Source organism: Hemicordylus capensis, chromosome 4 (assembly GCF_027244095.1).
Source record: "Hemicordylus capensis ecotype Gifberg chromosome 4, rHemCap1.1.pri, whole genome shotgun sequence".
NCBI lineage: Eukaryota > Metazoa > Chordata > Lepidosauria > Squamata > Cordylidae > Hemicordylus > Hemicordylus capensis.
This window is the reverse complement of record NC_069660.1, coordinates 161,958,138-162,028,988: the sequence shown is the minus strand read 5'-3', so window position 1 is coordinate 162,028,988 and position 70,851 is coordinate 161,958,138. Positions and strand designations below refer to the sequence as shown.

Below are 70,851 nucleotides of genomic sequence, written 5' to 3'. Positions count from 1 at the left end.
TTTACATACGTTAGCCAAGGGTTGGGATAAGAATCCACCCATAAATATTGGAAAAAAGAAAATTCCTGAATCTCTGAACAGAGTTTACTCCATCTAGCAAAAGAAAGCTCCCAGGCTTTACAGACAATAGAGAAAGACCCAGATTCCAAGCACAGAGCAGAATAAGGCACACACCTAGGCAATGCAAAGATTGCTCTTAGAAAAATAGACTGTACTCTCTCCAGTTCAGCTGTTACTCCCTGGATCCATAGGGCTGTTACTCCCTGGAACTACTCCAAAAAGTAGTTGGGCCACGATCTTAGCACGAAATACCTGGAGTGCCATGGGAACAAATTGGCCCCCTTTAGAGTAGTAAAATCGCAAAAAGGCACTGAGAGTATTGCGGGCTTTATGAATTGAAGACAGCCTGTGGGTTTTCCAATTTAGATTATATTGAAATAATATGCCTAAATATTTATAGTTGTAAACCTGCTCAATGTGGTTCTGATTTATTACCCATTTATATAATTTCCTGGATTTAGAGAAAACCAGGACCTTTGTTTTTTTGTAGTTAACTGTTAGTTTATCATCATTACAGTAGCCGGCAAAAGCACCCAACAGTCTTTGCAGACCTAATCTGGACTGTGATAACACTGCTGCGTCATCGGCATAGAGTAAAATGGGCACTCGTTTGTTAGCCAGCTTCGGGGCATGGGAATCCACACTCTCCAGAGATGGAGCCAAATCATTAATAAAGAGATTAAACAATGTTGGGGCCAAGATGCAGCCCTATCTAACCCCTCAAGTAGAGGGGATAGAATCAGTTAGGGCCCCATTGATAGCATATCTAACCCGTAATGAGGAATTGGAGTAAAGCTGCATCATCAAAAATAGCAATCTCTTGTCTATTGTTGTTTTTCCAAGTTTGGACCATAATAAATATCTGGAGATAGAATCAAATGCAGATTTTAAGTCGATAAAGGCAACAAAAAGTTTGCATTTGGGGAGGGATTTCTCAAATGTTTTGGGGGGGATAGGCACCCCTGGCATCACCAAACACTTTGGGTTCAGAAAGAGTTTGGAGAGCAGAATTTGATCATTCATTGAATTTGATCATTCTATTTCATTATGGTGATGGGGCCATAGCTCAGGGGTAGAACATCTGCTTTGCATGCAGACAGTCCCAGGTTCAACCCCTGGCAGCATCTTTGGGTAGGGCTGGGAAAGATTTCTGCCTGGAACCTTGGAGAGCTACTGCCGGTCAGTGTAGACAGTACTGAGCTAAATCACACAACCAAGAGCGAAGGCAGCTGCAAAAGTGACCCCAGAACAACTTGTTTGAGGAGCAAAGGAGTGGCAAAGACCATTATCTATCTATCTATCTATCTATCTATCTATCTATCTATCAAATTTGTAGACCACCCCAAACTTTCGTCTCTGGGCGGTTAACAATAGCATAAAACAAGATAAAAACATATACAAAAAAATTTAAACAATTAAAAAATTTAAAAATAAACCAGAGATTAAAACCTAAAAATTTAGGAAGCTGAGAAAGCTTGGGTGAAAAGATGGGTTTTCAGGTGTTTTTTGAAAATTGCCAGAGATGGGGAGTGAGGATTATAAGGGGAGTGAGGATTTTGCTATACATTATACTTATAGAGGTAAGGTAATTAACATTGATACTTAATTTACCTTATTAAGGACACTTGCTTGACATTTTCAGACTTATTTAGAGAATGGGCCAGATTCCTTTTACTGTCTTTTTGGACTGGGCCAAATTTTCTAGTCTGCTTTCCAGGCTAGTTTTCTCTTCCTGTCCAAGATCACATGGCAGAAAAGACTGGGATGGGGAGGGAGGTCAGGACCATGCCAGCTGAAGACTGCAGGGGAAATAGCCCTGCATCCCCCTACACACATGGTCTCACCCTGGCCAGCAAAGAAGCTAAAGCGTTGACCCAGTGGTGTTGGGAGGGCATATGTGGCCCATGCTCTCATGGTGGGCAGTCTCCTCCGCGGTGGCAGCACACTCCCTGTTGGTGCACTCGCTTTCTCAGTGGCAGTGCCAATGGTGCCAGCCTCCACAGCCCAACCATGATGGCGTGCTTCTACCATGTGGTGCTAATGGGGATAGGCAGGAAGCAGCGGTGGGCTGCAGGAGAGTGCCACTGGGGATGGGCAGCACAGCAGCATTGGAAGGAGAACTGTGATCGTGGGCGAGTGAGGCAGCCTGGAGGCAGGGTTGTCCGGGTTCTTGGGATCCGTGCATCTTATTATATAGCTCTGGCCCTGGGTTGGCCTGACTCCTGAGGAGGAGTCTCCTACCTGTCTGGCTGGCTGCACTAACTTGTTTTGAGGTAGAGTGAATGAGACCTCTTTAAACAACAAAGACCTTTAAAATAATTAATTCAGGCTATAGGACCATAATATATTGTGACTGTATTGTCTGACAATTTGCTCAAAAGTTCCAGTCTGGTGGATGGGGGTGTGGGAAATATTTTGGGCTGTGCCTGCGGTGGCTGTGGCACAGAGAGGAGGGAGAGGATGCGGGGAGCCTGAGGATACCCTGGTCCTCCCCATTGCACAATTCTTTGCCCCAGCTGAGGGGTTTGTCCGCAGGCTAGATTTCCCCCAGCCTGCTGCCGGCAATCGCAGAGGCAGAGGCAGAGGCACTAGGGCTGTGGTGGGTCCCTCGGCGGCGCCAGGTGCTGCTGGGGCACCACCAGTGGTGGTGGAGGAGACTGCTGGTGCAGAAGAGCAGGCAGAGGGCGGTGAGGATCTTACGGCTGGCAGCCATGCAGCCAGGTTCTCCCTCCCTCTTGGGGCCCTTCCCCCTATAGTTTTGCCACTCAGTGGGGCCCCCCTCATGAAGCCCACCACTCTAGCTCAGAGTCCGAGGAAGGGTCTGCCGAAGTGGTGGGGGAGAGGCCTGCCTCTCCTCTGCCAGTGGAGCCGGGCCCTTCCTCTCGCACGGAGGGTGGAAGGGGTGGGTTGGGTGGCAGCAGTGGGTAGGCAGCGGCGGCCGTGCCCCCCCCCCCAGGACTGAAGCCACCCAGCAAAAAGAGGCCTAAGACAGCGCCCAGGGCGCGGGAGGCCAAGGGCAGCGATGTCTGGGAGCATTTTGAGATCCCTGAAAATGCCCCAAACCATGCCCTCTGTGTCCACTGCAGGGTGCAGGTCAGTCGTGGCAAGGATCCAAGGCACCTGGGTACGACACCCATGTGGAGACACATGGAGCGTCACCACCCAGGTCTTCTTGGCCAGACTGGCAGCGCTAGTGCGCCTTGTGCACCTGCCACTAGGGCAGACAAGGACAGTGTGCCTGCACCAGCCAAAAAGCAGGCTACACTGCCAGTCCAGTGGTAGACACAGGTGTCGAGCAGCAAGTGCACTGTTCGTGTGGATCATCATCACCTCACCCACCTCATAGGGGAGATGATTTCCACCAATGACCAACCGTTTCAGGTGGTCGAGAACTCCGGCTTCCGCCGGATACTCCAGTACCTTGCACCCGACTACATCATCCCCTCAAGGACCACGTTCAGCCGGAACGTGGTCCCCTGCCTGTACCGCCGGTGCAGGGAGCTCATGTTGGCTGGGCTGCATGCAGCTCCAGCTGGCACCAGCGTGCATTTCACGACTGACCTCTGGACCAGTGTCAGTGGGATGCACGCTGCTTTCCTGGCCCTCACTGCCCACTGGTGGGGCCCGGAGAGTGAGGGGACCTCCTTGGGCGATGCTTCCGGGTCCGGCGCAGCTCCCGCTGCACTACGGCACAGGTGGGCCATTCTGCACGTGGAGACGATGGACACGAGGCACATCATGGAGGAGGTGGCGGCCGTACTCGACCGCCAGATAGAGGAGTGGATTGGTGGGTGTCCACACCTCTCCAGGGGATTCATTGTCACTGACAATGGATCCAACGTTACCGCCGCTGTTGAGACTTTCATGGGCTGTGTGAACATACGGTATATGGCATACACGCTTCATCTGACCATCAGGGATGCCCTCGGCCTTAAGGAGCTGATGGCGGCCCGGCCCCGCCAAGGTGCTGTTGCTGCCACGGCCATGCTTGTTGAGAAGGCTTGCAAGCTGGCTGCCCACTTCCACCACAGTAAGAAGTACAGGAGACTGCTTCACGAGAAGCAGGATGACCTTTGGCTTCCTTGCCATCTCATCTCTACAGATGTGGAGATGCGGTGGAACTCCACCTTCCTCGTGTTCCAGCGCCTGTTGGAGCAGGAGAGAGCCCTTGGCACCCTGGTGAGGGATGAGTCCTTGGCCATCTGCAACCTCTCGCATGCAGAGTGGAAGCAGATGTCCGAGGTGGTGTCGGCACTCGAGCCCTTCCAGATTGCCACAAAGGGCTTGTATGGCGACACCACTCCCTCAAGCCAGGCACTGCCCACAGCTCTTGGTCTGGAGAAGCTGATGGATGAACTCCAGGCTTCTCTGACCACGCCAGAGGGTTGTGCTCTGGCTGGGAGGCTGAAGTCTGGGGTGGCCAAGCGGCCCGTTGGTGAGTTGGGAAGCAGGGAGGAGTATGTCCTCACTTGTCTCTGCAACCCAGCCATCAAGGGCAATGTCGTTAGTGCCGGCAACTTGCCCGGGTGGAGGGACCTCCTGGTACAGAAGGTGAGGCAGGAGAAGGCCGCTAGGGCCTGCAGAGGCCAGGAGGTTGGTAGTGGTGCGGGTGCACACCCCCCCACCTGACCCGCACCCAGCAGCAGCGTGGGTGGCCAGCCGGCATCAGCTTCCCCTTCCTCTTCCCAGTCCAGCAGCGTGGCATCCCAGGCACTGCCAATGCAGCAGCCACTTGCTCCCACTATGAAATCCACCCAGTGGTTTCAGCAGGTGTGCCTTGGCGCCTTGCCTGGTGTGCAGGAGGCTCGACCTGTCAGGACCCCCTCCAGTGCTGAGCAATGCATTGCGCAGTACTTGGAGGAGCCGCCTGTGGAGGAAGACAGCTTGGACTGCGCACAGTTCTGGGCGACCCATCGCCAAGTCTGGCTGGACCTGGCGGTGGTTGCTGTGCACCTCCTCTCCTGCCCCCCAACCAGAGCAAGCGGTTCTCACGTGCCGGGGACGTGGTGACACCCTCTCGCTCCCACTTGGACGCTCGTCTGCTGGAGCAGTTGGTCTTTCTCAAGATCAACCTCCCCCTGCTGGGCTACCCCAAGCTGGAAGTTGAGCTGGGTGAGTGATTACCGTGGTTGCCCCATGGTTGGTCACCTGCCTGGCTCATCCTCTGCGCTCATCCCTACCCTCCCTCCTTCCACCTCTAGCTGAGCTGACGTAACGGATGCTGAGCCGTGCCAGCCAAGTCGCAGCGTGCAGTGCCCACACACACCACAAGTTCAAGTAGTAGTAGTGCTGCGACTGGCCAAACGTTTATACCACGCCCATGCCCACGCCCACCTAAAAAGAAACCCAATGCTGACCACAAGCCCCTTATCTCCACCTGTCAGCATTTGGGGACCTGGCGTGGGCACGGCACACACACCTAAAGTAGCACAGCCCTAATAGTACTAGACTTTCAGCAGCAGCAGCGGGTATACGTTCTGTAAATAGATATGTAAATAAATACGTAAATAAATATGTAAATAAAATTTTTTTTAAATGTCATGTTAAAATCAACCCTCAAAGAGTATTACAAATCATACTGGTAACAAAGGAAATAATATGACTGCAGAAAGGATTGATTTTCTAAAAAATGTTACCTAAGAAATCATGTGGGGGGGTTGGTTTACATGCAAAATGAGTTTAATGTCTTTTTAACAGTTCCTTCCTGAATGAATTCTTATCTTATGTTGTTGATTATGGTCACAATCACTGTTGATGTTGACTCTGATGGCAAAAAAACCCCCAAACCATAATAATAGAAATGAACTGGCTGTCAACACAACATACTGATTGATGATTATTGCTTTGATTGTCTGGGTTATTTTGTGGGGGGGGAGGGAATTGGGTCTGTGTCTGTGCGCTTGTGCTGTGTGTGTGTGTGTGTGTGTGTGTGTGTGTGTGTGTGTGTGTGTGTACTGTGGTGCAGGCTGTTTCTTTCTGTTGTGTCTGACTGTCTGTGTGGATGGATGTTGGCACTGTCTGTGTGTGTGGATGCTTGCTGTAGTGTGCTGTCTGTCTGTGCTGTGTGTCTACATTTTCCCTCTCCCCCCCCTCCAACCCTTCCTTCCCCCCGTCATCCCTCGATCCCTCCCCTCATCCTCCCTCCTTCCTCTTCATCACCCTCCATCCTCCCTTCCACACCCACCTCACCTGCCCCTGGTCTGGCAAGCTGATGAGAATCTTGTCTCCCACCAAAGCACACACATCACGTGTGTGCACATATGTGGCCAACCAACTCTGAGCCAGACCCTCCTCCCCCTTCAATCCCCTCTGGTACATCCCTCTCCCTCTCCCCCTCCCCCTCCCCCTCCCCTCCCTTCCCTTCACCCTCCCCTTTCCTCCCCCCTCCCTCCCCCCTCCTAGCTAGCAGCACACACACACAACACCTGGCAAACACAAACACGCATGCACTCACACTGGTCACCACCTGCCTTGGGCCTCTCTGTGTCCTAGAGCAAATATGTGGTGGACCAGAGAACCATTTCTTTCCCCAAGTAAGGCAAAAGGCATGCACTCACTGCACACACGAAGAGATGAAGACACTACTAGTGTGGACAAGACAACTACTAGTTGAGAGAGAACTGTAGTGTAGTACTACTGAACCAGCAGGTGAGTGTTGTGTTGCTTGCCAATGCCATTGCCCATACTCAGTGCTCTGAGTCTGCTCCAACTAACTATCATCCTCACACACATAGCTCAGCTCAGTCAGCTGTACTCACTGCACTGCACTGACACAGACACACTAGTCTGGTGGTAGTTCTTGATTTCAACTTGCAAATCTGTGCTAGAATTGCCTCGCCTCCTCCTGCCTGTAATTGTGCCCTCCCCTTGCAGTTGCGTCGTCACGGGTTGGCGTGCGCCATCTAGTTAGCTTTTGTTGGCTTGCTTGTGTAGGCACTGGCTGGCAGCAGCTGTTGGCTGTGTGCTATGCTCAGGCTGTGGTGCGTGTGACTGACAATGTTGGTGTAGCACTAGTAGTGGTAGTAGCAGTAGTTGTTGTTGCTGGCTGCTGGCCTGTGCTGACTCCGTGCTTGGTCTGGTTTGGACCGGTCCCCTGGCCTGCCTGGACGCCTTCTTGGCCTTTTCAGTCTCAGATCATAACTCAGTTGTAGGGTGTGTGTGCATCATCCATGGAGGGGAGGAGCAGCAGAGCAGAGCAGGTTGGCTGGCTTCTGTCTGTCTGTGGTGGCCTCAGTGGCAGGCACTGAGTGAGGCGGTGGTTTCTTTGGGCATCACATCATCCATCATGCAGAGCAGCAGGTCTGCTGCTCTGTTCCGCCTCCTGCGTCTTCTCTCTGTGTGTGCTGTGCTGCTGGCAGGCAACAGCAGCAGCAGCAGCCTTTTGTTAGATCAGAGTCAATGTCTACACTAGTTGGTGTCTGTGTGTCATCTTAGTTGCTTGGGTAGGTAAGGTAAGGTAAGGTGGACTGACTGGGTGGTGTTACGTGTTAGGGCACCCAGATAGGGGCAAAAAAGCTGGGGTGGCAATTGATGGGTGCCACTAGTATTGTTGGTGAATTTTTTTGGGGGGGGGATTTCCCATTGGATATAATGGGGATTTGGGGCAGCCCCAAACCTGCCTCTGTGGGGTGGCAGCACCCCCAAAGTGGGTCTGGGGCCATGGCAAAAATGGCCTCAGTCCCTCCCAAGCATCCCCGGATTGATAGGAGTGATGATTTTTTTAATTAGGATTTTCTAAGGCATTAAATAAATATCTCTCTTAGAGCTTGCTGGCTTTACCTTTCACCCACTGACACACATTCCATTCTTTCCAATTAGATATTATTTAATGCCTTAGAAAATAATAGATAGCAGGATGTACCCAGGTGCCGCCCCCGCCATGCTGTTTTAACATCCACATGAAGCCACTGGGAGAGGTCTTCAGGAGATTTGGCATGAAGTATCAATATGCAGCTGACAGTTGTATCTCTCTTTTTCATCAGACACAGGTGAAGCAGTAACATAAGAACAGCCCTGCTGGATCAGGCCCAAGGCCCAACTAGTCCAGCATACTGTTTTACACAGTGGCTCACCAGATGCTGCTGGAAGCCACAGGCTTGGGTTGAGGGCATGCCCTCTCTCCTTCTGTTACTCCTCTGCAACTGGTACTCAGAGGCATCCTGCCTTTGAGGCTGGAGGTGGTCTATAGCCCTCCAACTAGTAGCCGATGACAGACCATGAAGTTATCCATACCCCTCTTAAAGCCATTCAGGTTGTTGTTGGCTTTCACCACATCTTGTGGCAGAGAATTCCACAAGTTGATTATGCGTTGTGTGAAAAAGTATTTCCGTTTGTTACATAGGAACATAGGAAACTGCCATATACTGAGTCAGACCATTGGTCTATCTAGCTCAGTATTTTCACAGACTGGCAGCGGCTTCTCCAAGGTTGCAGGCAGGAATCTCTCTCAGCCCTATCTTGGAGAAGCCAGGGAGGGAACAAAACCTGCTCTTCCCAGAGCGGCTTCATCCCCTGAGGGGAATATCTTGCAGTGCTCACACATCAAGTCTCCCATTCAGATGCAACCAGGGCAGACCCTGCTTAGCTATGGGGACAAGTCATGCTTGCTACCACAAGACCAACTCTCCTCTCCCAATATAGTTGGTCTAGATTTCCTGGCACTCAATTTCATGGGATGACCGATGGTTCTAGTGTTATGTGAGAGGGAGAAGAATTTCTCTCTATCCACTTTCTACACATCATGCATGATTTTATAGACCTCTATCATGTCTCCCCGCAGTCGTCTTCTTTCTAAACTAAATAGCCCCAGGTGTTGTAGCTTTGCCTCATAAGGAAGGTGCTTTAGGCCCCTAATCATCTTGGTGGCCCTGTTCTGAACCTTTTCCCATTCAACTATGTCCTTTTTTAGATGTGGTGACCAGAACTGTATGCAGTACTCCAGGTGTGCCTGCACCATCATTTTGTATAAGGGTATTATATTAGCAGTTTTATTTTCAATTCCCTCCCTGATGATCTAAGGAATTGGCCTTTTTCACAATTGCCACACATTGAGTCGACACTTTCAGTGAGCTGTCCACCACGACCCCAAGATCCCTCTACTGGTCAGTCACCAACCACTCAGATCCCATCAGCGTATGCTTGAAGTTGGGGTTTTTCATCCCTATGTGCATCACTTTACACTTGCCAACACTGAACTGCATTTGCCATTTTGTCACCCACTCACCCAGTTTGGAGAGATCCTTTTGGAGCTCCTCACAATCTGTTTTGGATTTCACTACCCAAAAGAGTTTGGTATCATCTGCACATTTTGGCCACCTTGCTGCTTACCCCATACTTCTAGATCATTTATGAATAAATTAAAAAGCATCGGTCCCAGTACAGATCGGTGGGGGCCCCCACTTCTTACTTCCCTCCATTGTGAAAATTCTCCATTTATACTTACCCTGTTTCCTGTCTTTCAATCAGTTAGCAATCCACCCATGTACTTGTCCCCTTATCCCATGACTGCTAAGTTTCCTCAGGAGTCTTTGATGAGGAACATTGTTGAAAGCTTTTTGCAAGTCCAGGTATACTATGTCAACTGGATCACCTTTATCAACACACTTGTTGACACTCTCAAAGAACTCCAAAAGGTTTGTGAGGCAAGATTTCCCTTTGCAGGAGCCATGCTGGTTCTCTCCCATCAGAGCCTGTTCTTTGTACTTTACAATTTTATGCTTGAGGATGCTTTCCATCAATTTACCTGGAACGGACGTTAAGCTAACCAGCCTGTAATTTCCCAGATTGCCCCTGTATCCCTTTTCAAAAATTGGTGTTACATTTGCTACTTTCCAGTCCTCCAGTAAAGAGCCTGATTGCAGGGATAAGTTATATATTTTAGCAAGGAGGTTGGCAATTTCACATTTGAGTTATTTGAGGACTCTTGGATGGATGCCATCCAGCCCTGGCGATTTGTTAGTTTTCAGTTTTTCCAGACAGTTTAGAACATCATATCTTCTTGTCACTTCTATCTGACTCAGCTCTTTTTAGCCTCCAACCCCAAAAAGCCTGGTTCAGGAACAGGTATATGCTCAGTATCCTCTGCTGTGAAGATGGACACAAAGAACTCATTTAGCTTCTCTGCAACCTCCATATCTTCTTTAATAATCCCTTTTACTCCCTTATTGTAAGGGAGTACAATAAGGGTGTTACAATTAACACCCTTTAATTGTAAACCGCCCTGGGCCATTTTGGAAGGGTGGTATATAAATCAAATGTATGTATGTATGTATGTATGTATGTATGTATGTATGTATGTATGTATGTATGTCTAATGGTCCAACCGCCTCCCTGGCAGGTTTCCTGCTTCTGATGTATTTAAAGAAGTTTTTGATATTCCACTTGATGCTTTTAGCTACATGTTCCTCAAACTCTCTTTTTGCCTCCCTTATTGTCAGCTTGCATTTCTTTTGCCAGAGTTTGTGTTCCTTTCTGTTCTCTTCACTTGTTCAGGCCTTCCAATTTTGGAAGGAAGTCTTCTTCGCATTTATGGCTTCCTTGTCATTACCCGTTAGCCATGTTGGCATCCTCCTGCACTTAGTGGTACCTTTCCTCCATTTGGGTATACACTCTAGATAGGCTAACTGGGCTTCTAGTATTGTGGTTTTGAGTAAACTCTGTGCATTCTGGAGTGAAGTGACTCTCCTGATTTTCCCTTTCAGCTTTCTTTTCACCATACTCATTTTAGAGGTTTCCTCTTCTGAAATTCAAGATGTCTGTGTTAAGACTTCCTTGATGATTCTCTCCCCACATGTATGCTGAATTTGATCGCACTATGGTCACTGTTCCCTAAAGGGTCCCTGACACTGACATCCCGCACCAGGTCCTGGGTGCCACTCAGGCTTAAGTCCAAGGTCGCCTTCTCTCTGATTGGTTCCAAGACTAACTGTTCTCAGGCACAGTCATTCTACTATCTAGAAATTTGACCACTTTGTCATTACCTGACTGCGAATTTACCCAGTCTATGTGTGGGTAACTGAAGTCACCCATTATGACAGCCCTGCCTCTGCTGCAACTCCTAGTCACTGTCAGCTTTTTGATCCGGAGGGCAATAGCACATCCCCAGTAACACATTTCCTTTCAGGCCTTGTATTGTCACCCACAGGGTTTCTGTGGAGGACTCCAGTCCACCTAGGTTTTCTACCTTGTTAGATTCTATCCCTTCTTTAACATACAGTGCTACTCCACCTCCAAGGCACCCCTCCCTGTCCCTTCTATAGAGTTTATATCCAGGGATAACAGTGTCCCACTGGTTTTCACTGTTCCACCATGTTTCTGTTATGCCCACTATATCTATTTCTGTGTTAGCAACCAAGGACTCTAGCTCACCCATCTTTGCTCAGAAGCTTCTGGCATTGGCATATAAGCACCTATACGCTGAATCTCTTCCCTGGTATATGCTATCTTTCTTTTGACTCTTTGACCAGCTGGCACAGACTTCTGTCTGCTCTTTATGTGGTTCTGCTCTGTCCCCTTCTGTTTTACCTGAATCCTTTGCACCCTCACACTTTAAAGGATGGCATTTGCCAAACTGCATACTGCCCAGCTCCCGTCGGCTATTCCCCAGGCATCATTTTAAAAGCTGCTCTGCAACCTTTTTGATTTTAAGTGCCAGCAGTCTGGTTCCATCTTGGTTCAAGTGCAGCCCATTCCTTTTGTACAGGCCTTGCTTGCCCCAAAATATATCCCAGTGCCTAACAAATCTAAACCTCTCCTCTCGGCACCAATGTCTCATCTATGCATTGAAACCCCTCAGCTCTGCCTGTCTCACTGTACCTGCGTGTGGAACAGGTAGCATTTCTGAGAATGCTACCTTGGGGGTCCTGGACTTCAGTACGCTACCTATCAGCCTAAATTTGGCTTCCAGGACCTCCAGACTACATTTCCCCACATCGTTGGTGCCGACGTGCACCACGACAGCTGTCTCCTCCCCAGCATTGCCTAAGAGCCTATCTAGACGCTGTGTGATGTCCGCAACCTTCACACCAGGCAGGCAAGTCACTGTGTGGTTAACATGTGGGTCACAAACCCATCTCTCTGTACCTCTAATGATCGAATAACCCACTACGAGGAAGCCCCCACCCCTCAGAGGAGTATACCTTGTGAGAGAAGATATGGGCTCATCATCCATGGAAGGCATCCCTTCTAAAGGAGCAATTCCCTCTTCCTCAGACCGATGTCCTCCTTCCCTGAGACCTTCATTCTCCCTGATAGCAGAGGAGCTATCAGCCCTGGAGTGGGATGCCTCTACCACATCCCTCAAGGTCTTGTCTGCATGCCTCTCTGAGCTTCTCCAGGTCCACCACCTTGGTCTCGAGGGAACGAACCTGTTCCCTGAGAGCCAGGAGCTCCTTGCACCGAGCACACACCCATGACTTCTGCCCACACTGTGCAATACACTGGGAAGTGCCCCCTCCCCTGCTGACTTTCTATCTTCATAACTGGTTTTGTTGGCTGTTTACAATATTTAGAGATAGTTTATTAGAAGGATAGGTCTCAGCTGTAATGGTCAGCTATTTAACTGTCCAAACAGCCTTTCACAAGAATATGAGGGAGAGATCAGTAATTATATGAGGAAGGCCTATCCAACCTTCCTGTGCTCAGAAAGACACAGATACTCTGACTCCCCCGCTGCATACCTGTCACAATTGGAAACCCCAAACCACAGAAGGGCCTTCATCCTTGCCCATTGTCATGCTCTCCACTCCACTATACTGGAAGGCAAATACAGAAAGATTCCAATTGCGGAGAGACTTTGTCCCTGTGACACTGAGGAGGTCGAAACCACAGAGCATTACTCCTCTTCAGCCCTTTTTATAGCAATAATCAGGCCAAGCTTATATTTCCGCTACTTCTCAAGTACTCTGGATGCTCAAGCCAGATGTTGCTCTTGGATGAAGACCTGGCCTTCATGTATAACACTGCTTAAGTGCTGCATGGCAGCGTGTAGGAACCACTGGGCCTTGACTGCCAGTCCATACCCTTGCATCAGCTCTGCATAGCTTTAAACTACTGACAATTTTATCTTTTCCTCCTAGTGTCCCCATTTAGCTAATTTATTTTATATACTCCATTTTAGCCACTGGTTTTGCATAATATATTTTATGCTCATAACTTTTTAAATATAGCTGTATATAAAAGGTTTTAATGATGATTTCACAGCTACACCTTTTTCTAAGCATAGCAGTTTTATATTATAATATAGTCTTATAGTATTAGAGTAGCAATTTTAAAGTAGTATAGTTTTATGGTCCCATAACTTGCTTTTATTATTATGAATCATGCCTTACTGTTCTGTCTTATGCTAGTCTTGGACCATAGTAAAGATGATTGATTGACAGACAGAATACAAACAAGCCAGCACACCAATTTGCTTGCTCTTGACAGCAAGACCTCTTGTGGTTGCAGTGGCATGGGGTCAGAAGCTGCTCTTCTTCTGTATGTCCAAAGCAGGCAAGTGCTGGATGGCCTAATTCAAATAAGAGGCACTTCCTTTGCCTCAATAATTCACGAGGAGCTACATAGGTACAGTCAAAAATAGGTTTTTACTGGAATGCCTTTAGGTCACATTCATGAGCAGTAATATTGAGAACATAGAGCTGGATCCCTTACCAAGTACAGAAAATCTGCTTGCAAAAGTGTGTTTTGTTTTTAACATGAGAAGGGGACATCCTTGCAGTTTTTCACTGAACAGAATAGTTAGGGTTTTTAAAACAATGATATATAGAATTTATATACATCATTCCCTCCCTCCCACCCCTTCTTTCACTGACCTCTGCCAGCAGTAGTAGGAAATAGTTTAAATTATAAATAACATCATTACCAGTTAGCAATATATACAGACTTAAAAAAAAAATACTGGCATTTGTGGCTCCAAACTGGGCTTCCTTCAACAGAGCAACAATGAGGTTTGGATTCTATATGGACACTAGAATGAATTCTTGGCTGGAAAAGGATGGTTTGCCAGGTCCTCCAAAATGCCCTCGTTAGAGCTGGGCACTTGCCTCCAAGAAAGAAACATTTCAAAGCTATATACATGTTATGTTCCATTGCAGTCACACAGCCATGTCTTTGCTGTCATACTGAAGACACGTCCACAGCGATCTCCATCAGCAAGTCAAGTGTGGTATTTGAGGATGATGGGAACTACATAAGACAGAAAAGAAAGCATCTTTATAAAGCACATGCAAAGGAGCAGTTAACCATCAGTTTAGACCCTACATATAAGAGTCTTGCCTCCATCAGTGCCCCATCATCAGGATCAGCCTACAGCACCTTTTTAAGCACAACATTTGTGCTCTCCTTATGTACATTTGTAGTTATTCCTCAGCTTTGAAATTCTCAACCTCTTGAAGATTGGCACAACCTGAACATCTTCCAAATGCTGATCCAATTGGGTAGATGTACAGTAGCCAAGGGCAAGTAAGGACAATTTTTACTGCATTATTCTTTTATTCTGCAGTATTCTGCAGTAGTTTCTCATAGGGCGGGGGGGGGAAGGAGAGGGGTAGACAGAGAAGATCATCTATTTCCTAGAAGGTGGGTGTGGTGGTGGGAATAAGACTGACCTTGTCAGCCAATAATCTAAAGTCTGAAAAGGAGAAAAAGTTTATTTCCTAGTCCAAATTACTTTAGTGAACATCCTGTTACCTCCCATCTTTCTCCGGTTCTCAACTCAAAGCAGATGGGATTTTCCATGAACATCCTCTCTCCAGTCATCCCCATTCCAAGTTTCAAGAACAGGCAACTTTTCTTCCAGCCCGCACCCTTAAAAATGCATGTAAGCAGGAAGCAAGAATCTCTTTTGGGAAAAGCTACGCCTACACTATACACTTCCCTAATAGATGCAATGAATGAGAAATATTTCTTCCATCCTCCAACACACCCCAGTGGTCTCCAGTGCTAACCTAGCTCAAAGTCAGGCTGCAAATGCAACTCTATCCAGAGATCTTTTCAAAAGCAACTAGGTCTATTGCAACTGGCAGAAAGAGCACTAGTGATCACATCTGAGCCTGTGGGTTCATCTCTACCAGAACACAGAGCTAGTTACTAATCTCCCCAAATAATTTGCCAGACTTTCCCTCTCTTGCACAGTATTCACTGATCCTTTTACACATACACTTATTCTACTGCTACCTTCGCCATCCTTTCCATCTGCTGCCACATAATGTATCTGAGTGGTAAAAACAAGTGGCATTTGATGAAGAGAAAAAAGAGACCTAGGTAAAAACTATAGACAAAGATGAACACAGAAGCATATCTCCAGAATTCTGCACACACTGCATTTTAAAACATTAAATTCTGTAAGCTCCATATATGATGCAGATTAAAGCTGCTATCCTAATACACATTATCTAAGAAGCAAGTCTCATTGAACTTGATGGGGTCTGTTGCACAGATGTATGGAATCATGCTGTAAATAACTTTGCATAATGTATCTGGTTTCTGTTATGGAAGAGCTATGCAAAGCCCTGAGATGACCAGAAATCTTGCAATAAAGTATTTAAGAGTATATCCTACTTTTACAGGAGGCTCCCAGTGGTCTCCTCCCATCCAGATTACTCATCTGGTCCACACCCATGTAGCTTCAAAAAGCTGCAGCATTTGGTGTTCCCAGACCTTTGCTGGGCCCTACTACTGGGAGTCTGTCGTTTAACATTTCACCACATATTGCCTGCATACTTGCAAGCCTAAACGGGTAGGATTTAAAAACAAAAAACAACCCCCCCCCCAAAAAAACCACCTGAAATTATCAGGAAGTTGAATTCTGCGACCAGTACTGCCATGCCTGTGCAGAACCCACACAACCCTGCTTCTCTTTCTAGTCCTACCTACCAAGTCCACATAGGATGCTTGAGATTACTTCCAAAAATACCCAGCCACTTGGTCCTTGTTTGTTGTGCATCCTTTCCCCATCATATGTCAAGATGGGAAAGAATGTCCTACCTTCAAGACTTGAACTTGGCTCTATCTGAAGATTATACAATCAGTTCATCTTTGAAGTGAAGACAACACAGGAGCTTGTGCCAAATACACTATCCTGAGCCCCCAAGGGTTTCAGATTCAAACTACACAGCACCCTTCCAATGCCTTTCCATCATCTTCTTCTCTAGTGGACATGTATTTAGTCCTCAGTGTCCACAGAATATTCAGCACATTAAGCTGGCCTACAGACGTACACATGGCTGTTACTGCCTCTTGTGAAGAAGCAATGAAACTATATCCTGAGATGTGAAGAATCTGAAGCACATACTTAATTTCCCCCATTGAAATCTATGGGTAGCATCCACAGCGTGCAGAATGAAGAGTTAGCAGAAGTGTTAGTTTTCTTCTTGCCAACCTGCCTGCAGTCCCCAGAGCTGTTGGGAAAGCTGTTCAAGAGTTGAGGGACCCTCAGCAGTGGCATGGGATGCCATGCAGGTGGCTGCAGGAGGAGAAGCAGAGACTTTCTCTCCTCCATTAGTAGAAAATGTCTCCATAGTTCCTGATCTCTGCCCTTCCCCCTAAAGCTAACAATGTGACATCCTATGCTATTGCCACGAGTTTTGATCCTTGGGGACAGCTTTTCTGGCTGCAGAGAGGAGGGTGAAAAGGAGACAGCTGCTTTTGTTAACTCTTTGGTCTGTATGTGCTGTTGTGGATATTATTCTTGGTCTTAAAAGTGCTTAACTTTGGCTGAGCATTTTGAAGGACACAATTCAGATCAAACAGTGCTAGAGGATTATGGGTACCTCACCAACAAAAGAGTGGGTTTATTAAAAGCACATCCTAAGCTAACAGCTTAGTAGAACATCAGTAGTAGAACTAAGAACTAATCAGTAGTAGAACTAAGCTAACAGCTCAGTAGAACATCAGCTAATAGGCCAAGGAACAAGAACTGAAAGAGCATGCAAGTTTTCATCAGGAGTGCTAACCCAGGATGTCAGCTTGGGCAGACCGAGATTGTTCTACATACAACATGTCACTCCAAAGAAGATTTCTAACACACAACAGCAGGAAGCAGCATCCTCTGCATCCCTACTCACCAATAATCACTAGCAGGACGACAACAGCAACCAGAGCCACAATGGCCTTCATCTGCAGAAAAAGAGCAGAAGGTGAACCAGGCTATTACTTTCCAGCAGCATACAAATAGGTTTGATTATGCAAGCATTTCCCATGATGATGAAATAAGGAGTGAAACTTGGATTAAATCAAACTAAAAAAAAATGGCATCATCCATGTCACCCATCCACATTTTCAAAACAAGGCCAAGGTTCAAATCTTTACTCAGCTTCCAAGTTACTAGAAATGTGGTAATGCTGCCACTATGACTTCCATAGGTCCATGTTTTTGGAACACACATAACAGAGTTCTCCTCTGGGGTCTCACCTTACAGCCTCGCCACCACATCTGTCGCCGGAGCTGTTTGGATCGGTTGCTGAAAGCTGTTGCATTGTCAGATAAGCTCTCTGTGCCAGATAAATAGGAAAAAAGAACACACACTGAATATGCTGCAATACAAGTATGGAAATGGGAAAGCTTTCCTCTGTCCTGAAAATTACTAAAGCACAAGCTAATCACCAAGCGTTTTCACAGTGCTGCAATGACCGTTTCCCCAAGGAAAATCATCAGGAATATAGCTGGATTTTGTGGTTCATTAACTGATCCAAGACCCTCAAGGAATCAGTTCAAGATTTGGAAAGTATGAGGCAAGATTACAGCCTGAATGCAACAAATGACAAGAGGGAGTATCAAAAATAAAGGTGGCAGACACATGAACAAAACAGGTTCTATAGATATAGTAGCAGAGTTGCAAGGGACCATCCACAAAGTTATGTTTCCCAAACATGGGGTGACTCCAAGAAGCAATTCTCAAGTCATGCACACATCTATCATAATCCAGCCGGGTCAGTGCACACTCAGAGGTGCCAACACATACATGGTACACTGCTCTACACATGCTTTATTGTTTCTTTAATGTGCATCCAGGATGATGATCCATGTATGCAATGAGGAGCTCCACAAATAAGAACAAGTCATGGAGTCAGTGGAAAAATTCAAATCAGACACTTTAGGGGAACAGCAGCAGCAGGCTGCAGAGCATTGCCCAAGTAATGGTACAAACATGCCCCAGAATTCCATCCTCTGCACTGAGGAAAACACAGGCTTAGAATAGCTTCTGGCACTCACGTGATTCTTGGAGACAAAGAGCACTGATGGAGGTAGGGGACAGCAGCAAAAATTCCTACTCCTCTCTTCCTGCTGTGTACATTTTGCTGCTTGGGAAGACTCTGGTCAAGCTCAGAGAGGTCTCTCTGCACTCAATGCTGCTCTAAATGTCAGCCATTATATTTATGAAAGGAAATATTATTGGGGCTGTGCGTACACTATACAAGACAGCCGGAACTCTCTATGCCAGGAATAGAATTATTCAGACCAACAAAAGTTTATATGTTTACTTATTTTGTACAACTTCTACAAGGTACTTTTGGCAAGGATAGGTTGTGCATGAAGGGCTGGAAAAATGTTGGGAATTCCCAGGTGCTGGAACCTAATTTTAGGAGTGTGTGTCAGCTGTATGTTCCTATCTGAGGCATGGCTAAAGGAAAAGGCTACAATTCATAGGGGATCATATGCATGTGATTTTCCCAGCCCTGCACACAGAACTCATATCCCACTGGGCGTAGTGCTCCCCACACTCTTTATGAGCTCCAAGAGAAAACAAGCAGCATGAGAGAACTCAACTCAAGCACCAATAGGTGTTCCTACCTGACTTATCCTGCAAGTCGCCCAGCCGCTCTCCCCTTTCTATCACCTTGGTGATATTCTCTTGCATGACGTCAATAACTTCATCAACCTGGTTTTGGACACTAGATGAAGCAAGAACTAATATGAATTACATGACCCAAGAGCTTCTTGTCAGCAGTAGCAAACACCAATCATCAACACAGGGCATTTCAGGAGCAAGGAGGGCTCAAAGTGAGCACACCAGAAAGGGCCATGCAACAATAATATATGCAGCTGACTTGGACAAGATGTAGATCTACCTCTGGAATCTCACAGTAGCTGCCTCCAAAGAAGCATCTTTCCCATGTCGCATGGGAATGTAGCACCCCTCCTCTGGATTCAAGTTGAAATTTTGGAAGGACTCAAAGCTTAAATTAGTGTATTTATATTAACTATTTTTAGTGTGCAAAGGCCTTTACAGAATGCAGAGAATACACCATAAAATATGAGACTCCATTTTGCTTTTCAACTGGGCTGGGAGAAAATTATCCAGAGATTTCATCATAGAACACTGCTTCTACACAAGAATCACTCACACCACCTAACACACGGTATTACAAATCCAATAATTGGACTGGACATTCCCATCAATGCTGGTTATGCCTTTTCTGTTGTGTTTTTGCATACATTTCCTAACTTCCAGGTCCTGTTTGGGATCCACAAAAATGTGTGCCTCTTTAACCCCCAGACTTAAACAATGTATTATTGTTTTCACTTAATGCATTCTGTATTTTAAACCCAGCACATCTACACACCAAACCCCATATGACAGTTTTTGTTGAGCAGTGATGGAAGGAGGCGAAAGAAGGGGGGGGGGGAGAGACAGATAAAATATAAACTCACAAGTCATAGATTATCTATACAAAGAGGCTATTCTCATGCCCAGGCAAAACTGGGCTAAGGAAGCCCAGTCCTGTTTTGCCTGCACATGAGAACCACATTGCTCCTCGCGGCAACACAGTGGGAAACCCTGTAGGGAGGCCCAGCAGTTAGCCAGTTAAGGGCACACGTGTGCTCTTACCCCTGGCTGAGAAGAATACAAACCTAACTTACAAAACTTTTATTAGGTTTACTGGGATTACATATGAAGTGCTTTGAACACAATAAGAATATGAATGCTAAGCATTATTATTGACAGAAGTCACGGGTGCCCTTCTTCGCAGTGAGGTCAACTCGTGCCTGAGGCGAACCATTTAAGAGTGCAAGTGAGGCTCACATAACTGAATCCTCTCCCATGCAATAAAGGCTCTCTACACATTAGACTAAAACTAGCATTTTGGGAGAAGGATTCTCCTCCTCGATATGCTAGTTTTCTGTGTGTAGGAATTTAAAAAAATGCAATGGTACAGCTCAAACACAGGATTACCATCTTAGTGAGAACTAAGCAATTATTTAGAGCCACTTCAAGCTAGCATCCTTAAGCAACTTTATTTTAGTGGAGGCCAACCTCCAGTGAGAGACACCACACTTCCTGTGTTCTAGTTTATCCCCCATCTTTAGTGGCTGCACACTATCAATTAGCTGCATAATTAGCATTCCAACCCATTCCCAGTGCCCTAATGACAGGAAGTTGTGACATTCATGACATCAAGTCAGCTTTCTGTTGTGCATTTTGGAACAGCCTATGTACTGCAGACCTGTCCTACTTCCTACTCTTAAAAATTACTCTACTTGTATCCCACTCCTCTAAAGAGCCCTGAGTGACTTGCATATGGATCCTCCCTAGCCCAGCAGTTTATAAGGTCAGATGTGCTTAGCTTCAGCAGCAAAACTGCATCGTGTGGTTTCAGTCTCCACTTCACATGGAGCTCCAAAAAGATCTCACCAAACTGGGGGAGAGGGTGAAAAAATGGCAAATGCGGTTCAGTGTAAGCAAGTGTAAAGTGATGCATATTGGGGCAAAAAACCAACTCCACAAATACGCTGAGGGGATCCAAGTTATTGGTGACGGACCAGGAGAAAGATCTTGGGTTCATGGTGGATAGCTCCTTTGACGTGTCAACTCAGCGTGTGGCAGCTGTGAAAAAGGCCAATTCCATGCTAGGGATCATTAGGAAGGGCATTAAAAATAAAAATGCTAATATTATAATGCCCTTATACAAATCTATGGTGCGGCCACATCTGGAGTACTGCACAGAGTTTTGGTCATTGTTGACAGGAACACTGTCAACATTGTTCCCTCTAACAGGGATTGCCAGATGTTGTTTACTACAACTCCCAGCATCCCTAGCTGTAGTAGCCTTTAGCTGGGAATCATGCGAGCTGCAGTCAACAACATCTGGGAATCCCTGCTAGAGGGAACACTGGTCACTGTGTCTCAAGAAGGATATTATAGAACTGGAAAAGGTGCAGCCAAGGGCAACGAGGATGATCGGAGGCCTGGAGCACCTTCCATATGAGGCTAGGCTACAGCATCTGGGGCTCTTTACTTTGAAAAAGAGTCAACTATGGGGAGACATGATCAAGGTATGTAAGATTATGCATGGAGTGGAGAGAGTGGACAGAGAGAAATTTTTCTCCCTCTCTCACAACACTAGAACCAGGGGTCATCCCATGAAACTAAAGGTCAGAAAATTTAGGACTGGCAAGAGGAAGTACTTTTTCACACAGTGCATAATTAATCTATGGAATTCTCTGCCATGAGATGTGGTGATGGCCACCAGCATGGATGGGTTTAAAAAGGGCTTAGACAAATTGATGGAGGACAGGTCTATCAATTGCTACTAATCTGGTGGCTGTGGGCCACCTCCAGCCTCAGGCACTATGCTTCTCGATACCAGTTGCAGGGAAACAATGGCAGGAGAAGAGGCATGCCTTCACCTCTTGCCTGAGGGTTCCCCATAGGCATCTGGTGGGCCATTGTGTGAAACAGGATGCTGGACTAGATAGGCCCTGGGCCTGATCCAGCAGGGCTGTTCTTATGGCAGAATGGCGATTGCTCCTGGGCTCCCAAGTCCAAATAAATCCCCAACAGAAAATGCAGTCCTGTGTTGGGCCTCCAGGAGCTGGGTGAGTGCTCAGTCCAGAGATCAATCTCTGCTGCCTCTCTAGCTCAACTCCCAGGTCTAGGGGAAGTAATGGTATGAGCAGGCAAAGGAAAAATGGCAGAAGACAAGCAATTTGTGCCAAGTAATTAGACTGGTTCTGTGAAGTCACTATTCATTGGAGATGCAGATGGCGCCCTGTCCATCTGCATCTCCTTCTAGAAGCTGCAGTTGTCTCCAAATTACAGTGGTGAAATCTAGTGCCTTTGCCTTCTAATAACTGTGAAAAGACAAGAAGGATTTGGAAGGTGCTACCTCACCTATCATAATGATGGGTGAAGTGGCACCAGCCAAAACACTGTGTCCCACAGCTAACCAGAAGCTCTGCCCTGGCAAAAGTCTGCTAACTGTGCCCCAGCCAACCCTATTCTCTGCTTTAGTCTCTATCCTCTCCCACCTACCCCGTTGCTCCCCCAAACTGCACACAGATAGTCTCACCACTTCATTTATACACATACTTGTCAGTGCTCTCTACCTCCATTTGAGATCACATAATTTAAAAAGAAAATCATTAAACATGCTTTTCATTCCAAAAGTAGTATGTTTACTGGGAGAAAGCAACTGGTTTTTGTTCCAGTTTACTCCTGGCTCAGTTTGCTGCCAGTTTTCCAGTCAATTTCAGAAAGGAATGCAAGTAAAAACAAAAATAAAAGCCCAGAGAATCTTGTGACTGTTCACCCCTTCCCGACCCCCACCCCCTTGAGATCCTTCGTCTCCAAACTTGCTTATCTTAGTAAAGACAATAGTCTCAGATAAGCAAATGCAGGCAGCGAGGTCACTGGCCACTTAAGATTTAATAACTGCTTCTGGCATATTCCTCTCATGACACACCAGATTCCATTCCCAACAGAGTGTGATAAACATGCAGGAAAACAGGGCTGTCCTTAGGACAGGGCAAGCAGGGCAACTGCTCTGGGCCTGCTCTTTTAACCCCCATTAAATTAACTGGAAGGCCACCTCCGCACACACACAGGCTGATTTGCCCCAGCGCCTGCATCCCCTCAGGGCTCTTTAAGGACATCCCTGCAGGAAAATACCTGCTTTCCAGGCTAAACACAATACTACCCATTTAAGGAGGTGGTAAGCAAGCCACCCATGCAATCTGCACCCTCTTTGGGTACACAATAATGCAGGAGAGCTCTTAATTCTTCATATCATCCATAACAAAATTACACATCTTCCTCCCATAGCAATCTATCCCAATGTCGCCTTAGGAACACCCAGTCCCCTGACTCCATGGATCACACTGCTGCCTCCTTGCTTGCAGCATAAGACAGAGGCATGCCAAAGGTAAGAAGGGAGACTTCTTAGTGTCTACCATGAACTACTCAGAAATCCCAGCTCAACCATCTATTGCACATGGGAAAAGGCAAAGATGTTTGGCAACTAGTGTGTAACTGCACCTCCTCTCAACACTCATTTGTGTGCTTTCCACATAGATGCTAGCACACAGTTAGCACTGTAGAATATAATCAAATTCACTAGCACAAGATGTATTGAAAGCCACTAGCTTAGAAAGATTTAGAGGATAAGATGAATTCACAGAAGACAGTAATCAGCTGATATTAGGGACATTAGCTAGATAGAACCTCCATGTTCAGAGGCAGCTTATATATCCAAGCTGAGGACAAGCAATAGGAGATTACTTTTCCATTGGGCACTGCTTGTTAGGTTCCACAGGCATCTGGCTGACTGCTGGAAAGAGTGATAGATTAGGTTCTTGGTCTGATCCAGCAAGGTCATTCTTATATTCTTACAGGGAGGAGCAACACAGGAAGCAGAACCATTATGCTCTTCGTATCCCAACACCTATCAGGCACGGGATTCACAGGAGAGAGGAAACTTAGTTGCTTTAGTGAGAGTCACAACGCTTGCCTCTCTGTGCCAGAGAAAATGGAGCCCAGCATGTGGATAAAGGAGCATAAGACCCCTGAATATCGTTCAACAGACAACCCCTATGAGCGTTACCCAGAGCTGATAAAGCCTAGGGAAGCTTGCAATTTCCTCATCCACTGCCTCAGCTTAACAGACAATTCCAGGAGAAAATTTGCCCTTTAAAGCATACCAGAAGCCAAGCTAGAAGGAAACCAGTCACTAACTTTAAGAACTCCAGGTATGTAGATGTCAAATGTACCATGGAGTCACAGAGCTTATATTTAAATTTTCAAATACTACTCCACAAGTTTCTTTCCTACTTGCTGTCTTTGATCTAAGGAAAGTCACCCAAATTGCTGCAAGAAAATAGATATTCTTTCTAAAGCTTGACATTTGGAGTGCTTCTTAGAATGGGATTATTCAAGTGTTATGCGCTCCTGCTGGATAGTGCTCGAGAAGCTACCATTGACAAGTAACACGACTCCCCACAATACACTGTGACCACAACACCAGTACTTACTGTAAAGAGACAGGACTTGCACTGGAATGAACTCTCAGCAAAGCCTAGAGATGCTGCCCATCAATTTCACACACACCACCACCACCAGGACTTTGTCTAGAGATTTTAGCCAGTCAGCTGCCAAAGTGAAACTGACAGTAGCTTCTGCAGATTTTGTCTTTAGATTCTACTCTATTCAGGTTCCACTTTGTTCATACATGTCAAGAGAAGCACATGGATTATTTTGGTAAAATATGTGAAGAAAACTAACATAAGAACAGCCCTGCTGGATCAGGCCCAAAGCCTATCTATTCCAGCATCCTGTTTCACACAGTGACCCACCAGATGCTGCTGAGAAGCCCACAGGCAAGAGGTGAGGGTATACCCTCTCTCTTGCAGTTGCTCCCCTACAACTGGTATTTAGATGCATCTTGCCTCTGAGGCTGGAGGTGGCCTATAGCCACCAGACTAGTCACCATTGATAAACCTGTCATCCATGAATTTGTCTAAGTGCTTTTTAAAGCTATCCAAGCTGGTGGCCATCACCACATCCCATGAAAGAGAAGCTTAATTGTATACTGTGTGGAAAAGTACTTCCTTTTGTTGGTTCTAAATTTCCTGGCCTTTAGTTTCATGGGATGACCCCTGGTTCTAATGTTATGAGAGAGGGAGAAAAAAATATCTGTCTCCCCATAGGTGCCTCTTTTCCAAGGTAAAGAGGCCCAGATGCTGTAGCCTTGCCTCATAAGGAAGGTGCTCCAGGCCCCTGATCATCTTGGTTGCCCTCTTCTGCACCTTTTCCAGTTCTACAGTGTCCTTCTTAAGATACAGGGACCAGAACTGTACACAGAAATCCATGTGCAGCTGCACCATAGATTTGTATAAGGGCATTACAATATTAGCAGTTCTATTTTCATTCCCCTTTCTAATCATCCGTAGCATGGAATTTGCCTTTTTCACAGCTGCTGTGCACCAAGTTGACACTTTCAACAAGCTGTGCACATAGACTCAACTAAGGACTACAACAGCCAAACAAAAACATTTCAATGGCACTGATGGAGAACCAGCTCAGAAGTGAAGAGGTTTTCCCTATCCTAATAAAATCTCAGGATGCAAGTTTCTACTCTACAAAGTCAATTACTAGAAATATCTGCCTCAAACATTCTAGTTTCAAAAGGCAACAGGCACAGGAGAAGCATCACTTCAGATGGGTTATCTGTTTCTTCAAGACCTGTTCTGAGATGTGGAGTGGGTGGATGTACTTACTACTAATTTTAACTAAATCAAGTCAAACTGCTGCCCAAGTGGAGGGGACTGTTTCCCCCTTCTTCATGAAGGAACTATTGGCAAAAAAATATCAGCAATACCAGAGCTTAAGCCTATTAGCACAAATTAATCCTGGAGAAGGCATTTGAGTTGTTTTGACTTCCCCCTATTGTTTTGGTACAGTTGGTGATTACCAGCCAAATTTTAATTGCTTTCAATTTGTTCACCTCCTTTGAACCTATTCAGTTCCTGCACTCCAGGGGGTCCCATTAATCTGCAGAGTACAAGCAATAGGCCTTGTACTCTTAAAGCATAGTGCAACAACTTTTCTGATTCTCTAAGACAAAAATCTCATCTTGCTGAGAACACGACTAGCTCTCTCAAGTGCTGAAAATGTGTATGTCTCTAGAATCAACACAGGTACTATTAAAACCTTAACTGAAAATCTGTGGCAATGTAAAACAAACTGGGAACACAACAGATAAGAAAAGATGAATTTCAAATGCTCTAAAATACTTACTGCCTGATCTTGTCATTCTTGGGTCCAAACCTTGGGCCTGATGGTCCTCTTCTGCAGAGAGATAACACAATCATTGGGTTACACTTGGGAGCTGCTACTTACTTATTTGAAGAGTTGAGTAGCAAACCATATGGCTCATTTATAGACAGACATTAGACCCTGAAGATATGACATTGCATATTGATGGCACACAGCAATCAAGAAGGAACAGCACATACATCCCATCAACCCCCTTTCTGCAGCTCCAAGAGGAGCCCTCAGCCTTGCACTGAAGGTTCACAGCAACTGCTGTTGGTACGACTCCAGTGAATTATTTAATTTAATTTATTTATTTAATATATTTTTATACTGCCCAAAACTTACATCTCTGGGCAGTTTACAAAAAACCCCAGAAAAGTTAAAATATTAATTAAAACAGATAAATGACAACAAAGAAATTAAAACACTGGTTAAAATAAATGACAAAAAAGTTAAAACATTGCAACAATTTAAAACCTTAAAACAATATCTTCAAACAATGTTAAAACTATTAAAACAGTATTTAATAAAAGCCTGGGTGAACAAATGTGTCTTTAAAGCTTTTTTAAAAATTGTTAAGTGATTGGGAGGCTCTTATTTCTATTACCCCTGCTAACTGGGGAGAGAGGCACCTTTTAACGTGGTGATTCTCTTTATTGAGCAGGGGGAAAGTAACTGGCCCTATCCACCCCCAGTACAGTACTTCCAGTGACTGTTGCTGGTCTCTATCTTATGTTTCTTTCTTATGAGCCATTTGGGGACAGGGAGCCATCTTATTTATTATTTCTCTCTGTAAAACTGCTTTGGAAACTTTTGTTGAAAAGCAGTATATAAATATTTTGTTGTTGTTTCATCAGGGAGCATGTTCCAATGCATCGGGGCAGCAACTGAGAAGGCCCATCCCTGAGTAGCCACCAGATGAGCTGGTGGCAACTGCAGATGGACCTCTCCTGATTATCTCAATGTGGGGGGTGGGGTGTCATGACAAAGATGACGCTCTATTAAATACCCAGGGCCCAAGCTGTTTAGGGCTTTATAGGTTATAACCAGCACCTTGTATTTTGCCTGGAAACTTATCAGCAGCCAGTGTAGCTCTTTCAATACGGGATTAAAATGGTCTCTCCGATATGACCTGGAGACCAACCTGGCTGCTGCATTCTGAACCAGCTGTAGTTTCCGGACAACATACAAACGCAGCCCCACATAGAGCACATTACAATAATCCAGTCTGGAAGTTACCAGCATATGTACCACTGTTCTGAAGTAGTTTATCTCAAGAAACGGATGCAGCTGGCTATCAGCCGAAGCTGATAGAAGGCACCTCTGGCTACTGCCTCAACCTTGCACACCAGGGAAAGGTTCGGATCCAGAAGCAACCCCAGACTGCGCACCTGTTCCTTCTGGGGAAGTGCGACCCCATACAGAACAGGCAGATCAAAATCATCTCCCGAGTTTCGATCCCACACAATAAGTACCTCCAATTCATCTGGATTCAGTCTCAGTTTGTTATCCCTCATCCAGCCCATCACTGCCTCCAGGCAGGCATTTAGGGAGGTTATGCCTTCTCCCGATGAGGTGGACATGGAGAAATAGATTTGGGTGTCATCAGCATACTGATAGCACCCTGCACCAAATCTCCCAATGATCTCTCCCAGCGGTTTCATGTAGATGTTAAACAACATCGGAGACAAAACAGAGCCCTGAGGGACACCATACAAAAGTTCAGATTTTGAAGAACAGCAGTCTCTAAGGGACACCATCTGGAACCTGCCCGAAAGGTAGGAGCAGAACCACTGCAAAGCAGTGACCCCCACTCCCAACCCCCTCAGATGCTCCAGTAGGATACTATGGTCAATAGTATCGAAAGCCGCCGAGAGGTCCAAAAGGACCTACAGAGTCACACTTCCTCTGTCAATTCCCAGTTGGAGATCATCCATCAGGCCGACCAATGCAGTCTCCACCCCATAGCCCCCGCAAAAACCAGTCTGAAATGGATCTAGATAATTAGTTTCCTGCAAGACTGTCAGGAGCTGGGAAGTCATGACCCTCTCAATTACCTTGCCCAGCCATGGAAGGTTGGAGACAGGCCTGAAGTTTCTCAACTCTGAGGGATCCAAGGCAGGCTTCTTCAGAAGTGGTCTAATAATTGCCTCCTTAAGTCAAGGAGGCATCCTTCCCTCCCTCAGAGAAGCATTTGTGATCTCTACCAGGCCTCCTACAACAATCCCCTGGCTAGATAGTAGAAGCCATGTCGGGCAAGGGTCATTCCAGACTATATACAAAGGCAGCCCCACATAGAGCACATTACAGTAATCTATTCTGGTTACCAGCATATGTACCACTGTTCTGAGGTCGTTTATCTCAAGAAACGGACACAGCTGGTGTATCAGCTGAAGCTGATAGAAGGTTGCACTGCTCCAAGCAGTTTGTCCACGTCCTCAGGAGTCACAAACTGGAACTGATCCAACCTAACCACTCAAGAGGAGTCGTTGGACACCTCCAGATCTGACACTGAAGTAATTGTGGAGACTGAGAATTATGCAGAGATTTAGAGAGGAGACTCTGACATTGCATCCTATCGCATGCACAAGGCCCGGTGTTTCAAGGGCCCAGGTATAAAGACTCACCCCAAACTGAACAGGTTGTTCAAGTATCCATGCTCTAGCCTTGGAGATACTTACAAGAAAAAGTCCTCCTCTTCATCTGAATCTTCTTCCAAGAGGTTTCTCTGTGGACACAAAGATCAAGATATCTCAGCAACAAATAAATGTTCCCTGCTTGCCCATTTTCAAAGCCTTAAAGTTCCTCCTGGTGCATATTTCTATTTGCAACACACACACGTTCTACTTTAAGCTATTTGAAATGGGTAACTTCTTAGACTTTGAAGCTAGGCACAAAGCCTTTGCCCCACGACCCGATACCACCTCTACACCTAATAATTGCTCCCTCCCATTTCTGCATACTGTAAGGCACAAATCATTTTAGGAGCTCACCCCAACTACAACCCAGAAGTAAGATCAATCTTCTACACGCTAGCCTTCCATGAAGCTAAACAGAGTTTCCTAGTTTTCCTAACCAATGCTGTAAACAGATGAAACCCAAGAGGATCTGTGTACTTTTCCTGTAAAACACTGTCTTTCAAAAGTCACCAAGTGACTTAATATCACAGAAACATTCCAGTTACTAGTAATATAGAAATACATAGTAGATACCAACAGATGATGTAAAAGAAAGGAAGCCTTTTAAACTGTGGTTTCCCACCATTTCAGTGGAAAACAACAGGACTTTATTTTGATTTAGAGTCTGACCTATCTCAAGGGTGCAAGGCAAATGAAGTTGAGAGGGGCCCTGGTTTCAATACTGAATTACACAATGGCTTCCAAGTACACACATAAGATAACAGTGTAACATACTATGTTAAATCAACTTAGCTATTTTAGTTTGGAGCAGCACTATCCAGTAGGTTAACTGATCGACATGGACTTGGGAACCCTATGGCCAAATTTCACCTCAACCACTAATCCTCTTCCTTTCCTGGGGATAGTCTCTGCTCAATTTCCTATCTGCAAAACTAACATAGTAGTCAAAGACTTCTTATGAAAGTGAATGGGACAAAAGGTGCTCCCCACCTGAACAACTCACTCACACTTTTCAGCTATTCTTTCCTACCCAGCATTCAAAAGCGTTGGAAATATTCTACCTGATGCATTACACTCAGCAGTAATTTCAGAGAATGCTTTAGAGCACTTTATGAATACAAGTTATCAAAAGTTAGTGCCAATTAAACATACAATTAACTCGAATTCCTGCAGTCTGCTTTCAGTGCAAGAAATCCAAACCGAGCTGAAAATAAGCTTTCCATTAGTATACCTGCTTTTTTCAGAGGTTTATTCTTGAAAATCACAATGAAGAGTTAAGAGTGCCAATCTTGGGCGTTCTTTTATGAAGGATTAAGGAAGCGATTTACTAGGAATCCCACGAGAAGTCTGCTTACTTAAATGGGATTTAGTTGGAACACAAAATCCTGATTTTTGTCCCCTTTGTGACCCTTTCTATGCAAGATTCAGCATAACATCTAAAACTAATTTAATTTTTTAGACTCATTAAGATTTGATCTCAAAGAGTTAACTTTGAGAAGGCTTTTTCTCCATTTTCCTGCAGTACTTCAAGTTAAAACCATGCCTTGAAATAACTTTAACAATCCAGGCCATCCATCGCCAATAGTCCCCTCAAGATATGTAATCATACAAAATATATATTAGGGTAGAGACTTTTATAGATTACATTTGTAGTCTGGTTACTGAAAGGAAGCATTTTGACTATTGCAGTTTTGATGGACAGACATTACTATGTTATGATTTCTAGACACTTGCTTGGGCCAAAGAGCAACAATCTTTGAAGCAGGCAAGCAAGCAAGCAGGCAAGCAGGGCCACCTAGCTCTCTCCTATGCTCTTTCCTGGCCTAGAAGGCATGCAATGGTACTACTGCTCTCTCCACAGTAGGAGAGAAGAGAGATTAGGAAAAGACTCTGCAATAGCTCTGTGGCATTCCTTCAGCCCAAGAAAAAAATCATTTTGCTATTGAAACTATGTGCACACTCTCTCTGAGACTGCCTCTTCCACCTGAACTATTTCAGAACCATCCCTGCTCACACACTTGCTTTGATTCCAGATTATCAGACAACAAGTCAAACAGATATTCTGGTCTATCTCCCTGCTCTTGAACAGACTTCAGGTGTGTTCTGTAATATGAAGATAAGACCAGCTTACCTTAAAGAGATGTTGTGGGAATGTCAGGAGATAAACGTGAAGTATTTTGAACACTTATGGAAACAAGTTTAAAACTATGATTCAATTACACATTCTGGGATGTGTGCATGAACCCATCACATCATAGGAACAGCCCTGCTGGATCAGGCCCAAGGCCTATCTAGTCCAGCATCCTGTCTCTCATAGTGGCACACCAGATGCCTCTGGGAAGTCCACAAGCAAGAGGTGAGGACATGCCCTCTCTCCTGCTGTTGCTCCCCTGCAGCTGGTATTCAGAGGCATCTTGCCTCCGAGGCTGGAGGCCATCCTGCTTGTAGGCTTTCAAGAAAAATTTATGTTAGTATCTGTCAGGCTGACATGGCCCAGAGTAGACAGACTAGCTTCCCTTGGGAAACCCAGAGCAATTAACATGTGATGACCCTGAAGCTTCCCATTCATATACTGACTAGGCCAATACCTTCCGAGTTTGATATCCCAACAGCACCATGCACCCTCTCAGAGGAACCATCCTATGGCTGGAGTTGACTCATGGGATGCTTCAAGACTATAGAAAACCCCAGTAGCACACCAGTATATTTAAAACATGCAGTTGCCCTCAAGCACTCACCCTCTCACTTTTCACTGACCCAGTAACGTCGTCATCGTTGAGGTGGCGCTTGAATTTGGGAGGCATATTATCACTTCTTTTACTGTACGATACAAGGAGTGGGGGGGGGGGGAGTCACAGCCTAAGAGGAGAGAGCAAAAGGGACACGGCTTAGCCCTATTCAGACATCATGTTGTATGTGCATACACATATCTGTACACATGTATATGCGTTTGTGTGAATGACTGTACATGTGCTCATTTTAAAAGTGAACCTGGGTAGATGTCCCCCTCAAATGCAGGGTACAGATAGGAAGTGCACTTCTGTACATTCATTGGATGTGTGGATAACAATACACGTGTACACTGACCCAATCATTTAGCGGGTTTTCAGTCACATAACTTACGGATGTCACTTACTATTAATGATGCCTGCCTGGAATTCCTTTCAGAACCGGTACAGGGAGAAGAAAAGGAGTCTTTGGGAAGCTCCAATACATTTCAAATCATCATATTAACATCCCTAGTTGCATTATTTTATGTTCAAGATCAGTATTTTTCATTCTTTAAAAGCAAGTTTTTTAAAGAGATGGCAGCCAAGGGCCGCTTATATTTGCATTTCCAGAAGAAGGGCAAGGCCCACCTCTGGCAACTGTCATCTGCTGTTCTTTCCGATATCATTTTTCTCAAGACTATTTACATCAGACATCCTGCAACAACAGCCCAAACATCTGGGCTGGGGTGAGGACTGCTGCCATCTCAGCCCCTGCTGCAACTTGGAGCTGTTCTGGAGAAGATATGGTACAACCCCTGCTATTATTACCTGCTGCCAGGTTCTTCCTGGTGACTATTTTCTTGGGAGTTATTTACATCAGGCCTGCTCCAGTTTTAAGAACCAACCACCACAGCCTGATCATTTTGGTGTTCTGTAATCATATGTAAATTGCTTTGAGAAGCCTTGGCCTGAAAGGTGGTGCACAAAGAAATCTAATAATTATAATAAACAATCAAAAGTTACCCCTCTTCCAATGTGACTATGTATGATTTTTAAAAGCATGCCTAACTTCTTAGAGCCTTCTATTCATTCACAAAAAGCATTAGAAAGACAAAGAGGAGTGTACAGAACCATCATATAAAGCTCTATGGGCTAATAATATGACTTGGTAGGATATAAACAATCAGACTTGGATCCAGATATGGTCATCCAAGTCCCTGAGATCCCCATCTCCATCACTCTATATTAGAGAAATGGAGCTCAAGGTGCTCACAAGATGGCACTATATTCCAGCTCTATTGGCCCACACAATTCCAACTTATTCACAATGATTTTGGTGCAAATGCAGCTTGAAGGGATCCTATTTCCATGTTTGGTGGTGATGTAGATAGGGCAAGTGGGAATGCCCCAAGATATGTATATTTTGGTCATGGGTCATGCAATATAACAAATCTATAACAGGTCTTCAAGTGCAAACGGAACCCATCATCAGCCTGCTCAGGACCCTCACTCAAGAATCATTCTCCATACTTTACCGTGAGCTAGTAGAACTCCCCCTGATGGTATCTAAATATATTATAGTTAAAAACTGGAACAGGAGGAAACAAGCATCTATAAAAGGAATGGTTTGACAAAATCTTGGACACTGACAACAGACAAGATCTCATCACAAATTAGTCTGCAATATGAAGATTACTTCCTGAAGTACTGGCTTCCCTTAACATTTATAGATAAAGTTAAACATCATATACCAGGCCAGAAAGACTGAAAGCCATTTATGGTGACAAATCAGTATTTGAGACAGAAGTTAAGTGCCTTACACTAAAAATTGAAATCATATGATGTAAACATTTTCTTGTACTGTTCTTTTAACCATTTATTTTCTTGTATTGTTCTTTAACCATAACAGTCCTATATGTCCCGAGTATTCTTCAACTGTACTTCACCCGCTTTTTTCCTTGAAACTTTGTTGTTATTCCAAAAAATTGAAAATAATCAGTTTTCTAAAATGTTCTTTACACACACACGGTTTAAAAATTCAATTGTTACCACCACCAGCCACGTGAGCAGCACAGGGAGAAGATAAAAAGAAAAGAGGACTTTTGAATTAAGTCCCCTCCCACACAAGCAAGATAGAGAGCATTACTTTTATTCAGTGACAGTTTTGCAGGATAGTGTGAAAAAGGCTCCCCAAAAATCATTAAAATAAGGTGAAGCAATAGGAACTATTTCAGTAGAACCCCAGTTTCTGCTGTACTTCTCTATGCCCAGAAGTTCAAAACTCTCCTGAATACAGGGCAAAAGCAATGCCACCTAACCTGACATTCTGTTTCTAACAGTGACCAGCCAAATGCTCCCACAAAGCCCATACATGGCATGAGAGCAACAGGCCTCTCTCACCACTTCCTTTCCGCAGCAACTGGTATTGGAAATAACTCTCTTGTAAAAGTCTTCCCATACATTGACTACCTACATAATCATAAAGAGGAAGAACAAACAAGATTAGTGAGCACGATTCACTGGATTATTATTTTTTTTAAAAACTCCACTTCAATGTTTCAGAAAATATAAACAATAGGACTTACAAGGTAACAAATCCATCTTTCCAAAATAACTGCGATCCAATTTTAAAGGGACTCTTGAAAGGGATCACCACATGCACCATTGACCTTCATTGGACAGTCACTGACTAAAGGCCAAACCCAATGCTCAATCCGCAGTTCAAGTAATCAACTTTCCAGCTTCCTCTGCCTTCTATTCCCAACAGATGGAATGCAGAGTTGCTGGTTTAACATGCACTACAAAAGCCTTTTAGCACAGCCCTAGCATCCTGCCAGACACAAGAACATAAATGACAGCTGAAAGACACCAGGACATCACATAAACAGGTTGATCTTGGCAAAGGAGCTCAATCCATGCAGCAATACATACATTTCTAAAAGGGTTGTGTGTCCCTCATTACTTTCCAAACTGCCTCTTCCACCCAACATGGGGGTCTCTGAACAGCTTTTTCCACAGCCTACTACCCACTCCCCTTCTCTAATAAGCTCTTCCTTTCCCAAAATTAAAAATGAAAATAGTGCTCAAGAGACCACTAAACGTGACGTCTTGTTTCATGAGATGCTAAATAAGAACCCGTTTCTAAATGATTACCCAGGATTCCCACTCCAGGCTATCCTAACATTCACAGACGCAGCCTCCCACCCCCACTTTCTACGACACGGGACTTCTCCTTTGTTTCTCCTCTCCCCAGCCCAGCCCTCTGCCTGCCCCTGGCGACCCCCTCCTCCCAGGCCCAGGGACTCTTCCAGGCTACAGCCCTCCCACTTCTCCTCCATGGGTCGCCCCCTTCCCTAGAAACCCCACCTGAACGGAGAAGGTTCTGGCCTCCTCCTCAAGAGGCTTCCCCCCCGACTCAGGGGGGTCCTCCGGGGTGCCCCCTTCTTCCCTCCTCTCACCCTCCCGTGGCCGCCCCATTGCCCCCACCCCACCCTTCCATCCCGCCCCCCTCACCCAATTCCGGGACCTCCCAGGGGCCTACACCTCCTTTCCCTCAGGTCACTGCTCCTGTCCTGGAGCACCCCTCCCAAGAGCCTTCCTCCAATCTTCCTCCTCCTCCTCTCAATCCCTTACCTGCTTCTCTTTCAGGCCCGGCACGGAAATGGCCGGTGTTACAAGGAGGAATTGTCGTCAGCTGCTGCTCCATCGATCACTCGGCGCTCCTGGTGGGGGCGGAGCCGAGTACCCAGCATATCGATGCAAACAGCTGATGCAGCCGCCGAAGTCATTTTGAGCCCTGTCGGCTGCTGTACTTTCGCAATCCTGCCTCTTCGGTTGAGTAGAAGGGGTGGAGGCAAGAGCCTAAAGGCGGGGACATTTCCGACACAGGAAGGGGGCGTGTCCCCTAAGATGAAAAGTGGGTCCCTTGGTTCGGGCGTTACCTCTTTTAATTAGAGACACTAATTGTCCTGTGGTTCAGGAGGTGCTGCTATCCTGCTTAGTAAACAGCACCTGGTCTTCTGAAGGGTCCTCTCCTCCGGGCCCTGCGGCTTCCTGAGAAGGCAAGCGGGGTCCCGCAAAGCAGGTAGCGGAGCCTGGAGGAGCCGCCCTTGGCCACGCAGGGGAGAAGGGGGCTGTTTGTAGCGCCTGAGTGGCTCGGTGAGCGGGGCCGATTTCTGGGTTCTTTTCCTGATACGTCTGCTGTAGAATCCGGAGGGAATTGTTCTGGTACGCAAGGACAAGGCGGCGGTCGAGTAGAATCAGGAGTATTACCGGCTTATTGAAATCGATATTAACCAGAGAAGCAAGTGCAGACTGCTTTTCACTGCTCTTGCTCCTGGCTGCTTTTTTTTTTTTTTTTAGTCCTGCCTCTACTCCAGGCCTGGAATATAAAACTAATTAAAGCCCCATTCAAAAGCTGGCCTGGATCAAGGAATGGGTTAACCAAAAACACCACATATACAAAGAAGGGGGGAAGCCATTCTGTTATGCTGGATTGTGACCGCAGAAAACTGATCAACCTAGGCACTTTGTCATATAAGCTTGCCTCCTCTCACTCCAAAGCAGAGAAAAAGGAAGCGGAATGCTTCCTAGGGTGAGAGAGGAAGAAACAACTGACTGTAAAAGGGGATGAGTCACTTCAACTTTCTCTGTAAAAGGTGTTAAGATTTTTAATATATTTTTACTGTTGCATAAAAAGTTGCAATTTACAAATAGCAATAGTGCAATACAGGAACCAGAATTAATGAAATCTAATGGATTGTATTAAATCGGGCCTGCTCAATTTAGGCCCCCTCAGCTGTTTTTGGACTGCAACTCCCATAATCCCCAGCCACAGTGGCCAATAGCCAGGGATTATGGGAGTTGTAAGACAACATCTGCAGGATGGCCAAAGTTGAGCAGCCCTGTATTAGATAATACAATCTAATAATGGGGTTGGAACTTGGGAGACAATATGATCTGCTAGTTCTGGATGGGGTCACACTTGCCCAGAAGGAACAGGTACACAGTCTGCGTGTGCTTCAAGCCTCTTCTTGGTGTCCCAGGTTGAGGTGGTAGCCAGAGATGCTTTCAATCAGCTTTGATAACATCAGCTGTGTCTGTTTCTTGAGATACATGATCTCAAAACTGAGGTACATATGCTGGTAACCTCCAGATTTGACTACTGCAATGTGCTCTATGTGGGGCTGCCTTTGTACGTAGTCCAGAAACTGCAGTTGGTACAGAATGTGGTGGCCAGGTTGGTCTCTGACTCTGAATCATAGCAATAGCAATAGCACTTACATTTATATACCGCTCTATAGCCGGAGCTCTCTAAGCGGTTTACAATGATTTTAGCATATTGCCCCCAACATTCTGGGTACTCATTTTACCGACCTCGGAAGGATGGAAGGCTGAGTCAACCTTGAGCCCCTGGTCAGGATTGAACTTGTAACCTTCTGGTTACAGGGCGGCAGTTTTACCACTGCGCCACCAGGGGCTCTCATCCTGGAGAAACCATATTACTCCTGTATCGAAAGAGCTACACTGGCTGCTAATAGGCTTCTGGGCAAAATACAAGGTGCTGGTGTTAACCCATAAAGTCCTTAAACAGCTTAGGCCCTGAGTATTTAAGAGAACATCTTTGCCAGGAGCCTCACTTGCCGTTGAGATCATCTGGTGATGTTCATCTGCAGTTGCCAGCAACTTGTTTGGTGGATACTCAGGGATGGGCCTTCTCTGTTGCTCCCCCAAGGCTTTGGAATGCACTCCTTGTTGAAATAAGAGCCTAATAAAATTTTAATGTTTTAACATTTTAATTGTTTTAATTTGTATTTTTTTGGTGAACCGCCCAGAGACGTAAGTTTCGGGTGGTATACAAATGTGTTAAATAAAATCTCATATAGCCATTATTCAAGTTAATATAATAGAGATTATACCCATGATGAATTAAATCATACTGCTTTAAATAATTAAATACCTGTTAACCTGAATTATTTGTATAGCTGGAGTTCTAGTTTACTTTTGAACAAGCCTTTACAGGCTATTCCACCCTGTTGTAATTTCCCAGACATTGAATAACCTTTTAGCTTTCACTGGAGACTTATTTGCTCTCTAGAGTTTTGCAAAAATTAGTATCGCTGTTGCTGCAGTAATCAGATTAATTACTTCATGATTATCTTGGTGCACAATCTCTGTTGTAATTTAACACAGAGATTATATTTTGTTTTTGTAATTTCTGTCTTGTTTAAAATATTGCCACATAACCTGAGCTCTTCCAAATAAGTAAGTGACTTCAAAATGAACACAAGATTCCAGATTTGGTCTCACCCAGTGCTGACATCAGGTTCTTGGGGACCCTTGGTCAAATGTGAGCATTAATTGTGAACATAATAAGAGCTATTCAGTAAGTGGTTTGTGTAGGTGATCTCTCTAATTTTAAAAGGTAGCTACTTCATATAGTTAGCCCAGGGGCGTAACAAGGCTGGAGTGGGCCCAGAGACAAAATTCTAAAATGGGCCCCTCGCTGATACACACACACACACACACACTTCACAATACATAGTCATGTGACTTGCCTCTGGGGGGGGCCCTCAAGGCATGGGGGCCCCCAGGCAGCTGCCTCCCCTTGCCTAATAGTAGTTAGGCCCCTGAGTTAGCCACCTTAAGTGGTGCAGCGGGGAAATGCTTGACTAACAAGCAGAAGGTTGCCAGTTCAAATCCCTGCTAGTATGTTTCCCAGACTATGGGAAAACACCTATATCGGGCAGCAGCGATACAGGAAGATGCTGAAAGGCAACATCTCACACTGCAAGGGAAGAGGCAATGGTAAGCCCCTCCTGTATTCTACCAAAGAAAACCACAGGGCTCTGTGGGCGCCAGGAGTCGAAATTGACTTGATGGCACACTTTACTTCATATAGTTAAACCCCGCATCCAGCACCCTTGAAACTAAACCCTTAACGTAAGCCCTAATTCCTAACATAATTAAATGTATTAACATAATTCTGTTGATATTAACAATTATATGGTACTTATAGGGTAACATGAACAAGAATGACAGGCCCCTGCTCCAAGAGTTCAAACCCTGAACACTGGGAAACACAACAGAGGAAGGGGTGTGTGTGTGTGTGTGAACAAAGGCAGCTGCATACATTTAAGCTTCGTTAGCTGGGGAATAGTAGGGCTAAGGCAAAATCTTCCCTGGAAAAGGTGGTTTTGCAGAATGTCTGAGAGCATATTTTAGTGCCAGAGTTCTGATTCAGCACATCTGACTCTTACAAGCCACTTGGTGCTCTTGCAGTCCAGTAGCTCACAGAACACACTCAGCAAATTTTGCAATCAACATGGATGGTAGGGGCCACGTTGGGGCAGTGCGGAGATATGTAAAGTTCCATGTGACATGATACTTTTTTGCAGGTTCTGCTTTCCATACTTCTAGTGTTGTTGCACAGGACGATAGGAATCTGAAGCTGCAGCTACTAGTACAATTTGGTATACAGTACCCTTGAGAAGTCTATAATGCTGGGAAAAGTTGAAGGAAAAAGAAGAGGACGACCAGCAGCAAGGTGGATGGACTCGATTATGACAGCAATGAATGCACCACTGAGAGACCTTAAAGGCCAAGTTGAAGAAAGATCATCCTGGAGAGAATCTATCTATGGGGTCGCTAAGAGTCGACACCGACTTGACGGCACTTAATCAATCAATCACTCTGCTTTCTGGTTCCTGTACTTGGTAAATCACTGCCCCCATTTCTCTTTTTGGGGGGATGGGTATTGTTTCCAAATTTTGCCAAAATATACAGATGCACTAGAGTTCTTTAGGTTCCAGCCTCTTCTTCAGGACTCAAGTGAAATCTCCCTGGGGTGAGGCAGACAGATACATCTTGGCTTAGGCAAGCATTTTTGTAAATGCACACATCCACCCTATTTCCCCCTTCCATCCACCACATTACTGCTTCTCTGGAGAGTTAATATTTTTGAATGTGCTTAAGTTACAACTATTCCATAATACATCCAAACCCACTGGGAGATTAAATGTTCTAATAAACATTAAGTTTAAAAAAATAAATAACTGGTGTGGTTGCTGGTTTAAGACTGAAATAAAGTATCTGACTGTTTTGAAACTGGAGTGGGCTTCATCTGCCTTTCCGGCGTGAGAAAAAAAAGAGTTGCATCTGCATCAGCCACACTGTTTGACACTTGGGCAAGTCACGGAATTGCTCTATGTTCCTACTGCCTCCCTAACTGTAAAACGCTAATAATAATACGACTGCCTAACTTATTAAGCATACATTCTCACAGGGCTAATGTGTTCAGAACTGTGTATGCATGTTAACTTCAGGGAGAAATAAGAATTGAGCCCGCCCACCTCTGCAAGGCACAACATAGTAAGAAATCAAGAGAGCAGCCAGGCAGTAAGAGAATGCCAAGAGCAACCATAGAATATCAGTATATTCTGCAAGGGACTGAAGCCACATTACTCTGACTACCAGAAGCTTACCCACAGTTTTAATTTCTCAGCTCTGAGGTAGAAACCCTCGTCTTAGATGTAGTAGCAAGCTCTACATATAGACTTCAGATTCAATCCATGATAATCTTTTAAAACTGGAATATTTATCCCACCCTTCTGTTTAAAGGTGGGTTACAAATATTATAAATACAATAGCAATGCATAATCATTAAAAAAAACCACAGATCATCAGCAGATGTAGACCAGAAGCTATCTAGTCAAGTAGCCCTCTCACGGGTTATAAGCCCAGAAAGACAGGGCAGTTTTAGCTATCCTCCAAAAGACAGCAATTTAAAGGGCAGGTGGCCTTCCTGGGGGAGAGTTTTACATAATCTGGGTGCAACTGGCTCTGTCGCCGAGTCCCGACTAGCTAGTGAAGGAACCTGGAGTAAGACCTCAAGGTAAGATCTCAAGGGGCAGGCAAACTCATAGGTTATAAAGCAGATTTAAAGGAGAAGGTCTGGAAAACACTTGGCTCAGTGGACCAAGTCGACAATATAAGGTAATTTCCTGTGCTGTGTAGTTATATGTCCCTGCCTATTTTTAATGCTATGTTCCTAAGCTTTTTAGTTAACACCTATGAAATACAGCCATAAAAAGGCATCTAAAAAGAGCAGTCAAGCTGGAAAATCATCAGCTATGTTTGTGGTGGAGGGTACAGAAACATACACACATTTAACCCAGAGCGTCAAAACAACTGTCGTCAGCCCTCATACCATCCCACTGTCTCCAGTTAAAAGTAATGCTAAGTCCTTTAATCCCACTCTGAAAATTTTCACAGTCTGTTCCACTGAGGCACCAAAACAGGCATCCAGCTTATGGGGTTGAACTGAATGTGAGCTTTTTATTAAATTAAAAACAGATGTCAGGAAAGAGAAATACTTTGCTCCCAAGCACAAGAGCTTGACATATAACTAAATCAAGGCTTCAGTACAAAGCAAGGAAGGCCAGATGGGAGAGAGTTGAAAGCATAATCCACTGGAACTTCTGCAGAAATCCTACAGAAATGAATGGGAGCTACATAGTAGCACAAAGAGGCTTGCAGTCAAAGTGTGTCTTTAACAGTTTCCAGGAATGCAACAGCACATCTACACTACAAATTAAAACTATCTTTAAACCAATTTCACACCAATGGCTGGCTAGTATGGATGTACACGAAATCTGTTAGCCCAGTTCAGTTCGAATCTGAACTGGACCAGACATGTTCGGTTTTGCCCCCTCAAACAGGGGACCTGGCTTGGCTTGAATTCAAGCCGGTTCAGACCCAGTTTCAGGGTGGTGGTGGGGGCGTTAAAATAGTCTAAAATAAGGAATTAATTACCACTGTTGGCTGCAGTAGGTCTCCAGGGGCTTCTCCTCTCCCCGCGTCTCCCAGGACCGTTTCGTCCCTCTGCGCACGTGGGGCAGCCATTTTGGGGTTGCCTGACATGCACATGGGCCATTTGTGCGACCATGCATGGTCACACAGATGGCCCATGTGCCTGTGCGGTGGTCCAAAAATGGCCACCCCATGCACACGAAGGGCTGAAATAGGCCAAAATGGCCCCAGGAGACTGGAGGGGCGAGCCACCGGTGGCAGTAAGTAATTCCTTATTTTAGACTATTTTAATGCATACCACCACCCTCAAACAGTGCCAGAACCAGTCCAAGAAGTTCGGTTCGAGCATCCGGTTTGCACCTCCCTACCTGATAGTGCAATTTTGTGACAATTCTGCAAGTTAACTATACAAACCAAAGACAGTTAAGTTTGTTTGTAACACACATATTCCCCATGCATGCTTAACATAATTATTAATTACAAATACCATTTTGCATCATAAACTGCTCAGTTTGGCTGCTGTGTGTATCTAGATAAGCACAAGTCCAAAGTATTTGAGGTCAAGGCTGGCCATGGACACAAAATGATGTGAAGCAGTGTGGTGGAAATGAGTAGAAGCAAATACCAACAATAATTGGACACAGTCCATACAACCATTCTCAGTGGCAATGGGGCAACTAGCTGGGGTACCTGTGGGAGCCTTGAGAACTGTACTTCCCCATCACCAAAAGCAGCAAACTGCAGTTTGATTGATGGGTAAATGTCATCTCCCCACAATAAAGTGCTAGTTGGACATGAGGGGCAGAGATTACACAAAGACTGCAAACAAAAATGCTTTGGTATGTTTTTATTATGCTTAAGTTTTGTTATAAGCCACATTGAATATGTGGAAAGGTGGGGGCATAACTGTTTTAAGATATAAAGATTAAAACACACTAAATATCTGAAAAGGCTTCCAGGCTACTTACTTAACTTTATTTTTACAAAGTGGGAGGGCTTCAGAATAGCTATTTTAAGGAAAGCATCCCATGGAGCAGTGCATCCATCAATCCAGTGGTTTTTCCCAGTACAAGAATAGAGGGATGTCCATTTCTGCATCCTCTCAGTGTACTCTGGTGACTGCTAGAGTCAGTCTCCATCCTTCTCCAACACATATTGGACATGTTATCCCTTACAATAACAGCAAGGCTAAACATATACATCTAAAAAACGTAGTTTTATTGGACATGATCTGTGCAGACAGGCAAGTGTTGATCTCATTTTTTCACTTACAATTTTCTGTACAAAACCCACAGCATCCCACAGACCCAGGCTAACTGGGTCCAGATGTGGCTTCTGACAAGTTGTTCTGTTGAATAAAGTAGGTAGACAGCTCTTTCAGGGCTTTGTAACGATGAGAGATTGAATTCTTCTCAGATTTGCGTAATTCAGCATACCTAGGAAGAACAGGAAGATGTCAGGATTTTTTACCCACAGCCTACTTACTCTGTAATAGTTTTTATATCATTACTAATGAAATCTGCATCCCACCTTTTGGCCTAAACATAGGCTCCTGAGATAGGAGAACTTCTACTATGCACTCTGTGCTTCCCTTAGGAGGAATAGGACATGAGGAAGTGTACACACTACAACTTTTCTGTTACCAAAGTACTGTAACTGCTACTGGTTCTCCCCACACCATCAAAGCACTGAAATTGAGAAACTTTGTATTTGGTATAAACATACCACAAACATTAGGAGCAGAACAGCAATCTTCAGCAAACTTATTTGGTGCTGCAGTATCAAAACTGGCCTGGGTATCCCAAAAAAGCAATTGTGGATATTTAAAATGACAGAAAGGCAAGGAGTCACTCACGTCCGATCATAACCTTCTGGTTGGAAGCATGGATCCCATCCAAAGTCTCTAGGCCCCCTTGGATCAACTATGTGTCCCTGCAAGTTGATATGTAAGAAAAGAATGTGGTGTTGTTTTTAAGCATTGGACCCATATTCAAAGCCTGGCTACATTACATTCATCACATTACTAACAACAGCATGCAAACCAGGCTCTGACTACTGAGAATTCTGCTGCTGCTCCAGAGACAGGTAGACAAAGCTGGAATTGTAAAGGCAAACACACAGGGAATCAGCATCCACACAATTTTATCTTTGGTTATCTTCTTTTTCCATTTAGTGGCAAATTGCCCTTGGTCCACCCCTCCTAACCCCAAGAGAAAGTGAGTTAAATAAAATGAAAAAGGCAGATGGTGGCTCCTGCTACCCTAGGTGTTTCCCTAGGATTCCCTCCAGCTTTGCTGCCTGTTTCTAGTAGGGATGTGCACGGAACTGGCAGGGGCTGGTTCGATGGTGAGGGAGGGGGATAATTTTAAGGGCGGGGGAGGATGCGCACACACACCCCTCCCGCCGTGTTTCCCCCGCTTGCACTCAGTCTCCTAAAAGTCCATTGGGGCAGCAGCATACCTCCCTGCTGCCTTGTCACCCCCTTAACTGGAAGTACTCAATGCACCTGGTGCATGCATGTCGTGTTTGCGCACACTGGCACGTCCAGTTACTAAAGGGGGAAATGGGGCGGCAGAGAGGTATGCTGCTGCCCTGACAGAATTTTAGGAAACCAAACACCAGTAGGGAAAACAAGGCGGTGGGGGGGGGGGAGTGCATCCTCCCCCGCCCTTAAAGGCAGGCACACCCACCCACCATCGAAACCAGCCATAAAAGGGCCTCTGAACAGGTTCGTGCACATCCCTAGTTTCTAGAGGAGTTTCTGGATTCTCAGTCAGCACCTGGCTTATATTCATCACATTAAAATGTAGTCAGGCTCTCAGACAGAAGTTTGGAAGAGACCAGAAATTCAAGCAATCAAATTCTTATCTCAGGACAGGATCTACTTTGTATAACCCACACCAAAGTAGTATATGTCTCAAGCAGACACACAAAGAACAGTAAGACACCAGCAGAGAGGTAGCTTCAAATTATTCCAGCAAGTGAGGCATGGAACGAAAGCACCCCAGAATGAGAAGTAATGCATACCACAAGGAGAAATGCAAATTACCATAAATAGGACTAGATTACTCCAGAGGACAAACTACTGCCAGGCTTAGCAGCCACAAATATGAGAGGCACAAAACTTGCCCAAAATATGGGTGGGAAATCACAACTATGTTTACTCAGTAAATGTGATACAGATGCAATTTATTTCAGTAAGAAAGATTTCCAAACACGTTTGCTTAGGACTGCAGCCCTAGTATCTGCTGTACAATGCTAGCAACCTTGGGTGCACAGAATTCTTAGGACAAGGCTCTAGTTGTACCACCCTCAATAACTCTCCCCTTTGCTCTATGCTTCCTAGTTTTTCCATCATCATTTTAACCACTCCAAAAGATGCAGCTGCTTTTTTCATTCCCAACTCAACACAAAGGCAGAGAAAAGCGTGACTGGGGTTGTCAAAAGTGTTCCCTCTAAGGCTTGTGCATGTGCTCACATGGTTTTTGATGTCCACTCAGTTAACTTTAGGTCCCGCTCAGGTTGAATCAGGAAGGTCCCTCTCTGAATACATGTGTGTACACACTGCCTTTTTATTGCCGCCCAGAACAAAACTCATTCCACACACAGATGAAAACCAATTAGAGAGAACTCTGGTCATCGAACAACTGTGCTGAACTCTACACTCTCCCCCGCCCCCCCAACGGCTTGCACAGATTGAAGAGGAAAACAGCATGTCACAGAGCTACTGTAGCAAAGTGACTAAGAGCAAAACTAGATATGATGGCTATCCTCATTTAAGTCTTCTCTAACATACCCAGCTCCTTCAATCATTCCTTGAGATCTTTATTACTACCTGTTCACCATATCAACTGAGTCACAACTTTCTCTACATACATTTTAAGGGCTGACTCCATAAGTTCACTATTGTTATAGAAAAAATTGAGTATTCCATGTAATATTTGGGTAACAGAGAGCTTAATAGCTGATCTGTGGCTATTGCAGGTGAGTTGCTCAAAGTGTACACCCAGATACTTAGAGTGGAATTGTTCTATCTTGTGGCCATCAACACCATTTATGTTTTATTTAGGTCTTTTGCCAAAAATGACCATTTCAGGAACATAGGAAGTTGCCTTAGTTTCTCAGATTGGCAATATTCACTAAATTTAATTAGCATTCTCTGAATGAGTGAAAAAAGAACTATGTCATCTGCATACAGAAGGACTGATACCATCCATCCCTCAAAACTGCTAATATTATAATTCCCATATACAAATCTATGGTGTGGCCTCATTTAGAAGAACATAAGAGCATGTGCTCTCTCCTGCTGTTGCTCCCCTGCAACTGGAATTTAGAGGCATTTTGCTTCTGAGGCTGGAGGTGGCCTATAGACTAGTAACCGTCGATGTCCTCCATGAATTTAACCTCTTCTTAAAGCCATACAGGGTGCTGGCTGTGTCACCACATCTTCTGGCAGAGAATTCCATAGATTAATTATGTGTTGTGTGAAAAAGTACTTCCTTTTGTCAGTCCTAAATTTCTTGGCAATCAGTTTCATGGGATGGCCCCTGGTTCTAGTGTTATGTGAGAGGAGGAAAAAGGTCACTCTCTCCACACCATGCATAATTTTATAGACCTCTATCATGTCGCCCCTCAGTCATCTTTTTTTCTAAACTAAATAGCCCCAGGTGTTGTAACCTAGCCTCAAAAGGAAGGTGCTCTAGGCCCTGATCATCTTGGTTGCCCTCTTCTGCACTTTTCCCAGTTCTATAATATCCTTTTTGAGGTATGGTGACCAGAACTGTACACAGTATTCCGAAGTACTTAAGAGGGATTTAGATAAATTCACGGAAAACAGGTCTATCAATGGCTAATAGTCTGAGGGCTATAGGCCACCTGCAGCTTCAGAGGCAAGATGCCTCTAAATACAGTTGCAGGGGAGTAGCAGTTGGAGAGACAGCATACTCTCAGCTCTTGCCTGTGGGCTTCCCAGAGGCATCTGGTAGGCCACTGTATGAAACTGGATGCTGGACTTGATAGGCTTTGGGTCTGATCCGGCAGGGCTATTCTTATGTTCCTCTATAGATGATTGAAACAGCTAATATACAAATTGAAAAGAAATGGAGGCCAATGTGCAACCCTGTTTAACCCCTCTATTTACTTTAAGCTTTTTCAAAAGTGCTCCAATTGGCCTGTTTCACCCAGTGTTGTTAAAACGTAATATTTTATACCAGCACCAGCAATCTCCTGTCCATATTATAAGTTGCCATTTTAGCCCATAATACTGCCTGTCTACCAAGTCAAATGCAGCTAACAAATCCATAAGGCAGCATATAAATTTCAGTGATAGCCAACTGTATATTTCATGGTTAAACATTACAGAATGAAGCACTGATCAATCGTGCTTCACCTTTTCAAAAGCCCGAATGTTTTTCCTGTATTAATTTCCTTCCTACCACTGTTCCAATTCTTTAAGATGATATTTACTATGCATTTTGAAGGCTAAATTCTAGTAAATTAATTGGTGTAACTTTTTTGAGTCAATCTTGCAACCTTTTTAATGGATTGGGACAGTTAAGCTCATCAGCCAATCTGGCAGGATCATGCTGGTGTTTATATGCATGGACAATTTGTCCAGAATTGGGGCCCACCATTCCAGGCTCATTTCATAGACTTCTGGAGGAAACATGTCTTCTCTGGGAGACTTTTAAATCCAGAGTGAAGAAATTAATTCTTGAACCTTCAATGATGTTACAGGTGACCATACTGGGAGATTATCAATATTTAACAATTGCTGGGTTTGAGTTAATAGTGGGCTGTCAAAAATATTAGTAAAATACTGAACCCAGGATTCACTTATAATTTGTGCTCCAAATGACTGACTTGCCTTTTAAGAGCCAGCAAAACCACCCAGAGGTTTGCTCACCTTTCTCAATGAGCAAGCCCAATTCTTTCCAAATGTTCATGAGATATTGAGATTTATTTTGCTTTAGCAGGAACTTATTTTTTTCTGATTTGTCCAGAATATGAGCCTGCCCCGACCAATTCAATATATCAAAACCTTTGATACCCACATGAGTTTGGCCTTTGAATAGCTTCACTGGGTCCTCTGGGTTTCCAGTGCTGAAGGCAAAGGTGCAAAGAGCGTAAGCAGACTTGTCTTCAAATCCTGCTAACAGTTTGTACAAACCTAAGTCATAAGAAAAGGGATGTCAGATTTCTTCTGGGGGAAAGAAAAACCAACAAGAGGTACAGAAACCCAGAAGAGGGAAACACACAAAATTTAGGATCTGAGCCTGTCTCACATGAATCAGACAAAAACAAATCATTATGATGATCTTTTCTGTGGGAATCCTGCACTTTCCTGCTACTGCAGGACATAGTACTCCTTGAGATTTAGTCAATTCTGCATCCATTCCAGCAAGCACAATTTTTTAAGGCAGAGAAATTGTTTTTGATTGACATAGTCTTAACACAATGTATGGTTTGAGCAGAATAGCTAGATCAGGATTAAGACATATTCTGCCAGCTAATATCTTAGCACTGAAACAGAGACACACCTAAAACAGCCACAAGCCTTTTCAGCATTTTACTAAAAAGCAACATTCAAAGCAAAAATAGTGGGAAAGAGAAAGAGCCCAGGCAGTAGCTAATCAGGCAGAATAAGTACATATTGACAGATGTTGGGCAGGGGCAGGAAAGTTGGTAATATAATCTATAGAAGGGAGAAAAAACACACCACAACTTGGAGCTGGAAAAAAGTATCTGTGTAGAGTGAGTAGATGGCCAGGGATGGGATGGGTGGCTGGGCCAAAACTGCTAAGGAAGCTGAACTTGCTTGCTAGAACAAGAAGAACATCACTGGACACTTCATAAACAGAAGAGGAGGCCAGGAGTAGGGGTGTGCATGGACCGCATGTGGAGGTTCGGTCTAAATTTTGACCAAACCGCCGCACACAGTCCATGCACACCCCTACTATAACTGGTTCATCAGACCAACTAGCTGGGCTGGTCAAACCGACGAACCAGTTCAGAGCAGTTCGCAAATGAACTGCTTGAACCACCTGCAGCGGCCTGGTTCACCCACGAACCGGTCCGTGCACACCCCTAGCCAGGAGGAAGAAAGCCAGATCATGGAAATAAGTAGCTTATAAAACTAAAGCCTGGGTTACCTTCTGGTTTTAACTTCTCAAGAAACCATTTTCTGAAACAAAAAGACAGATATAAATAATGTTCTTTATTACCACAATTCATACTGTTCTTTCACATTATTAGTGCTGGTTATCACTGTTCCCTCTAAGGCGTGCGCACGCTCACAAGTTTTTGGATGTCCACTCAGTTAATTTTAGATCCCACTCAGGTTGAATCAGGAAGACCCCATTCTGAATGGAGATGTGCACACACTGCCTTGATACTGCCGCCCAGAACAAAACTCATTTCGCACAGAGATGAAAAAAATTAGAGGGAACACTGCTGGTTATATATTATTTATTAAGTAGCTTTTGTATAGTATGGTGGGAATCTGTTTGGTTTATGTTTGTCTACAGATAGGAGACCTTTAATTAAATCCTTAAGTCCCACCCAACTCCTCCCCAATTATGTACCCCTAGCCTTCTAAAAGCAGCAACTAAGGGAGCAGTCACAAAAGGTATGGGGAGGGAAACTTCTTTCCCCCCGTCCCCTCTGCCCAGAAATCCAAGCATTGGCTTGACTCCTACTTACATATAGGGCCCTGGGAGTCCTCCAAGGGCCTTGAAACACAAGCAGGTATCTTCTACTATTACAGGTCCCTGGACCTGTTAAGCAGAAGAGAATTAGAGGAGTATACCAAGATGAATGTCTACTAAAGACAACTACATAATTCTAGATTCACATTTCCCTAGATGAAGTACCAAGACTTTGCATCCAAGAATATTAGGATTTTTGACAATTGCCTTCTCGCCCCAACTTACTCTCTGTGATGAAAGTTTATTGCAAAAGGCACACTTAGGAATCTGTATAGCAGCAAAGTGGGATTAAACGCAATATCCCTATGAATACCACCCTGGAGGAAGGCTGCACTACAAATGTTGCAGATAAAATAAGCCTAGACTGAAGCCTAGACTGTCTCACCTACAGCATTGTGAGACAGAGGAAAATTTCAGATGCAAAACTCTGCATTAACCCTGGCACATGGCCACTGAAATTGTTGTGTGTGAATAGCTTGGAGAGTGTGGCAGAATGAGGCTTCTTGGTTCATGTGGAAGAAATACACAGACACATTCAGTCAAAATCATTTTTGCATGTATGAATGTGTGCATACAGTTTGTGATCAGGATGTATGCTGCAGCCTTAAAAAGGGAAGAGACAAAACACAATGTTAAGGATTATGAGAGAAAGGTAGAAACCAATTACAGAAAGTACTGTGAAGCTATTTTAAAAACTCAATCAAATATTAATTTGGAAAAATCATTGCCATAAGATACTGTGATGTCATTAGCATAAACACTGGTTCACATATTGCACAGAGAGCCACCTCTCTAAGTGACAGGTGACCTCGCTACTTCTGGGTGTACTCCTGGTGCTACTCCCATGATTCTCAATGGGGATAGCCGTGGGAGTGTGAGGACATACTTGGAAACCTGTAACATTTCAAAACGTTTCAAGTACAAGGGGATAGATCCCTGCACCAAGGATTGTACAATCTGAAATTTGACACAGGGAAGACAACAGAGGAGGCAGGGGTAAATAAAGGAAGAACATGCATTCATTTCAGTTACACATACTTAGGTTTAGTTATACTGTAGCTGGGGATAGGGTAAAGTGTTTGTGCCCTTTTAACTGCACACCTACAAATACAGAGTACAAATGTGGCAAATACTTATATCATACAGACACACTCTTCAGAGGGGCACAGCTGCTGGTAACTCTCTGTTGAATGTACAGGGTGTAGCAAACCCAGGTCTGCCTCTGCATAGTGTGTGAAAACAGCCCTAAAAAGGTGTTAACGAGTAGCAGCATAAAAGCAAGACATGTTTCATGATCTGTTTATTTATTCTAGGCATTAGGTTCTCTAATGTTGCCTAAGGAGCTTTCAAAAAACACAAAAATGGACCTGCTTAGCAGCTTCCTGGCACTTCTGGATAGAAATGTCATCAGGTTCCCCTTGGTACTCAGGCACTGCAAAATGAAAGGCTAAGATTAGCATGGAAGAGCAGCAGCCAGCCAGCTAGCTCAAAATGAAGTATGGAGATAGGGACTCACAGTCTATTTTCTTTGCAACCAATCTGTATGGAAAGGAGTCACCTAGGATCTGAATCACCTGCAAGAAGAAGAGAAAGGCCATCAAGAGTCCAGGCTCAATCACCAAGCAGAGCAGACACAAGATTCACCTGGCCACATCTTCTCCAAAAGGAAAAGGGAGACATCACCATCAGGCCTGCCAAACTCTGGGTAAGACTGCAACTTTTAGTTCTGGTCCAACTTCCACTACCTTTTCCAAACTGATAAACTGAAACTGGATTTTAGAGGGGCAAGTGGTGTGTTTTGCATGTCTGGGCAATAACCTGAGTACATAGTAGGAAGCCCCACCTGGTCTGTGGGTAGGGTGGCCAGGTGTCCCCTTCTATCCCATATAGTCCTCTATTTTGAAAGGCTGTCCAGGATTTGTCTGAGATCAGGCAGCTGCAAAGCTGGATTAAAAGTGGAGTGCAGGATGCACATGCCGCTGGGTCCCCCTATTTCAGGTGCCTCACCCCAAGCCAACACTTCTGCCTGCCTTGCTTGCCCATTAGTGCTGCCTGAAAATCCTTGGAGGAGGTCTTCAGGTCAGAGACTGGTTGAGTCCTACCTTTCCGCATTTATTTATTTATCTTATTTATATACTGCCTGATATGTGTATCTCTAGACAGTATACACATAGCACCTATATAAATTTAATACTACAACAAACTTAAAAACAGGAGGAAACTAATTAAAGAGTTTAAAATTAATGATCTGCTCTCAGAGATCCAGACCGGGGAAGCACCAACTCGTGTTAACTACCGTGGAACGTTCGGTCCTAGTTCCAATCTCTGCAACTCCATCATCAAGCCTTTTCATTGTTTCTGCCTGCCCCACTTGAACTTCCTTTGCTGACTGTGCATTCCTGTCTCCACTTTGAAGGTAATGGGCGCGGGGGCGGGGGCGGGGGCGGGGGGGAGGAAGAAGAAAATCGGGGCACTGCCTTTTGGGTCAGAGACAGAGTGTATGAGGAGGGATGGCTGGGCAGGCAGGACTTGTTGTCCAGGGACTATGTTAATATACTTAAAACACATGCAAGTTTATGCACCTTTGGGGGGGGGGTAATGTTATCCCTTTTTTTAATTTTTATTTTTTGCCAACGTGTGGCCCAGTTGCGGGTGACTACTTTGGCATAACGTGGCATAAGACCACCAAGCTCATAACCAGGAGTAATAAGGATACAGCAATTAAGAACAGTGCCTCAGTAACCTCCTGTTTACTTCAGACCCGAAGGACGACTGCGGACCCCCGCCCCGCCTCCACCGAAGACAAGCAGGCAGGCAGGGGCCGCCAGCCTCACCCCTCCCCACCTCCTCCAGCTTCTTCGCATTGCCGGTGACGAAAACCACACTTCTCCCAGCCGCCGGTATCGTCGCCATTGCTGAGCCAGCGTAGCTTCTGATCCAGTCGCTCAGCCCGGGGTCGCCTCCGTGACCCAAAGCCGCCGACTCGCACCTCCTTCGCCGCCCAATGAACGAGCAGCTCCAGGACGCGGCTGACAGTGACACCGGCGGAGCCACACCCCTTACGGCCGCAACCTAGAACATGAGAGGCAAAAGCGGGAGGCTAAAGTAGCCAATGTGCTTCGAAGCTAGCAAAGAAGGCGGGAGGAATAAGGCACTTCCTGTATATTTTCCCCTTCCGAGAATCGGCTTCCGGTCCTCGTGGGCACCGCAGGAATGGAGGACTTGAAGCTGTTGCCGAGACACACGCGCGACTTCGCCTCGGCCGCTTACTGGGAGCGCTTCTTCCGCGAGCGGGGCGAGCGTGCTTTTGAGTGGTATGGCGAGTGGCAAAAACTCCGCACACCCCTGGAACGATATCTGCGTCCGCGGGACTCGGTAAGACGTGACGGGCCGGAGAAGACAGCTGCAAAGTTGGGAGAAAGGAGGGAACTGAGGGGTGTTGGTGAAAATGGTACAGAGTATGGCAAAGGTGGGAGAAATGGGGGAGTGTTGAAATGTCTTGTCTTTTTAGGGGAACGTTTAACAGCCCGCTAGTTATGCAGTGTTTATTGGGAAGCAAATCTTACTAAGGTCAGTGGCGCTCTGCCAGTGGTGCAGCAAGGAGTGGGCCTGGGGACAAAAAATGAAGATGGCCCCCTTGCTCCCCGTTTTCTTTGTTTCCCCACTCCCCCATATATTTTTTGCAGAAAAACTGTAAGCACGCGCGCGCACATTCACGCATATTTCTTTAGCTCAGAAACATTTTTAACAAATATGCCTACTGCTGTGACCTGATATATGCATACGTACAACCCTAGTAATGTTCCTATCCCCATTTGACTGTTTGTGTGTGCGCACGCTCGCTTGCTCTCTCTCACACACACACGCCCACACTCACTCAAAGCTACTCCAAGGACTCTGGATACAGTATGAGGAGATGTAAGAAAAGACTTTAACTTTTGAGGGCTGGCAAAATATGTTCAAAAAGGACAACAAAATCGGCCATAGTCGATTCTTCCTCTCCCCCCACCCTCACCTGCTATGTATACCATTCTGAGAATTTGTTTGGTTGAAAAACAGTTGAATACATATGTAATCACCACCACCACATACCAGCCAATAAACTCCACCCCATTTGCTCTCTTACTTTCTGCTTTCCTCTCCATGGAGAGGAAAGCTCCGAGAGGAAGATCACATGGGCCAGGACTTATTGGGAAAACTCAATCATTTTAAATCATTTTAAAAAGTTAAAAATCTTGCACACAAGCACAAACAAGGGCTTAGGGATAGGGAAGAGACACACCAAGGGAGGCTTTCAGTTGGGGATGGGATCTTTCTCGCACACTCACGTGCGCACACACAGTTCATGAATGTGGGAAGGAGAAAAAAAACCACTGGTTTCTGAGGGAAGAAATCACATTCACAGAAAAAAACAAATAAGGGTTGTTTGTTTGACTTTCTTTTCCAGCCCTCCTTGTTGCCATCATGCTTCCTTCCTGCTCCCTCACTAACTCTGCATTGAACAGCCAGGTTTAACCCTTTCCTTTCTCATTAGTTGTCATCAGCCTCCTGCCTAAAAAAAAAGAGAAACATCTCACTGGCCAGGATTGGGGGTCACGCAGGTGGTGTGGGGGGGGGACATTTGGGGGCAATGTCACATCCTGGTCATGGATCTGTAGAGCCTTGTGGGGGCCCTTGACCCTCTGGGCCTGGGGGCAATTGTCCCCTCTTGTCCAATGGAACCTACGCCCGTGCACTCCTGCAACCAAGTAAGCATTGCATGGAGTTAAACTTGTGTGCACAGCTCTTGGGGCTATTATCTATATAATTAATTCTCTTAGCCAGCATGCGTGTCCAGGATTTGGCAGCGGAACTCTTGTGACACGCTGCGAGAGTTCCGGTGAGAGGCTGGCGGAGTGAGGAGAAGAGGGGAAAGAAAGTGCCGGCGGCAGGCAAGGCGGAGGAGAGAAAAGCAGCAGCGGCCGGCGGGGTGGGCGAGAAAAGTGGTGCTGGTGGTGGCAAGTGGGTGGCAGGGAGAGAAAGGCAGCGGCAGCAGGCAAGCAAGAGAAAAGCAGCGGCAGGCAGGTGGAGTGGGAGGAGAGAAAGGCAGCGGGGGGGGAGAAAAGTGGTGGGCGGGAGAAAAAAACAGCAGCGGCGGGGCCCTTCTTGGCTTCCCGCTGCCCTATGAGGCTCTATGTGGGGAGGAATGAGAGGGGATGAGGGCTAGAGAGCACGGGGCTGGAGGGAAGGGGAAGAGTAGAGAGACCGGGGCAGGAGGAAGAGGGAAGGGGAAACAGCCGGCCCCAAAGCGCTGCACAGATGCTCTGTGCAGGGTCGGCTAGTTGTAATATAATACAACAAATGATGTTTGTAGATGAAGCTTTAGGTGCCATGTTGAAGAACTTCTGTTCTCCCCCCGCCCCCGTGAGATAGGTTAGATTGAGAGTATGTGTGACTAGGCCACTTATGGTTTGAAATTTAACTCTGGTTTCCCCTGTTCTAGTTAAACACTAACCAATGCACCACACTGGCTATGCACAGTGCTATGCAACAATGCACAACACCAGTCAGTGCACTACACACGTGGCAGATTGAGGTGCTAAAATCCTAAAATAAATGTCATGCTTTAAGTGGATAATCACAGTTTTTAATAGAGGTGTGTGTGTGTGTGTGTGAGAGAGAGAGAGAGAGAGAGAGAAAGAAACTCCCTCCTAGCACATCAGGAAGATGGGTTCAAGTTCAGCCCTCTGGGTTCTGTGCAGATTTTCTGGTTGCAGGGAGCCTTTTTGTATATGGAAGCATTTGGAAATGTGAATCCTTGCCTGCTGCCTGAAGTGGTGCAGTTGATTGTACCACCTCATTCTCACTTCTTTGTGCTGCTTATATAGACCAGACTTGAGAGAAATGCAAGACCTCTCCTCTCCCCACATTTAGCACTCTTAGAAAATGATTAGTTTAGTTACCCCAAAGAAGCTGATTGTATGACTGTAACACTGGCCAGGTGAAGAACTGACTTGACATTTTGATGCTTGAGGTAGAAAACCCAGAGGCTTTTCTCTACTTCTATCATTCTCCATGAAGTCCTTCCATACAAGCCTTGCTGAAATGAACCACTATTCTCTTGGTTAATTTCAGTGCAGAAAATTTCCTTTTCTTGTCTGCAAGCCTTTTAAAGATACAGCTAACAGCAAAATGTGTTTTGTGAGGGGGTGAGGTATGTAGCAAGTTCTGTTTGCATACTAGTTCTGTCCAATAGCCCTTTCCTCACTGCAGTCTCTGGGGTCCCTGACCAGAAGCTAGAATACTATGTGTAAGTCTTCTGGAACTAACTGCTTCCTGGCTTGTCCACAACGTATGTGAAACTATTCTGTGCTTTCCCACTAGATCCTTGTTGTTGGGTGTGGCAATTCAGAACTGAGTGAGCAGCTCTATGATGAGGGGTACCAAGATATTGTCAACGTGGACATTAGTGAGGTGGTCGTCAAACAGATGCAGGAACGCAGTGCTTGTCTGAGGCCCAAGATGAGTTACCTGGTCATGGATGTGCTGCAAATGGAGTTCCCTGATGAACGTTTCCAGGTGGTGCTAGACAAAGGCACTCTTGATGCCCTCCTGACTGATGAGGAAGAAGCTACTTTGGACAGGGTACAAAAAATGTTTGCCGAAATTGGCCGTGTCCTGCAGTTTGGGGGCCGTTATTTGTGTGTCTCCTTGGCCCAAGCACATGTATTGAAGGCGTCCATGGAATATTTCTCCCGGGAAGGCTGGATGGTTCGAATACATCAAGTCTCTGGCAATGAAGGAAGCACTTCAGAGGGACAATTTGCCCTGCCTATCTTTGTCTACGTTCTGACAAAAATCAGGCACACACCAGGCTCAGCTTTATGCATCTTGGAGATGTGTACTGAAAAGCAGGACAAGCCTGTCCGGTTCGAGAGCACTGACCATCTTATTGAGGCGGTGAAAGAGAGACAACAGTACGCTCTCCTGCGCAACCAGCTCAATAAAAACTCAAGTGCAGGGTCCATTTCCTTGGATCTCTGCAGTAAGGATACTGGGCAAGCCCGCTACACTTTGCATGTGGTGCACAACTTGGCTGTGAAAGTGTCTCGTGACAATCGATTTGCCATCTTTATCAGTGAGTTTATTTTTTTGTTGACTGCATAACTGGCTTAGGTAAGAGAACTCAAGGTAAATCTAAACAACCCCAAAATCTGAATCTTTTTCTCATGGGCACACGCAGCCTTTACTCGTATACTTCACATACACAGAATCAATAACATATTGGAGATGGAGATTTCTCCTTTGACAAAAGTTTGCTGCAGTGTTGTCAAAAATATTGAAAAGCATGGTCTTGTAGGGTGGTGATAGCAGGATTGAGACCATTTTTTCTGCTTAAGAGGTTTAGTTAATTTGGAAATACTAGGTAGCAAATTGGTTTTTCTTCTCATAATGAGCATTTACTTTCTTTTGTACAAAACAAAGCAGGCCCTAAGTAGGTGCTCTTAACAGATTGAACATATTTTAAAAACTGGACTCTAACTTTGCTTCTAATTTTCAGTTCCCCTGCTTGCTCTACTATAAGCTCTGAGAAAGCTTCAGATAAGAGTTAGGGAAGATAGGTCTGATTCCTTGTTTCGGTTACTGATCCAATTTCACTCCCAATATAAGCAATTGTTAAAATCTAAGAAGCTTTTTTACTATACTGAGCAATGGAGAGAGCCTGGCCTCAGTACAATCCAAAAAAAATGAGAGGAAATGCAAGGAATTGGTGGCTAATGGCACATAGTGGCCACATGTCTTGGAATCAGAATGTAAGCAGCTGATTTCTGCCTTGGCCCTTGGAAAAGCTCCTGGAGAAGATATGGTACCACCTGAGGTATATAAGCTGAATGATTGGTGGGCCCTATTCTAGCTAGACTTTTCTCAGAAATTGACAATACATGTATTATTACCCTACAACTGGAAACAAAGTATTATATACCCAAATTTCAAAAAGGGCAATAGGCAGGAACCTTCCAGCTACTACCCAATTATTCTTTTAGACATCTCCAAGGTTTATGCCTGCCATCTTTTCAATATGTTGAAGGATTGGGAGGAATCAATACAACTTTTCCATCCAGTTCAGGCAGGATTTCGTAAAGGACACAGTACAATCGATCACTGTGTCACCTTGAAGACTCTAATCCAAAAATACGCCAATGGCCATAAAAAAACAACTTTGTCATGTTTGTTGATCTTATCTCTGCCTTTGATTTGATTGACAGGTCCCAGTTATGGGATAAACTTGAGAGAACGGACATTGATCGGCATCTTCTTCAGCTAATAATTGAATTACACTCTGATATCAAGGCTAGGGTGAGAGTGGGCCATAGTCTATCAGATCCTATTTCATTGGAGAGAGGTGTTAAACAGGGCTGTTTACTTGCTCCCTTTTTATTCAGTTTTTATATTAATGATATCATATTGACCATGGAGTCGCAAGTTTTTTCTCCCCTTCACCCAGTGGATGCAAAATCTCAATATTAATGTATGCTGGTGATGACATGGAACTCATTTCTTGCACCAGGATTGGCCTTAGAAGAATGCTGGCCAGATTGGCTGATTATTGTGAAAGGGAAAAACTGAGGTTCAATTATGACAAAACAAAAGTAGTAGTCTTTGCTAGTAGCAGCACCAAACATAGGTGGTCAATTAACACCCAACAAATAGAGCAGTGCTCCTCATTCAAATATCTGGGCATCTCCTTCCATAAGTCCCTTGCATGGAAGATACACCTAACCACTGTTTTAGCACCTGCCCAACAGACAGTGGGGGCTATTCTGAAGTTTTTCTACTCCAAAGGAGGGCAGTTAATAGCCCCTGCAATCAAAATATTTCAGGGCAAGGTGATAGCTCAAATGTTGTTTGATCTTGGGGTTTTTGATCTGGGGGTGGGGAGACTATCGCTCAGCTGGAAGTAGTCCAGAACAATTTCCTAAGGAAGGTTTTGGGCCTTCCCCAGAGCACCCCTGCTGCTTATTTAAGGATGGAGGTAGGGCTACCCTCAATCTCCATTAGAGTCCATCTAGCACTGTTAAGGTACTTTCAGAAATTAGAAAGTCTCCAAGAACACCACCTAGTTAAATCTTGTTATTTACACTATATGGGTTGGAACCAAAGGACTAAACTTTTGTCACATATCCTACAGATGTACTCCATGCTTCCAGTGGGGGAATTTAGTTCCTGGAGCAGAGAAAATAATAGAGATCAGCTCATCAAATGGGATACCAGTAGAGATGCTGCTGTGGTACAGTCATCAAAGTTCTCATTCTTGTACCACCATTATAAGAAGCATAGAAGTCTCTCTCAGTATCTGGTTAATGCTACCAGTGCTCCACGGAGGAAGGCTTTTACATCTCCCCCGCCCCCCCCCCCCCCCCCCCCGCTATGCCTTCAGCATGTCTTGAAGGGAGATTTTGCAAACTCCCAGTGGAATCGCGCCTTTGTCCTTGTGGCACTGGTAAAGTGGAGGACATCATCCACTACATATTCTATTGCCTTCTTTTTGATGAGATCAGGGGGGAGATACTGAAAATAGGTAAACATGGTGGTGATGTAGAATGTTAGACTTATCTTCTTTCAGATGCAATTCCACGTGTCAGCTGTCAAATCACTACTTTTGCTATGCTTCCTTTTAAACTCAGAAATTTATATGTTCTGAATTGTAGCATTGGTTTTAACTTGGTATGTTACATTTGTTCTTTTATGTTATGACCTGTGGTCACAACAATAAATTTATTACTTTCTTATTAGAAATTACTGGATGGAAAGGAGCTGTCAAAGTACTATATATTGCAGTTTGCTTTTAGAAGTGATGGTTCCAATTACTTCCTTTTGTGGAAAGGAAAGGTCTTAGACCTGCTGTTGTCAATTCACTTGGGTTGATACCGAACCCCAAAGGGATAGCCTTTCATACTGGCCATTGTCTTAACATGCTAGGTTGCAGCTGGGAAAGGAATGACAGTCTGTTGGCTTGCTCAAACATGTCCAGATGGGTGATTGGGTTTAGCTAACTTTGGGCAATAGCTTCAACATTGTGTATTACTTGCCATTTTGTCTCTCCTTAGTACCACAGGGCAGAGAAACTGAGTGGCTTTTTGGGACAGAGGAGGGACGAAAGCAGTTGGCTGCAAGTGCAGGATTCCGGCGCCTAATAACTGTGGCCTTGCACAGAGATCAGCACTATGAAGACATGGGTACCATCCAGGCAGAGCTGTCAGAAAAAGTGATGGAACTGAGCCCACCTGATCTCCCAGCCCAGCAGCAGGTAATCTGCTCTTCCAGTGTGCCTTCATTCTATCCTACAGAGCAAGACACAGCAACTGTTTCATATTTGGAGCAACTTCAGTCCCCAAATGCTTGTTAACTTCTGTTTACATTTTCCAAACAGGACAAAGGGTCAGATGTAGAGTCTATACTCTGAGGGGATATCTTTGCTTGTTCTGCATAATTCTGCTTAGTGATGTGGAGTGGGAAACTTTCCACTTACAATTTTCTGTGGGGGGAAATCAATTTCAAAAATGGTATTATTTCATATAATTAATAACTTAAAAGAGTTAATAAAGTTGGGCAGTTCTAAGTTATAATTCGTTTTTGAGGTCACTATCCCTAGGAAGCATATAACATGCATATATAATAAATCTTTATACTAAAATTAGTAAGTTTTTAGTGCTTTCATTTTTTTGGTTTGTTTTAACCATAAGTGAATTGCATGATATTATATTGTGTTGTATTGTAAAACTGTAGACTTATTTTAATATACAATTTAAACTACTAAGTGTTTTGTTTGATATTTTTCCTAATCAAAACTATAGTCCACATACTCTGGGCTACTGGAAAAAATTCTGAAATGTTCATACAGCATGCAAAATTAAAATGACACTTTTCCTAATCTACTAATTACTAGTCAAACATGGTCAATGAGATCCCAATTGTCTTAGGGCATCTGTTTGCTAAATGTTTTCCTTGAAAATCTATAGTACTGATTCTGCTTCAAAGACCAAAGGTATTTAAGGAATTACTTTTTTATTTAGCAAGGACTTCTGCGAATGAAAATATTTAGCGCTTTAGTGCGTTGGGCAAAACTTTTGCTGAATGTTCTCACCAGTGTCAGAGTTGCAGCTATTAAAGCTTCACAACTTGCCATATTTGATTTCTGTGCACTTATAGTAGTTTTTAAGCAACACTAATCAATGTGTGCAGTATCTGTTGCTGCACATGGTAGTTCATTTTTGCACAAGGCTGGTGATATCTTGACCCTCTTTGTGAAAGTGCATATATGGTGATATAATGGTCTAACATCATACCTTACATTTCTCACCTAGGACAAGTTGTATTGGTCCTAAGTGAGAAATGCAAGGTATGATCACAGCATTTCCCAGCTGTCTAAAATTAACGTTTTCGGGTCACAGAGACAGATTGCTTTGCCAGAAAACTTAAACTCTGGAGAACAGTGGAGTTGCTCTGGTATTTTCCCATTTGGATCTGGTAGCTTGCATGCCTTTGCTTTCACACCTAGATTCTTGGCCTTGATTTGAGGCAAAAGATAAACTGTGAGCCTTCTCTCAAAAGGTTTCCAAACTTTAGCCCATGTTTGGTCACATTTGCTATGTATGTGCCTGTTCAAGCAAGATGTACTAAACATGCTTTAACAAGGTCTAGTAAATCAGGAACCCTTAGAGGTGATGCCAGTTTGAAACCTGCTTGTAGGATGGCTTATTGCTTGTAGAAGAGCATGTGTTTTGAATGTAGATAGTAGGGCTGAGAACATCTGCTCAAGACGCTGGAGATCAGCTGCCAGTCTGAGAAGACAATACTAGTGTAGTTACTTTTTTAATGCTTCTCTCTGTAGAATGGTGGCAATCTCAGCTTCTCTTCGCCTGCAGGTTCCCTTTCTGTCAGTGGGTGGAGACATTGGGATCCGCACCATCCAGCATCGTGACACTAGCACCCTCAGCGGGGAGTATGTTATTGAAGATGTGAAGGGAGATGATGCCCACTATTTCCGCCGCCTCATCTTCCTCAGCAATAGGAATGTGGTGCAGTCAGAAGCCAGGCTTTCATCCAGGGCACCCCACAAAGGTGAAATGAGAGGCTTGGTATGGGATGACCTCACAAGAAGAGAGCAAGGCTTCACAAAGCCACTACAGGTTACTGTCCTGTAGAAGGCTGCTGTGGGGTGAGGTTGAATGGGTGATTGTACAGCCTGTACAGCTTATGGCGCCAAAATCAACAACCCCACAACCAGCTAATCCTAGCAGAATCTGGAGGATCTTGTCTTTGACTATAAAGACTCTACTCACTTCTTAAAAAACTTTTTTGGGGGGTATAATTAAAATATACTAGCCAACCCACACAGAGCATCTGTGCACTCTTTGGGGCTGGCTGCTCCCTTCTTCCTCCCTCCCTTCTGCCCCACACTCTTGCCTCTCTTCCCCTCCCTCCCACCCCACTCTCTCTTGCCCTCCCTCCCCCTCCCCCCCACTCTCTCGCCCTCACCTCCCTCTCACCCTCCTGCCCCTGCCCCACTCCCGCTTGCCCTCCCCCCTGCCCCACTCCCTCTTGCCCTCCCCCCTGCATTTTTAAAAGTTCTACTTACCAGGCCGCCGCCACTCCTTCTCCCAGGCGGCGAACAGGAAAGTCCCGCCGCCCAGCTCCCTCCCACCCCAGTCTCCCACGGGCTCCTCCTGGCCTCAGCAGCCGGTCCCGGCGCTGCCTGGCCGAGAGCTGCCTCCGCGGCCTGTCCTGCCAGCGGGCCCGCCATGCCAAGTGCCGCCTCTGCGGCATGCTGTGCCCACTGCCGCCGCTTGCCAGTGTTTGTGGCTGGCCACAGGCCATCCACCTCTCCCCCCACCCCCACCTTCTGCCCCGGTATCAGGGCCCACCGGCCGCCTCACTGCCTCGGCTGGGCCCGCCACCACTTCGCCGCGGCTGGGCCGGGCCCGCGGCCACCACCCATCGCCAGGCCTGGCCCACTAGCGGCCCTGGCTCGCAGCCGGCCAATTCTCCTCCTCCTGGGTGTGCCAGCCAATCAAGCATCTCCGCAACCCAGCCAATCAGCTGGGCTGCTGGGACGCATTTTCCCTGGCACACCCAGGAGAAATATATAGATAGATACTGTTCATTGAGAGAGCTTGGAAAACTGTGTGTGCATGCATATTGCTTCCTCTTGAATCCCCGCTCCTCCTATCCAGCACTATCATATAGTGAGGTGCCATGAGTTCTATTCTGTCTTTTCTGCTACATGGATTTTTGTTGTCACTTCCTTTGCAAACCTAAGAAAACCTATATGCTTAGGCTAAACAGTTTCTGCTTGTTTTCATTTGCTGCTACAATGAACAGATATGTCTTCCCCAGGTTTGAAGGTGAAGAGGAGAGGAGGGTTATAGTAACCAAAGCAATCAGAACTGACTATTTGGGAGGAAGGGAAGTAATGCTATGGAGAGAGTTTTGGGCCAGCAGGACATCGATGCTTCTCTGGGTCCAAGTTTTCCCAGTCAGGAAAGCATGCTTTTAGAGCATTGTCTCATTCCCCAGTGTGTTTCAGTGGCCAGACTCCTCCTCCCACTTTTCGATAAGATGGTGTTTGCCCATCTCAGTGGTATTTTTTAACTTGCCATTGTTCAGGGAATAAGAAGCACAGAAAAAAGAAAAGAGCGGCTTCCAGTGTTCCTGCGGAGCTAACTGCTGCACCAGCCAGTCAGTCTATCGACAAGAGCTACCTGTGCTGTGCTCATCACAGAGCCATGGTAGCAGGACTGTGCTTGCTGAAAAATCCAGAATGCCTCCCAGGTAGAGAACGAGATTTCATTTCCATTCTGTTCAGGTGCCTGATAGGTGGTATTTGTGTGAGGACATGCAGCACTATCCTTTTCCACAACTGCAGTATGATCATGAACCTAAGAATCATGGTTCTGCTCCACTGCCAGGCATTGGCAGATAGCTAGTAATAGCAATAGCAATAGCACTTACATTTATATACCGCTCTATAGCCGAAGCTCTCTAAGCGGTTTACAATGATTTAGCATATTGCCCCCAACATTCTGGGTACTCATTTTACCGACCTCAGAAGGATGGAAGGCTGAGTCAACCTTGAGCCCCTGGTCAGGATTGAACTTGTAACCTTCTGGTTACAGGGCGGCAGTTTTACCACTGCGCCACCAGGGGCTCATGTAACTCTAGTAACTTCTGTTTTCCAGCCTCAGTGTCATTGTGGGTACTAAAACAAGAGTACTGTAGCACCTTAAGGGCTAGAAAATTGTGGCATACACTCTCACTCACAAAAGCCCACTTGTCAGTCTGGTGAAGTGGTATGCTATTGGCATGTGTACATAGGTTAAGGGGCAGTGGGAATTAAAGCAGTTCCAAAAGGCCATGAAATGCAAGGGGTAGTAGGTGTCACATATCTGTGCAATCCCATACGTGGCCTTGTTTGGTGTAGATCGCACCCCCTTTTTGAAAGCTGCTCACTGTTTGGGGGTCTGTCTGGATTTTGTAGCTGGTGCCTGTAGACACAGAGTCTATACTTGCATTTTCCAGGAGTCATTGTTAATGTTGAAGGCACCCTCAAGGCCACATTGTCAAAATCCAAGGCATGCTCACCAACATTTGCTGAAGTCAGACATGAGCTCAGATTTGTGGAGTGACACTTGTCTCCATGTCATGGTGCTGTGTATGTATCCAGAATGAGCTACCAAGTTAGGTGCCAGCATGACTTCCATGCCCATGACTCAGTTGCACTGTGTAGGGTGTGCTCTGTTTTCTAAAGGCTTTAATACTGGGGTGTGTCTGCCAGGAGTCCAGTCCCTTTTCTGAGCTCATGGGCAGCACCAGCTGGCTGCATCTAGCACTTCCTGACCCTTGGGCAAAAACTTAGAATACCAGGTTATAGAGCAGTGGGCAGTTTAAATAACTGCTTACCAAGCTCAAGAAGGGAAGCTGATTAAAAGAAGGTCGGGGGGCTGTCTCAGTTGTCATACGAACTGAAGGCAGAGGGAGGTGGTGAAACTAACATGCCCTACCCCTCAGCATGTGGATGCAATTGCCACAGAGTTGGTAGTTGTAATAAACAACTATAGGAAGTCCAAGTTGTGTAGTGGGGTTTTGAAGGATGATATGGTAGCCTTGTGCAAACACAGCTCCGTAGGCAGGTACATCCTGCCAGCTGAGATAACCGATTCATGACTGCTCTGTGTGTTGATTGCAGAGGCCCTGATCCGTGTGCTGGTGATTGGCCTGGGTGGCGGCAGCCTGCCCCTCTTCATCCATGACTACTTCTTGCAGTGCTGCATCGACGTGGTGGAGATTGACCCGGCCATGCTGGAGATGGCTACAAGCTGGTTTGGCTTCTCTCCAGGAGACAGGCTTAAAGTTTACATTGCAGATGGCTTAGTATACATCTCCAGCCTAGCAGCAGAAGGTAACAATTCTCAGAGGCCTATCTGTGCTGAAGCCACTTGCAGGTGTAAGAGTTTGTTTGTTCCCTCCCCCCATTAGCTAAGATTTGACTATGGGTTGTTGGATTGTGACCTAGTTGCTTGCCCACTGTCCAAAAGGAAACACTTAGTCCAGGACTTAGGATAACCCTTCTATTTTGAATCATATTAATAACAAATTAGCAGAGCACATTTTAGCAGAAGTGAATAAAATAAATATCAAAGCTCTAAACATAATAATATGAAAAGATTAAAATCCCTTAAACATAAATAAGGTATCTCACCAGTCCTGTTGTTTCAGTCTACAGTTCAGTTTCAGCCACACACAGGATAGAACCCGATAAAAACAAAATAAAGACCAAAAGAACCCTAGCCAGAGCTTAAAGCCCATAGGTAAGAACAATTGAGAAAAAGAGAAAAATGCAAAAATAGGAACAAGGTGCAGCTGTGTCAGGAAAAGGTCACTTATTTGGGTATTGAAGTAGGGACAGATGGAAGACACCCAGTTCAAAGTAGAGTACAAGCTATATTAGAATTATATGTGCCTACTGATGTGCATACAGTCAGAAGTTTTCTTGGAGTGATGGGTATTTCCAGGTATTTTTTCCCTAATTTTGCTATAATAGCAAAACTTCTTTAAGTTTTACTGTTATATATGATAGAAAAATGCTGCAGAGGGATGCACTCCTCTGAGTGCTGCAAAATCTGCTTCTGAGATTGTGTCTTCTGGTAGTTCCTCTGGAGGCCAGACACCTCCAGATTCTCACATGGATCTGTTGTGCTCTTGCTCTTCTGTCGCTTAGAAAGGAGGAGGGGAGGCTATGTTTGGAAGAAAAATGCATGAGGGAAATTGTTTAACTAACTCCCCTCATCTATCTTCTATCTATCTATATAAAAGCCTTAGGGCATACGTGGCAAGGCCCGCCCTTACAGTGCTAAACCAATCACAGCACTGTGGGAGTGCACACACTCTCTCTTGTTCACACGCATGCTCTCAGGAAAATTCACTCCCGGCAGCTGCAATGTTGGAGCGGCTATGGTGGTGACGCTCCAAGGGGCTGGAGGCGGCAGCACCCAGCCAGCCCAGTGCCAAGACCCACAGCACGGCAAGCCCCCACAAGGGCATTTTGGGATTGTTGAGGGCTGGCCCGGGTGCAAAGGTGAATGGTGCACCTCACAAACCTCTCTCCACCGCCATTTGCAAGAGCCCTCTGTTAGCTGCATTTCATCCAAGAGGCCCATGGGGCGCGAGGGATGTCTCCTTACTGGGCCTGTTGCTGCTGCCTGTCGTGACCAACTGGCTCCAAAATTGGACAGTTGGAAAGGAGGCTGAGTAGGTGTAAGGAAGGCAGATGTTGGCTTGGCCTCGCGGCAGCAGCAAAGATATCAGCACCTTCCTCCCCGGGGTCAGCGGGTTAAATTGGGACCCACACCTGGGAGATAAGCCCTCCAATAGCCGTTGCTGAGGTGCAAAACCACTCTCCGCTATAGTGGGTAAATCGCAGTGGGGGCAGATGATCTGCGTGGGTTAAGCTACTTGTAATAAATCCTTGTGCTTCTTAAGTGTTCAGCACAACTCGTTTTCTAACACACAGGATATATGTAAGGCCTGTCTAGTTAGATTTTTAAGGCCAAACTAGACATGATGGTGGCAGCCATGTTGGTTCATGTCTTTGCCTGTTCATATAAGAGACTTGCGTTATGGGCGGTATGTTAAATAAATAAATATGAAGTGGGGGAAGAGAGCTAATTTAATCTTTAAACATTGTGTAGGGGTGAAAGGAGATTTACTTACCCATAGTTTATCATGCCAGATGCTTTTCTGCCAGCTTGGCATACTTTTGGTATCTGGGTTTGGTTGGAGGGTAGAGTTTGGATGATGGACTGTGGAGAGCTGTGGGAAGAGCTTCGCCTTACACCCATGCACACGCACACAAACACACCCCTACCCCTTTATATGTTAATTGGGGCAGACATCTAAACAGCATATGTGACTGCTTCAGTCACATCTATAGTTCAGCACTTGGTTTACCTTCCCATTTAGTTCACTGCTTAACAGCCTGTTACTGTAGGGTGTGTTGGGTCAGAAGATCTCTACTTTCAGTGAACCATGAATTGGAAATACCATCTTGCTTTCTCATTGAACATATCCCTTTCTTTCTACGAAAATTAGTCATACTCTGTTCAGTGCTTGTGCTCAATTTGATAGGACAAACTTTGCTTTACGGAAATACTATTGAGCAGTATAATATGCTAACACTTGTTGCTGATTGTCTACTTAGATGCAGATCTGTCCTACCTGTTATTACTGTGAATATTTATATACTAGCTGATACAGCGCAGAGCATCTGTGCCCCTTGTCGTCTCCCCCCCCCGCCGCCACTTTTGCTTGCCACCCCTCTTCTCTCCCCTGCCCTCAGCCGCTGCCTTCTTCCTTGCTGGTCACAGCTGCTGTGGCCGCCGGTTGCAGCTGCTGTGGCCGGCCGCCTGCTGGGCCCACCTGTCATCTGCAGCTGCTTCAACTGGCCGCCATTTGCCACTCCGCCTAGTGGCAGCTGCTCCGGCCACCTGTTGCGGCCACCCGCCTGCTTTTCACACCCGCCATTCGCAGCTGTCTGTCTGCTGGGCCCGCTTGCCAGTTGCAGCTGCTCCAGCTACCTGCCAGGGCTGCTCGCCTGTCCACCAGCAACCCGTCTTCTTCCCGCCTCCCCTGGCGGACGGCCATTCTCCGGGCTTCTGCTTCTCCCCCCCACACAGTCCCCCGTCGCTAATTGGCAGCTCTCACATGGTGCATGGGATTAGCGACGGGTACGCCTAAGTGAATTAAATATATAGAAGATTGCTTTTCAACAAAATGCTTTTTTACAAAGAAAAACAGTAAGGTTTACAAAGAAAAACAGTAAGATGGTTCTGTGTCCCAAAAAGGCTCGCAGTTTAAAGAGACAAGGTAAAACCCAGCAACAACCATAGCAGGGATGTTGAGTTGGGGTTGGGTAGGAAACGTTGCTCTCCCCCTGCTAAATATAAGAGAACCACAACTTTGAAAAGCGCCTCTTTTCTCAGTTAGCACTGCCACAAAGTGCCATGCTTTAGTCCTTGCCTGATAATGTTGCCAATTTAGAGATAAGAAGGAATAGAATAGCTAAGCTTCTGTAAGGTGTGTTATCTCGCTGCCTCTGACTCCATCTTCCTAGATTGGTCTAGCAGTGTCTGGAGCAGTCAGTGGTCACCTGGCTTAAGGAATCCGAGGGAAATACTAGAGGAAGATATCACTGCTTAGGTGGATGAGTTCCTCTGGATGCCAGTGTCTTGGGCAAGAGGTGCATTATAATAAAATGTTTTACTTGGTGACATAGGGTTGACAGTTCTTTCCAAAGTATATTTTTGGTGTTTTGCCTTCTGTGTATAAAATAAGAGATGATGATGATGATGATGATGAATCATCACACAAATTGAACATCTCTTCTGTGTTGGAAGAGAGCCTACACTGGGGACAAAACATCCAATTTTGAGTTGACATCAGGACATTTGGATATCCTAACATTTGTACAGCCACACTCCTTTCTGTTGATCTTGTAGGAATATATTGCTGTTTTTTCTTTCTTCCCCAGCTCCAGCCTCATATGATGTTGTCATGTTTGATGTGGACAGCAAAGACCCTTCCTTGGGAATGAGCTGCCCTCCCTCAGCCTTTGTGGAGAAGTCCTTCCTTCAGAAAGTGAGGGTCCTTCTGAAAACAGAAGGTGAGGAAACATCTGACAAACATTTGTCATGCTGGCACTCTAGGACAAAGAGCTGCCTTAACAGGGGATTCACTTGTATGCTTTCTATTTTTATATTGGTCTGTTTGATTTGAGTGGAACATAGGAACATAGGAAACTGCAATATACTGAGTCAGACCATTGGTCTATCTAGCTCAGTATTGTCTTCACAGACTGGCAGCGGCTTCTCCAAGGTTGCAGGCAGGAATCTCTCTCAGCCCTATCTTGGAGAAGCCAGGGAGGGAACTTGAAACCTTTTGCTCTTCCCAGAGCGGCTTCATCCCCTGAGGGGGATATCTTGCAGTGCTCACATTTCTAGTCTCCCATTCATATGCAACCAGGGCAGACCCTGCTTAGCTGTGGGGACAAGTCATGCTTGCTACCACAAGACCAGCTCTCCTCTCCATAGTGGCTTCAGATATGTAAGTATTCCTGGTACTGCAAAGTAGCCTTTTCCCCCACCTTAGCACTTTTGGTTGAAGAAACAAGCATAGATAAGAACATTTTTGTAAAATATTATTAAGACTGCAGGTCTTCAGAAAGCTTCCAGTAATCAGGGGAAGGGGATTAGTTGTTAATCATCCCAATGACTTTTTTTAAAACTAAAGCTGCTTATCTTCCATGTCTGCAGGCACCTTTATCCTCAATTTGGTATGCCGGAACTCCCTGCTCCGAGATGATGTATTGGCCACCCTTAAAGAAGCTTTTCCTGTGCTCTATGCCCGAAGGATTGAAGGGGAAGTGAATGAGATCCTCTTCTGCCAACCACAAACCAAGCACAAACTATCTCCTGTGGACCTCCGTGAGACAGCTCAGATTCTGGAGAAGGCACTGAGGCAACCTGGTCAAACATGGGACAGCACTTATGTCTTGGCAGATATGCTAGAAGCAGTGAGATTGGTATGAGGAAAGAGTTCTCCACTCTATACAGCATCTGGCCTTGTGAAGAGAAAAAGCAGTTGACTGTAGTTCAGTTTACAGCTCTTGTGCTGTGGAATGATTATGCTTTCTAATCAAGAGGCTGGAAGGATAAGAAATACCTAGACTGTCCTTGAAAGTTGCACAGGAAACTTTGCTCTAGAGGACTGGGACTCTGAGTGGTGACTACCAGTAAAGCATGCCATGAAACTCTTCTTAGGAGCACCCCTTAGTTCTGGGTTTTCCTGGAAACAGCAGTAAAGATGCAGAGTCTCCCCTCCATTCTCTGTACTCAGTGGAAGATTAAGAAACTCACATCAGCTCTAGGAAAAGTGTGTGTGTGTGTGTGTGTGTGTGTGTGTGTGTGTGTGTGTGTGTGTGTGTGTGTGTTAAAATAAATGGTTTCCTCTATTTTGTATCTGGTCATGCAGTATAAAAGCCTATATTCATTATGTCTCTAAACATTTAATATCCAAGGTTTTTTCTTATATAGATAAGCATTATCACTCACAAAGTGCTTTCAGGTGTGCACAAGGTTTGTGTGCATACAGTTGGAGTTTTTGTTCAAAACAGGAGCCTCTTTCAGCACATTGCAAGTTGCATTTGATACTTTCCTGGGTTCAGAAGTGGAGAAAACTCATGAAGGCTCTGCATCTTAGTTCTGCCTTGGTCTGAGTCACTAGGGTCCAGACAGGAGCTGCACCCAGGGCTGCTGCCAAGTTTCCTATGACATGATCTCTTGCGTAATGCCTAATACAAGGCTTGATGAGTTGTGAAATACACAGGAGGAATCACCAAAAAATGTAACACAAAGTTTGGAGTCTGGAATAGGTTGCTAGTTGTCTCCATAACAAAGAGCAAAAACAAGACTTTTAAAGGTTTTATCATGTGTTTTAGTCTGTGCCATCTGACTACTAATATGAACACATGAAGCCACTTCATACTGAGTATACCATTGGTCTGTCTAAGCCAGTACTGGCAACAGCTGTCCAGGATCTTTCAGCCTTGCTACCTGGGATCCTTTTCAACTGGAGATGCTAGGAACTGAACTTGGGGGACCTTTTTCATGCAAATCATGCGATCTATAGTTTAGCTTCAACCCCTGAATTGTGTAAGGCTCTTTTTGTTGACTATGCTTTAGTCAAAGCCATTGGGGCTAATCGCTCCAATATTCACAATGAATCAGTTGTGAATACTGGACACTAGAATTACAACTGGCAAACAAGAGAAAGAATCCTGTAGGGTTAGGGGTTAAGGGAGAAAGCTTGAGATGGTAAAAAAATGTTTTTCAACCAATGTTCAAAACATAAGAACAGCCCTGCTGGATCAGGCCCAAGGCCCATCTAGACGAGCATCCTGTTTCACACAGTGGCCCACCAGATGCCACTGGAAGCCACAGGCAGGAGTTGAGGGCATGTCCTCTCTCCTGCAACTGGTATTCAGAGGCATCCTGCCTTTGAGGCTGGAGGTACTCCAGGTGTGGCTGCACCATCGTTTTGTATAAGGGCATTATAATATTTTATTTTCAGTCCCCTAGCATTGAATTGGCCGTTTTCACAGCTGCCGCACATTGAGTTGACACTTTCAACGAGCTGTCCACCACAACCCCAAGATCCCTCTCCTGGTCAGTCCCATCCGCGTACACTTGAAGTTGGAGTTTTTCGTCCCAATGTGCATCACTTTACACTTGCAAACACTGAACCACATTTGCCACTTTGTCACCCATGCAGCCAGTTTAGAGAGATCCTTTTAGAGCTCCTCA

At 45.2% G+C, this 70,851-nt stretch overlaps 3 protein-coding genes across 8 annotated transcripts; 1 reads left to right on the top strand and 2 right to left on the bottom strand.

Moving 5' to 3' along the window:
- Positions 1–13,624: 13,624 nt before the first annotated feature.
- Positions 13,625–35,269, bottom strand: VAMP4 (vesicle associated membrane protein 4). The gene is made up of 8 exons (XM_053249845.1): positions 35,073–35,269; positions 31,467–31,587; positions 28,771–28,817; positions 26,072–26,122; positions 18,850–18,950; positions 17,470–17,549; positions 17,124–17,175; positions 13,625–14,244 (listed from the first exon to the last, which is right to left on the bottom strand). The coding sequence occupies exons 2-8, from the start codon at positions 31,530–31,532 to the stop codon at positions 14,216–14,218; spliced, it is 426 nt and encodes a 141-aa protein (XP_053105820.1). The 5' UTR covers positions 31,533–31,587; positions 35,073–35,269; the 3' UTR covers positions 13,625–14,215.
- Positions 35,270–42,446: 7,177 nt separating this feature from the next.
- ITPA (inosine triphosphatase) lies at positions 42,447–51,930 on the bottom strand. 3 transcript variants are annotated; one of them, XM_053244649.1, is made up of 8 exons: positions 51,800–51,930; positions 50,472–50,529; positions 50,323–50,387; positions 48,951–49,024; positions 48,401–48,432; positions 47,303–47,418; positions 43,105–43,181; positions 42,447–42,685 (listed from the first exon to the last, which is right to left on the bottom strand). In XM_053244649.1, exons 1-8 carry the CDS (start codon positions 51,866–51,868, stop codon positions 42,562–42,564), a joined length of 615 nt encoding a protein of 204 aa, XP_053100624.1. In that variant the 5' UTR covers positions 51,869–51,930; the 3' UTR covers positions 42,447–42,561. The 3 variants fall into 3 exon arrangements, with proteins under 3 accessions (XP_053100624.1, XP_053100626.1, XP_053100625.1); XM_053244651.1 differs by having other exon boundaries at positions 51,790–51,925; XM_053244650.1 differs by lacking the exon at positions 51,800–51,930 and adding an exon at positions 51,252–51,331.
- Positions 51,931–52,028: 98 nt separating this feature from the next.
- Positions 52,029–69,551, top strand: METTL13 (methyltransferase 13, eEF1A lysine and N-terminal methyltransferase). Of its 4 annotated transcripts, none has more exons than XM_053244642.1 (8): positions 52,029–52,330; positions 55,319–56,072; positions 59,044–59,243; positions 60,862–61,057; positions 62,603–62,767; positions 64,182–64,439; positions 68,022–68,153; positions 68,803–69,551. In XM_053244642.1, the coding sequence occupies exons 1-8, from the start codon at positions 52,169–52,171 to the stop codon at positions 69,075–69,077; spliced, it is 2,142 nt and encodes a 713-aa protein (XP_053100617.1). In that variant the 5' UTR covers positions 52,029–52,168; the 3' UTR covers positions 69,078–69,551. The 4 variants fall into 4 exon arrangements, with proteins under 4 accessions (XP_053100617.1, XP_053100618.1, XP_053100620.1 ...); XM_053244643.1 differs by having other exon boundaries at positions 52,153–52,330; positions 64,182–64,394; XM_053244644.1 differs by lacking the exon at positions 52,029–52,330 and adding an exon at positions 52,343–52,406.
- Positions 69,552–70,851: the final 1,300 nt, after the last annotated feature.

Coding starts and splice junctions, on each gene's coding strand:
- METTL13 (XM_053244642.1), top strand. CDS start 52,169: ATGGAGGACTTGAAGCTGTTGCCGAGACACACGCGCGACTTCGCCTCG. Junction 52,331..55,318: donor ATCTGCGTCCGCGGGACTCG/GTAAGACGTGAC, acceptor CTTTCCCACTAG/ATCCTTGTTGTTGGGTGTGG. Junction 61,058..62,602: donor ATCCAGGGCACCCCACAAAG/GTGAAATGAGAG, acceptor GCCATTGTTCAG/GGAATAAGAAGCACAGAAAA.
- VAMP4 (XM_053249845.1), bottom strand. CDS start 31,532: ATGCCTCCCAAATTCAAGCGCCACCTCAACGATGACGACGTTACTGGG. Junction 17,550..18,849: donor CGACTTGCAGGATAAGTCAG/GTAGGAACACCT, acceptor TATCTGGCACAG/AGAGCTTATCTGACAATGCA. Junction 14,245..17,123: donor CGTCCTGCTAGTGATTATTG/GTGAGTAGGGAT, acceptor TGTCTTATGTAG/TTCCCATCATCCTCAAATAC.
- ITPA (XM_053244649.1), bottom strand. CDS start 51,868: ATGGCGACGATACCGGCGGCTGGGAGAAGTGTGGTTTTCGTCACCGGC. Junction 50,530..51,799: donor ATGCGAAGAAGCTGGAGGAG/GTGGGGAGGGGT, acceptor TTCTTCTTGCAG/GTGATTCAGATCCTAGGTGA. Junction 47,419..48,400: donor TGAGAAGTTAAAACCAGAAG/GTAACCCAGGCT, acceptor CTTATGACTTAG/GTTTGTACAAACTGTTAGCA.